This window comes from Acipenser ruthenus, chromosome 6 (genome assembly GCF_902713425.1).
Source record: "Acipenser ruthenus chromosome 6, fAciRut3.2 maternal haplotype, whole genome shotgun sequence".
Taxonomy (NCBI): domain Eukaryota; kingdom Metazoa; phylum Chordata; class Actinopteri; order Acipenseriformes; family Acipenseridae; genus Acipenser; species Acipenser ruthenus.
Genome location: NC_081194.1, coordinates 47,269,670 through 47,341,758, shown reverse-complemented (window position 1 = coordinate 47,341,758; position 72,089 = coordinate 47,269,670).

Below are 72,089 nucleotides of genomic sequence, written 5' to 3'. Positions count from 1 at the left end.
TAATTCAAGGTAAGTACAAGTCTTTATAACCCTTTGCCGACAGGTTGTTTTGGATTTCGGACGGACCACCCGGACCTTGTGTGTGTACAGTAGCCACACAAACAGGTAAGTAAATAATGGATTTCTTTATTACAGGAAATTAGACAGTTCAATACAGACAAGACAATTTGCAAACTCCCCCCTTTCAACCACCTTGCACGTTGTTTCCATATTCACCTGGGCCTCAAAAGGCTTTGAAAACTTTGTAGGTCCTTTGTAAGTTGAAGGTGACCGATCCAAGAACCTCTTAATCCATTGGTTTGTCCCGGTGTAAGGCTTGTATTTAACCTCCTTCAGGCTCAGTCCCCCCCTCAAACAGCACTTGATATCCACACTCCCTCTGTGTCACTGGTCTTTCACCGAATACACACCAATCTCAGCCCTCCCTACTCTAATTTGGTCTTGCGACCCAGCCACTGGTACTTAGCTTAAGCAGAGTAGGACCTCGTGTCTTGGGTGTGTACAGGGAGAACCACAATTAATACTGGTAACCTAAATATTTCTGCCAAGTGTCCTTACTTCCGAATCATTTGTCAAACATCACGCGGCCCTTGGCCCAATAATATTAACAATCTTCTTTTAATCAAAAAACGCTGCTTCAACAGTATAATTCACTGAAAAATACTTCGCTTTGCTATCAGTTTCTGAGTTGTCCTTCCATCAGGCTGCCATGTCTTTCTCTTTCTGTATTACCTTCACAGTTCCAAACAATCCTTGTTGTTTTACCATCCAGGTCTGTCTGTCAAAATGGCCAAATTGCTGTATCCTCCATTCAATCCCCCCTGGAACCACATGCTCCCCTCCTGTACTTTTGGTTCCCTTTTTATAATGGACTGTCAATGCTAGCTAATTGGTGCAAATGGAAAACACCTGGCTGCTTTTAAAATTGGGGAATGGGACTAATTTCTCCCACTAATATCTGTGCTGTAGTATAAATAACACACACTTAACAAATAAATACATAACACAAAAATACAAAATAAGCAAATGTGCGTCCCTTTGCGTTATAAAAAAAAATAAAGTGTGAAACATAACAAGTGCAAATAAAACCAAACCAAAAAAAAACAAATATATATAATAAATACAAAAGCAAAACATAATGTGCACAACCCCAACTACTTAGTCACTCATGACAGCTAGATATATGGCCAGCTTAAAACCCAATAATTGTGTCCTGCCAAAACAGAAAACCAATGCTCACATGACTGTATTGGTGCCTGTTTTGACACTGACGTGAACCATGTGACATTGGCAGCTCATCAACTCCAGGAACCTCATGGATTGTCTCAGCCAATCAGGTTCAGAGTAAAGCGGCCAGTAATGTTTTCTAAAGCTAACCGGACTTTAGAATACTAAAAGTTGCAATAATGAGTGACATCAATTAAAAAAAGTTATCTGGAAAGTATTGATCTTTGTGTCAGACATTAATATTTCATTAAGTATAATGAAATGGGGTGTTTCGATGTACAGCTATGGCCAAATGTTTTGCAAGTCGAGTGAAACCTGCTAAATAATGTTACGTTAACATATTGAATTACATATCGCTTTTCGAATTCTAACATAAAATACTGTCCTACTATTATGGCTTCTGGTGTTTTTTTTTTTTTTTTTTTTGGTATGTCTCAATCCTAAAATTCTAGGTGATGCAAAACTTTTGTCCTTAGCTGTACATTAAACCCTGAAAGTTTTTGGACGCATGCATATCCTTCTGAGCAATGCATCCAGCATATTTATTGACCGAGGTGTGCTCAGGTAAACTGCACCATAAAAAGCAAGTAAACATGGTAAACCACAGAGATGTACACTAAAACGTATGTAAAATTAACCAACAGTCCTGAGTACACTGGCAAAGATGATACTGGACTAACAATATATATATATATATATATATATATATATATATATATATATATATATATATATATATATATATATATATCATGTTAATATCATAGACTATACATTGAGAATTAGTGTAGCTGCACCACTGTAAATTCAGAATTAAAGCTATCTGTATGATGAAAAAGTTGATGGCCATGACATATATTACCTGTACAGAATAATATATGATTCACCAGATGTATGCAAAAATGTAAGAATGACATATACAGACAGAGACACACCTCCATAAGTCCTCAGAATATGATACTCTCAATAATTTAAACTAAATCATGTTAATACCAAGTTTCATGCATTAACAAAATTGGATCCAGGTGTTGCCGATAAATCTGCAGCTATCCATGTGCGACAGGGAGGGTGGGAAAACATTCAGTGGGCTTGTTGAAAATGTCAAACGTGTGAGCAATTTCAATTATTTATCAGCTATCATGTTGTACCATCTGAAGCACAGTTTAATTATTGTAACCCCTGAATTCAGAGCAGCGCAAGCACTGCTGTAGGTGCAAGCATATTTAAATATGTCTATTCTGTTGTGCACCATCAATCAGCACGTTTAGCAGCCCCAGAATGAGAAGAATGATTTCTGGTTTGTGATATGACAGACTGTGATGTTATTTCCTTTCACTGATGGATTGCATCTAAGAAAAAAATGTGTTTACCTAATTGGTTTTAAAGACAAGGCCACAATTCCTGTGGGACCATTTATGGCAGGAGGTCATTAAACACTAACCACACAAAATGAGTGTAAACCTGCTGTGAGTTATTGCTAGTGGGGCTCGGGTGCAGAGTAATTAGATAAAGCTAGGCCACATCAGCCAAAATGGTTTGCTGGTAATAGTAATTTCCTTACTGTGGAAGATTTTATCAGTATTCATGTCCTGTGTCCTTTGCTATTATTTCATCCTTGATATTATAGCTAGCACTCAATAATACGTAGCCCTGCACAGTATTATAATTCATATTGCTGCAAAGGAACATTCTATTAAAAATACATATATACTTTTTTATTTTTTAAAAATAATAAACTGTTTATGTATTTATGTATTTTTGCATGAGACTACGCTCTTATCAGCTTTATATTTAAGTATTAATGTACAACGCAGTGCATCTGCTATAGGATAATGGCCACTCTACTCTGAACCTAATTGACTGAGACGATCTGTAAGGTTTACAGTACTACTGATGGGTTCTAATGGGGACATGACTTATATTTGTGTAAATGGGCTATCCCAGGTCTCAAAAGTGTTGGGCCATTTTCAAGAACACACTCCAGATTTCCTCTGACAGAATTAGATGCAGTCATCTTGGTCATATATTCATCCAGAGCCATTAAATACCTTGCAGACTCGTCATGTTGAATTGGTGCCGTCCTGGCTTGCCAATGGTGGCCCTCTACACTATTGTTGGCTATATCCATTCGGGTATGTGTACTACTGTTGTTAGTCAGTTGTCTAATAATTCAGATGGAGTCAAGGACAGAGACAAAACAAGAAACATTGTGTGGCAGAATTGACCTCCAGTCCATAATCTTTAACAGTTGAATCAATATCAAACTATTAATAAAAATACACTGTTAAAAAAAAAACATTCTTTAAAAACCTCATGCGTTAAAGATTTGTGAATAAGGTCCAAGGTCTTGTTTGTCATCGGGACTATTCTGTAGAGAATACTGTATATTAAAATAATAATACAAAAATCCTAACTTAGATCAGGCACAATGTTTAAATGAATGCACAGCCGCCAGGAGGGTCTAAAAAAAGTCGCTGTTCTTGACAGCTGCCAGAGCAAAAGGATAGAGGAAAAAAAAGACTGAATTTGGCAGTCAAATCTGTGGCATCCTCACAAGTAGACTTCAAAAAGACTGTTATCTAGTATAAAACAAAGGAACAGGAAATCCAGCTTTAACAGCTTCTTGTCTCAAACAAGTCGAGGTCCTTCATATTAATCTTTGTTCATTAAGAGGACAGACAGCCTTGGTTCTTCCTGTGCATGGAGCTACCTGCACCAGCAGACAATAAGGAATCTTTATGTTTCAATGGGCTCCATTCAAAAAATGTTGAACTTGCACTTTATTTACAGTATGGGCTATTTAAGAACATATAGCATTTTTCTATATATTCAATTCATTAAGTACCAATTTGCATGTTCATTTTCACTGTTCTCTGAGATTCTAGATCAGGCACTGAGTGCGTTAAGTAACTGCACTGTAGTGCTCTGAGCTGCTTAGGAGAAGCGGAACTGAGCACTGTGCGGGTTAAGCGGGATCTTTCACTGAGCTGAAGTGTCTAAAGTGATCTGGTTCTTCCACAAGAAAATTATTAAAACAAGCAAAGTAAATCAATGGAACACATTATAGAAATAAATAATACATTGGGATAATGACAACAAATAGACCATGAAACAGAACTTTAAATCAGTGAAGACAATTTTCTTTTCTTTTTCACAAGTTTTAATGGATTACCTAAATTTAGCAAGAAAAATTGACAATTATTCAAAACCACACAATTGCATTCTCTCTGGGTCAATAAACAAAGAAAAACTACAGTGTCAAGTGCTTGTAAAAACAAAACAAAAAAAATGAAAAGAAAACAGAATTCAGGATGTATATGTCAGAAAAACGTTCCAGGCACTTCAAAAAACTGATGGGAATATATCAATCTAAACTCTCCATCATTCTAATAAGGAAAGAACCTACTGTAGCCAAGCACTTCTGTTTTATTTTAAAGACCTAACCCTAACCATAACCTTAATCTATTCATTACCCTGATGTTAATTATAACCACAACCTTAACCTTTTCCACATTCTGGCAGGAAATACTTCTCTGATCACCATATTGGTTTCTTTAAGCACACCCCTACCAGACAATCCCCATTGTAAATGCAGCTGTACTAAAATGGCAATGCAATGGCTCTAAACTAAGGGCTAATGGTAGTTCTAAGGAAGCTACATTCATAAAATGATATCAGATTTGAATAGGTCAATGGAATAAAGGATTATGTGGCATAACATGTCAAGTGGAAGTAGAGCTATGTTTGTCTGTCCTAAATTACAAATACAGTACTTGCTAATTCAAGGTGTAACCAAGTCGGTTAGAATTACAAACATGTTTTATTCCCTATTAACTTTAGGTAATGGTTAGTTTGTTAATGTATTTTCTGGTAAAGAGGAGTAAGAGTCAGCAAGTTTCTTCAGGATAATACACATCTTATAATGTCCCCCAATTGGGCCTTTTCTGTAATGCTAAAGGTACAGATTTACTCAGATGCTCAGTTTAGTAGATATAAATGTAGCACTGGAATTTCTCTTATTCCATGAGAGTATTTACAAAATTAATAATTATAAAGACATCCAAGATACTGGCTGTTTAAATGCAAATCAACTGTTATTTACTAAAAGTTAAACTAAAGTAAAATATAGAAAAAACCAAGAGGAAACGATAACGTATCCACTGCAGTCTACATAAACAATTTGTGCTGTTTTATCCAAGACGAAACAGCTGTTGTTTAAAATAGCATCTCCCTGTTTAGCTTTTTTTTTTTTTTGCCGTCAAAAGGAAACCATCTTATCCTTTATGATTGTTAACAGTAGAGAGGAGTAAACATCCATTTCCTACTTGCATTTTGTATGAAGTCAAAGCTGCGAATCTGAACGACTGACAGTCTCCATAACCTATTTCTCTTGTTTCAGAGGTGACCTAAAGATAAACAGTCAGCATGCCGTCAATCTTTTAGACTTTTATCCAAAGAATAGTGAAAAGGTAACACTGAGCAAATATTTTGCACAGCTCTGCTGTTTTTTTTTGTGAAAGGGAAATACTGTAAAAGTTTCAAAAGCAGTACAATGCAAAGGTTACATGAATGACTCAAAAGTATTGTTTTGTACTACTTTTGTAAGACTAACAGTTTGATTTTCCATTTACAAAGAAAATAGTCTAAAATCTTCATTTAAAGACTATGATAAATCTGTCCAAATATGTCAAATGCACATGCTGAAAATGATACAATATATATTTGATGATATTGTTCTTATAACATGTTTGTAAAATAAAAATAAATACATTTAAAAAAAACATAATAATAAAAGTACAACAAAGATATCATTAAAAAAATGCCTGTTTTGCTTCCTGAGCTAACAGTTTGAAGCTCTACAGCATTCTAATCTACCAATAGTAGCCTTTATTTGAGAGACATGGGGCTAGAATGGCTATCTGGTTCACATAGAAGCCAACAACAGTCGAACAACTTCATGAAAATATTAATTTAACAAGGAACAATTTATTTCACTGGCCATTTCTTTAGTTAATAATGATAATTAGCTTACTAATGTGTTTAGTAAACTTATTGTTTGTTAATGGTTAGTTAATGGATAATTAGTAAAGATATGTTGAAACTTACTCAATAAATTCAAACATTATCAAACAACTTGGGTTAACTGATCCCTTATGAAGTTGTAATTCTTGATTTTTAGAATAGGTGTCCTCTGGGGTTAATTTGTAAACAAAATTATATATTGACATAATCTTCAGGTTTGAACAATACCAGTGGTGGGCCAACAAATCTTATGAACAGGAGTGACAAGCATTGGTTTTTTTGGCCTAATTTTCTTACTCACAGATGCCACATCCTAAAATATAGCATTACAGTACACTTATGAAAAAGGAAGCATTATTGTATTGTACTTTTGTTTTCATCATTGTAAACTGTATAATTGTTGCCAGTCAGACGAAATGATACTGGAATCCAGTGCGATCCGGCACAAATTAACCCCTGGGTGTCCATATTTGAAGCAGGGTGGGAAACAACACCATAGAAAAAAAGAACCAGGATTTGAAGTGCAAAAACTGCATCATATTTCAAAACATGTCTGTGCCAGGGACCTCCCGGTTCTTAAAGTTCAAAGCTCTTATTGGCCTTTAATTGCTGCCACAACATTTGCAGGTCAAACATCTCAAGTCCTGGGGCTTAGCTGCCAAACGAATGTTGTTAAGATACAAAAACCTTACACTAAATGAACTTGTGTACCTTATGTTACTACTCTACATAGTGTAGAAAAAGCAACAACACCACAGTACTTACTCACTACAATGACTGCCTATACTGGAGAGCATGTAGTATGTTTTTAAAATGCAATTAGGCTGAACTCATTTTTTGTCCACACCCTGTGTATCAGATCCTGTCTATACACTAGGTATTATCACTTAGTCAAACATTACACCTTGTTAGCAGATATTAGGATGAACCAACGCATGCCTCGGTGCATTTTCCCAGGCACAGCTACAGCAAATGACATAGGAATGTGATGGTCTATTAAATCTGTTTCTGAGGTGTTGCAAAAATTCAGATCTGGAACAGCGCCTCGGTAGCTGAGCTAATCTTTACTAAAACTAGAACGGATTTTTATAGAAAGACTGTGAGCCAGTCTTACTAAGCATTTGCCGTGGTGCAAAGAAAAGCTGCTGAAGTTACAAAACTAGTGAGGAAAAAAAGTACAATCGGTTTTCATTTTGGGCTGTTTATTCCTAGTTTTAAAACATTCAATAGCTGCAAACTTTGCAGGAGTAAAAAGATTACTTATAACATGGCCATATTTTTATTAAGCTTTCACTGGCCAATGCTTGTTAAAAAATTACTCTATTACCATTTTGAATGTATACATGGCATACGTTTAATTAAAATGTCTTGCAAGTGTGCAGCGTCATTTTAATTAACACAATGCATTTGGTAAACAGATTGGTGAAATGTACTTGATAGAAAAACAGTTATCCATACAGGGTACACTTTGTATTCAGAATTTATAATAGTACATCTTTTACAGATTACTTTTTTATACACTACAATAAAACAGCGAGCATTCTGTCTGCCGAAATTAGTTATTAATACTCAGATTTAACCTAAATATTTTGGACAAAAATGTAGTCTTCACTTAAATGCAATAAAAAAAAAAAATATATATATATATATATATATATATATATATATATATATATATATATATATATACAGTATATTACATAAAAGAAACATGTTAAAGCATGTACTACATAAATTACCAGAAGCAATTTGCAGAAGGGTGTGTTGAACATTTATGCAGGCCCAATGAGTTCTTTTGTAGCTGTCATTTAGATTACTTTAATTTATTAATGCTTTAAAGAATAATTGGCAGCCATATTCAATGTATTTGACCTGCAGGCCCTGATACATCATGACGTTAATTTAATAAGGTAAAGAAATATGCTACTATACAGAGCTCCCATAAACCTTTGGAGGCAACAGTAATATACGATAGGCGTACAGCTAAGTAACTCTTAAAGGGGTAACAGCAATATAAAATAATAAGATGTATATTGAAATAACACAGTGCTGCTATAATTGTGGGTCGGTCCCTTCATTAGTTGTAAATGAGAACAGCACAGATTTTCTTATTTTTATTTAATGCAACATTAATCATAATAATACATCAAAATACAACATGCAAAGGAAACATGTACAATGTGAAAGATGTCGACTACACAAAATGAAAGCAGGTACAAGTTCCTTCCTTATGGAAAATTAGACAGACCATGGTTGTCACACAGACTAGTGTGTTTCCACGCGGAGGTAATATAGCTTACACAGCGCTTCATTGGAAATGTGCCGGTATATCTAACAGTACACGCGGAAGTCAAGTTTTTTGACTCAGAAGAGATGCTCCAGAAGAATGACTTTGGACCTTGGCAGTGCCAAATGTTTGGATGCATACTGATTACACAGTGACCAAATACATTTGGAACAGTAAGGTGGGATAGTTTAAGTTTTATTTTTCATGTAGTGCTGATGTACCTTTTAAAGCTTGGTTAATATGGCCTTGTATTGTCATAATAGGCAACCATATCTTGGCAGGAAAAAAAAGCAAATTCAAGCAAATTTTATTTCGACATATGACTCCTGGCTGTTTACTACTATCTTAAATAGTTACACCCTTCTATATAATTCAGCTGTTTCAGCTGCATTCTAGTAGTTTAACACTAAAACTACCGGATGTACATATCTACCTAGAACTACCGGAGTGGTCTTTTTAACCACTATGTTAAAATGCGTATAAAACTATTGTTGCGTCACACGCTACAAAACTGTTCTGTGTTATTGTTTGTTTTCCTTCAGGATTATGTTTGTGATATGTGCCTGCTTGGTACATGTGAGGGACACCTGTTACAGCATGAGACTTGGGGATGGTGTTAGAAGGGGTTATGATTGGTTGCATTGTTTAAAATGTTCCAAGATTATACAAATGCTTGGCTATAAAATGGGGTGGTTTTAGCAGCTCAGACAACTTTTGGGATGCGTTGGGAGCTTATGACACTGTGGAAAAGTAGAGAATTACAGTGCCCGAGATTTATTTGTTTGACTGTTTTCTGTTTACCCGTCTTATTTTGTGCCTGAGTTCGACTCTGTTGGCTATTCAATGATAATTTCCGTCTCCAATCTTGCAATAGCTGGTTTTCTACACTATTATTCCATAACTTTTATTTTTGTTTTTCAACACAACAGGACTAAATAAAAAAATGGTGGATTGTTCAACTCTTCAAAAGATGGAAACATATAACTGATCAAAATGTGGAAGCTAAAAAAAACCTGGAGTCTAGTTTGTGCAATCAACACAGACATGCCACTTCTATACATGTGCAATGCACGTGCCACGCACTTTCCACAGCTTGTGTTTGGCTCTGTCCCAAAATTTCTGCAACTTCATTATCACTTTCACTATCACTAACCTCATTGTGATTAGAGTAAGTTTGTCTCTCACATTCTCCACCATTCTAACACCCACCCCAAACACACAAACATATAGGTTTACATACACGTGCATTTAACAAATAATTACAAACACTTAAACAATAATTCAATAAACGGCACCAATCACATTCTCACGAGATGTCTGGCAGATACGAGGGGCTACCATTGCATCTGTCAGACCACATCCAAACAATAACAAAGAAAACATTGTATTTTTAAATAACACAACATCCATTCAAATCATACAATAAGAACATAAGAACATAAGAACATAAGAACATAAGAAAGTTTACAAACGAGAGGAGGCCATTCAGCCCATCTTGCTCGTTTGGTTGTTAGTAGCTTATTGATCCCAGAATCTCATCAAGCAGCTTCTTGAAGGATCCCAGGGTGTCAGCTTCAACAACATTACTGGGGAGTTGGTTCCATACCCTCACAATTCTCTGTGTAAAAAAGTGCCTCCTATTTTCTGTTCTGAATGCCCCTTTATCTCCATTTGTCCTTGTTTCTTTTTTCAGGTCAAAAAAGTCCCCTGGGTCGACATTATGCCTTTTAAACCAGGGATAATTCTGCTTACTCTTCTTTGCACTCTTTCTAGAGCAGCAATATCCTTTTTGTAACTCTATACAGCTAAAATTTCCCACAGCCACCAAGGTTTCAATTGTGAAAGTACTATACATAAAAACCACAACACCACAAGCCAATCAATAAAACATGATGTCTAAAACAGTAAGAACAATATAAACTAATAAAAATAATTTATAAAAATAAAGTCTCGATGCCAGGTCCTTACAGTTTTAACCAAAGTCTCGCTCAGTTCCAGTTTTTCCGTGTCCAGTATTGCAATCCTGTTGGTTCAGAAAGTGAACAGAAATCCCACAGAGTGTCTCCCTTGACTCACAGTACCATCTGCGTTGACTCCGCCCTGATTGCTGCGCTGGTGTGCCTCCTGATGCTAATGGGAAAAAGAGAAAGAAAGAAAACACAGCCGCTTAGTCACCAACCAAATGCAAGGCTAGCTCCTTGCTACACCTCCACCTCCCTTCACCCCAACTCTGATAATGCAGTGTAATAAATTGTTAAGCACCACAGCCTCAGCCATATAGTGCTCCCGCACCTAGGCTGGCTGGAATAACGGTACTTAACTCCAGACCAGCCTTGGGGGTAATCGCAGTGGCAGCTCACTTCGGTCTCCTTGGCAACGTGTCCTCTCCCTCATTCTCTCCCAATCCTCTGGACGGGCCTCCGGGGGTACTGCGCTGTTCAAGAGAGTAATATAGGGCAGCAGTATTTCGTAAGTTCCTTGCTTGTCAGTGTATACAGTTAGTGTCCACTAAATCCATTCACCACACTTATAATTCCAAACAAAAGAAACAGTGTACTCCTCTGGTTACTTTCCAGTGTTCTTTGTCTCTTGTTCTGGATACTGGCGCTGGTGCTGCACTCTGTGCAGTGGATTCTCCTGCTCGGTTTACTGCTCACTATGCCCCTTCATGCTCCTCTCTGCATTTTCCATTCTCCTTTCTGCTGTCTCTCTCATCTCTGCCTTCACTCTCCTTTTCCTCTGTTTCTATCCGGTTTATATAAGCAGGTCTAATATTATTTGTTTATTTAGCAGACGCCTTTATCCAAGGCGACTTACAGAGACTAGGGTGTGTGAACTATGCATCAGCTGCAGAGTCACTTACAACTACGTCTCACCCGAAAGACGGAGCACAAGGAGGTTAAGTGACTTGCTCAGGGTCACACAATGAGTCAGTGGCTGAGGTGGGATTTGAACCAGGGACCTCCTGGTTACAAGCCTGTTTCTTTAACCACTGGACCACACAGCCGCCTACTGATCTCCTACAGGTGTGCTGGAATGCTGCAACTGAAGGTGATTGATGGTGGCTGGTTGACTGGAAACCAATCTGTGTTCCAAATATTCCTCATTTAATGATTTTGGACCCTGTATAGAGGCCCCTAGCATTCAGAGTATTCCGATGGGGGAACAGTTACTTCCAGATCAGCAGAGAGATCTGCGTTAGTTAATTGAGGAGTTCAAGGATGTTTTTTCTGACGTGCCCGGCAGAACTAATCTTGCTGAATATGACATTATCACTCCCAGAGAGACACCTTACCGGATCTCGGAAAGTCGACGAAGTGGCGTTAGCAAAGAGGTATGGGCGATGCTCGAACTTGGGGTGATTGAGCCTTCCAGGAGCGAGTGGTGCAGTCCAATTGTGATAGTGGCCAAAAAGGACAGCACCAACCGCTTCTGCATTGATTTCCGCAAGGTAAACGCTATTGCTGCGTTCGATGTCTACCTCGGGTTGCCTCGGGTTGACAAGCTTCTCAATAGATTGGTAATGGCTAGGTTTATCTCCACTCTGGACCTGACGAAGGGATACGGGCAGATCCCCTTAACCTGCAGTTCTACAGAGAAAACCGATATTTTCAACACCAGAAGGGCTGTTTAATTTCACAACCATGCTGTTTGGGCTTCATGGTGCACCCGCTGCCTTTCAGAGACTGATGGACCAGGTTTTACACCCACATCTTGAATATGCGGCAGCGTATATTGACAATTTGTTTATTTACAGCTCAATCTGCCGAGAGCATTTGGCTAGGACCACGGCCGTCCTTCAGTCTCTAAGGGTAGCCTGGCTACAGCTAACTTGAGAAAATGTGCGTTTATCAAAACAGAAACACAATATTTGGGATTTCTGATGGGAAATGGAAGGGTGAAACCCATTGTCACGAAGGTCCAGGCTGTGGTGGACGCGGCAATCCCCAAAACCAAGGCTCAGGTGAGGTCTCTATTGGGGTTAGCTGGTTATTACCGTAGATTTATGTCACAGTGGTCAATCCCTTAGTTGACCTTACCAAAAAGATCGCCCCAAATTCAATTAAGTAGTCAGTAGAATGTCAGGGAGAGTTTGATATTATTAAGCAGGGACTCTGCCAGGCCCCCACTCTCATCACACCAGATTTCACCAAGAGATTAAACCTCCACACCGATGCATTGTATGTTGGTTTGGGTGCACTCTTGTCTCAAAAGGTAGACGGAGTAGAACACCCAATATTGTATCTCAGCAAAAAGATGCTCCATCGGGATCGCAACTACTCCATGGTCGAAAAGGAGTGTTTGCCCATTAAATGGGCTACTCAATCTTTACAATATTACCTGCTGGGACATTCCTTTGATTTTGTCACAGACCACCCCCCACGCAAGTGGTTAATCACAATGAAGGACAGCAATGCCCGGATAACTCAGTGGTATCTGGCATTGCAGCCCTCAATGTATCATATGATCCACCGTGCAGGGAAAGAACACCAAAATGCGGATTATTTTTCCCAGAAGGGGGGAGTAATGGGAAAGGTAGATTCAGCCGAGTGTTCCCTTGGCTCCACTCTGAGCGGTTGGATATGTGACAGAGACAAAGTGATTCATGGTGATACATCTCCCTCCAGACCTGTGAGGGTGCTGTGTAAAGGGAACAGAGTACCCTGGCCTGGATGGCCAGACAATTAATTCCCATGGTAAGGTGGAAGTTGGTCATCTAGAAAGGGGGCGGAGCTCCGGTGCACTAAATCATCAACCCGGAAGAGAAATGATGTGGCAGCCGCAGTGGAGGAGCTGTTGCACTCGTTAACCAAGGGGTCATGATAGATAGTACAAAAGGGGATGGAGCGATGTGATCTGTTTCTTTGTAAATGGTTAAAATCTAACTGAAAGGAGAACTGTGTTGTGACAGTGTTTGTTTGTTTTGTCATTATTAATATACTGTTTGTTGTTATTTAGACAGCTAACACAATCCAGAGCTGTTGCCAAAGGCCAGCACTAAACCCGGACAACATCACTGCACTTTGTATCACTAAAGAAATGTATTTTCACTACGCGCACTAGTGCATGCATTGTAGACTTGTGTTTGTGTCTGTGTTACGTGTTGGTGAAAAAGAACGGGACTATTATTATTTCGGGACCAACCCGTGGATTAAAACAGAGCATTACACGTCGCTGTATTGCCTGTTAACATTGTTATTATTTACTGCTGTTTCACCATCAGGCAATTGGAATATAAAAATAAAACACTGTTGCACCTGGATTACCACACTAGCACATACAAGAGCTTCCTTACCTCCTCTGATGGCTTCTTCCAGTAATTGAGCTTCCTGGCAGACTTAGGTAAAGAACATATTCACATTGCATCTCACTTGCTGCTACAGGTCTCGCCGGACCGCTCCAGGCCATAGGCCAAAGATCAGCTGATCTCATAGCACCCCCTCATGTAGCACTGGTCCTTCTGTGTCTCTCCGCTGCACCCTGGAAAATAATTCTCGAAGACGGAGAGTGAAAGCCCCCATAGTCTGCTCCCCTGTCCGACCACAGCCAAAAAATATTGAACATAATTGTACTAAAGGCGTTCGGTCCCCATATAGCTCTTCTAAAGCATCAAACACTAAAGCACTGGGTGTTCAGTCCGAGGGCGCCAAAATCACCTCTCGCTTAGGATCTGCTTCTAAAGCATATTACTCAACACTTGAAACCTCAGCATCACCAGTATCTGAGCCCGCCAATCTTTAAACTGGAGGTCCCCTGTAGGCCTCTTAAATTTCGGGACCCAAGAGGGTCTGTGACAAAGATGGCTGCAGGGGTGACGTCTGACCAGAAACACAAACCAAAACAAGAAATGGCGGGACAAAACTGAGACGCTACGGCGTCAGTGTGTTTATTAAATAATAGAAAAATAAACAGTTTTACAAAAGAGAACAAACAGATTCACAAAACAAAAGGACGCGTTGGCCAAAACAAACAAACAGACAGAACAAACAAGTACCGTGCTGATGTAGACCCAGCACGTTTTAGCAATTGTTTTCTATTCACTTTACAGTTTTGCTTTATTTCACCACCCGACTCGTTCCGCCTCTCGAACACACTCATCACCGTGCAGCCAAACTGCAGGTCTTTTATAGGCCATAGTCTGCACAGGTTTATTAAGTCTGCGTGACTGTCAGCTAGTTAGATAAATCAGTAGCTGACAGTCACGCATTATCACAAGGAATTTAAAACATATAAAAATAACGAATAAATAAAAATAATAATACAATTAAATAAGTCTTTTTGCTGGTCATATTTACATAAATCATAATACAATAATAATAATAAATAATAACAGCTCCCATATATATACATAGGGGCGGGACACTCCGCCACAGGGTCCCATAAACAAAGGCATAACCAGGGTAGGAGCTGGTACAGGTGCAATTACCGCAGCCGCCTCTGGGGGCAGCTCTAACTCTGGCAGCTCCTGTCCCTCCATGTTTTAACTGGTTCTGGTGGTCACAACTGGCATCCTGCTGACTGTCAGAAAAAGGTCACTTTCAACCTTTGACACTATAATTTATTAACCGTAGTATTTCTTTCTTTTTGTTAATTTTGGATTCCAGGGTAGCCCAAGGACCACACACAAAGGAACAAAGGCAGGAAAATAGGTACAGGAACATATTCTATACAGCTAAAATTTCCCATTGCCACCAAGGTTTCAATTGTAAAAATACTACACATAAAAATCATAACACCACAAATCAATCAATAAAACATGATGTCTAAAACAGTAAGAACAATATAAAGTAATACAAAATATTTATAAAAATAAAATCTCGATGTCCAGGTCCTTATGGCTTTAACCAAAGTCTTGTTCAGTTCCAGTTTGCCCATGTCCAGAATCGCAATCCCATTGGTTCAGAAAGTGAACAGAAATCCCAGAGTCTCCCTTGACTCACAGTACCCTCCGCGCTGGCTCTGCTCTGATTGCCGCATTGACATGCCTCCAGATGTCTAATGGTTATTCACTAACTTCCTGGCAGTTCCTTGCTCGTCAGCATATACTACCGAAGCTACTTCGCTTTAGTGTCCACTAATATCCATTCACTAGAGTTATAATTCTAAACAAAAGAAACAGTGTACTCCCTTGGTTACATTCCAGTGTTCGTCTCTTGTTCTGGATACTGGCGCTGGTTCTGCACTCTCTGTGCAGTGGACTCTCCTGCTCGGTTTACTGCTCACCATGCCCCCGTTCTCCATGATCTGTGCTCTGTGCTCCTCTCTCCATTCTCCATTCTCAGTTCTCCTCTCTGCTGTCTCTGTTCTCTCCACTCTTTTTCCTCTCTCCTCTGCTGTCTCTCTCTCCTCTCTGCTGTCTCTCTCTCTCCTCTCTGCTGTCTCTCTCTCCTCTCTGCTGTATCTTTCTTCTCTCTGCTGTCTCTCTCCTCTCTTTTGACTCTCTCTCCTCTCTGCCTTCGCTCTCCTTTTCCTCTATTTCTATCCGGCTTATATAAGCGGGTCTAATACAATTGATCTCCAATTGGTGTGCTGAACTGCTGCACCTGAAGGTGATTGATGGTGGCTGGTTCCTTGGAAACCAATCTGCGTTCCAAATACAAAAACAACATTTACTATCACAAATAAAATAATCAAAAGAAAATAAATTAATCGTGCACAACAAATCATAATACCAAACAACCAAACAATACATATACCATGAATCAAAATCAATTATTGTGTAAATCTATTAATTAGTGAATTAAATATATTAAATGATTACTTTTCACAAGTTTTTACAAAGGAGGATGTAAAAACATGTTGACCTGTTCCTATCCAGTTTTAAACAACTAGCATAACAGATGCTGTTAAAGGGACTAAGAGCTCTTAAAATAAACAAATCCCCTGGGCCGGATTAGATCCTCTCAATAGTACTCAAAGAAATGAAAGAAGTTATTTACAAACCTCTGCTAACCAAGATCATGCAACAGTCTCTTGACACAGGGGTTGTACCGACAGACTGCAGAATTGCAAACGTAATACCGATCCACAAAAAGAGAGACAGAACTGAACCAGGAAACTACAGACCAATAAGCCTGACCTCTATTATATGTAAACTTATGGAAACTATAGGAAAAATTGGAAATTATCTATATGGTAACAGTCTCCTGGGAAAGAGTCAGCATGATTTTAGGAAAGGAAGATCTTGTCTAACTAAACTGCTTGATTTTTTTGAGGATGCAACATCGACAATGGATAATTGCAAAGCATATGACATGGTTTACTTAGATTTCCAGAAAGCTTTTGACAAAGTCCTGCATAAAAGATTAATTCTCAAACTGAACACAGTAGGGATTCAAGGAAATGCATGCACATGGATTAGGGAGTGGTTAACATGTAGAAAACAGAAAGTACTGATTAGAGGAGAAACCTCAAAATGAAGTGAGGTAACCAGTGGAGTACCACAGGGATCAGTATTAGGCTATCTGCTATTCCTAATCTACATTAATGACTTAGATTCTGGTATAGTAAGCAAACTTGTTAAATTTGCAGATGACACAAAAATAGGAGGAGTGGCAAACACCGTTGCAACAGCAAAGGTCATTCAAAATGATCTAGACAGCATTCAGAACTGGGCAGACACATGGCAAATGACATTTAATATAGAAAAGTGTGAGGTATGCACGCAGGCAATAAAATTGTGCATTATAAATACCATATGAGAGATACTGAAATTGAAAGAATCTATGAAAAAGATTGTGACAGGGTTGACCGATGGTGTGGTGTAAAATGACAGACTCCAGTCCAGTTTTACAATTTAAGCGCTTGGGTTTTTATTTCCCTTTGCCCCAAGCTACCAAAACACGCTCCAAACAAATAATAATAATAAATCAAATAAACAATAGGGAAGCCGGGATACACAACAATGTGTAACCCGACAAAATAACAAGTAACGGGGGTTGCAGTCCCAAAATAAACCAACACCAAAACAATAGTCCGCCTTCTTTGTGCAGTCCAAGCACGGGGAAAACACGGGGTAGTAAAACTCAGCACTTCCGGGTTGTCGCTCCTCTAGCGTAATCCCGGAGCGTCCCGTTAGTGCTCTAAAGAGACAAGGAGTAGATGGGTTAACAGGACAGTCCAATCCACAAAACGTCCCGTCCTTTAATTCCCTTCCTCTGTTACTCTATTAGTTAGTTTTAGTTTCAGTTTCTCTCTGTCTCTCTCTCTCTCTCTCACACACGCACTGTACCTTGTCAGAAGGAACAGAACCCCGGGCCACGCCCCCTTTTGTACGCCCCGTCCCGTCCCCATTGGTCAGCGAGGGCAACCGCCGTCAGCCAATGCGTGATTGCCACTGCGCTTCCCGACCGGGTCTGTGACGTTGCGCACCGCGGCTCTGCCTGCTCCTCCTCCCCAGTGCCCTCACCGGTCGGAAGGGAGATCTAAAACAAGAATTCACTCTCTCTTTGTCACAAAGATCTAGGAGTTTATGTTGAGAAATGTCTTCATCTAGACCAGGGGTCGGCAACTTGTCCATGACAAGAGTTATCAGTGTCCGTGGCTGTGAATACTTCTCTCACACACACACACACGCACGTAATTGTATAGAACTTCTGTTTTGTTTGTCCATAGCCAAGATGTTGTTTTTTTTAAATGTCTGTCACACTCGACATGGTGCCAACCCGTGATCTAGACAATGCGGGAAAATGTCAGGATGTGGAGGGTGATGTGGTGCAGGTGCAGTCCAAACAAAAGTCTCAAATGATGACTTTAACCCACAGGGCCTTTTAATATTTGAGGCAAGTTATTTTACAATGCTATATATATATATAAAGAGTCCATACCAACAGGTACGCAAAACAAATAATACGTGCGGGTCCAGACATGCATGACGAGGTGGTGAGGTAGGGCTGGGTGGCGGCCCTCTTGGTTCCAATTGCAGTGATTGTCTGAGAGTTTCAGCTCCAGCTTCAAGGGCTCCCCCGTCGTCTGTGTACAAGAAATAAACAAAACAGCTTCCAGCTCGTTACATACCAAGCACCAAACAAGGGGAAGTATTCAGCAAACTGTGTTCCCTAAATACTACCAGACTCCTCCCTGTGATAGTAAAGAAATCCGGGTTCTCCACAGATTTGCCCCACAGAAAGATTGATGACTTCCGGTCTAACTTCTGCCCTACGGTGACCTTTGAACCAGTGCATCTCCTGTTGGGGATGCTAGCGCCCTCTCAGGTCAGGAGAGAGATTTATTCTCTCCCTGTCACAGGAAGCTATAAAAAAGGCCAACAAAATGCTCGGAAATACAGTGAAAATGTTGAATTTAAATCAAGGGAAGTAATGTTAAAACTTTACAATGCATTAGTAAGACCTCATCTAGAATATTGTGTTCAGTTCTGGTCACCTTGCTACAAAAAGGATATTGCTGTTCTAGAAAGAGTGCACAGAAGAGCAACCAGAATTATTCCAGGTTTAAAAGGCATGTCATATGCAGACAGGCTAAAAGAATTGAATCTATTCAGTCTTTAACAAAGAAGACTACACGACGATCTGATTCAAGCATTCAAAATTCTAAAAGGTATTGACAATGTCGACCCAAGGGACTTTTTCGACCTGAAAAAAGAAACAAGGACCAGGGGTCACAAATGGAGATTAGATATAGGGGCATTCAGAACAGAAAATAGGAGGTACTTTTTTACACAGAAAATCGTGGTAATCTGGATCTGAAAATCGTGCTTCACCACTGGTGCCCTGGTGTTACGTGCCCTCAGTGCTTCACATTTCAGGCCTCGGTGCACGTGGTTGCCCTCAGTGCTTCTGCGCCCTCTGTACCTCTGTGCCCTAGAGTCAGACGCCCTCGGTGCTTGTCGCCCCTCGGTGCTTCAACACCCACCCTCGGGGCCTCAGAGCCTCAGTGCACAAGGTGCCCTCAGTGCTTCGGCGCCCTCGGTCCTTCGGTACCCCATTATTTATATGCTCCTCTGTGCTTCATCACTTTTCGGAACCTCAGACCCTTACTGCACTCAGTGACCTTGGTGCTCCTGAACCCTCAGCATCCGAGTGCTCCAGTGTTTGGAAGCCCTCGGTGCTTCGCCACCTCGGGACCTCAGAGCCTCACCACCTTGGGACCTCGGAGCCTCGGTGCCTCAACGCCTCAGCGTCAGATGCACCCGGAGGTCGGTGCCTTCGGTGCTTTAGCGCCCTTGGGACCTTAGAGCCTCAGCGCTTCCGTTTCTGGACGACCTCAGTGCTTGGGCAATCAGACATTCTACTCCCCCATGCCTCAGTGCACGTAGTGTGACCATGATGGCGAACTTGCAAAAATTCCATGCCTGCACATCATGCGGCAGGAAGCTTCCTCCAGAGGACAGGCACCCCCTCTGCCTTAGGAGATGCCTCCTTTTGCGAGATCTGTGCAGTGTTCCAGCCTCGGGAGCTACGTAGCAGACTCGCCATGTTTACCTGTGTGGCTTCTCCAGCTAGCTTGACTGAACCGTCCATGGTGCTGGGAGCACCGGTCTCCCCCATCCTTCAATTGTCCCAGAGCCCCTCGCAGAGTATTCCCTGCGCTCAGGCTCCGGCGCCTCAGACTCGCAGCCGTTCTAGATCTCCTGCGAGGAGCACTAAGTGGGTAAGACAGTCAAAACAGGCACGGGACATCTCCATTCTAAAGGACCAGATGGCTCAAGTCCTGGAGTTTTTGGCAGCAGACCCAAACCCCTGCTCCGACCCCGGCTCCACCCCTAACACCTACCCCAGAACTGACCCCGCCTTTACCGGTGTTCACCTCGGATGCTTATGAACCTACCCCAGAACTGACCCCACCTTTGCTGGTGGTCGCCCCGGATGCTTCTGAACCGGACCTGGTTGTGGCTGAGGAAGACCCGGGTGCAATATCAATCGTGGCCTCCTGGGATGGTAGCCCCTTCCCTCAGGATGAGGAGGACGGAGACACCCAAGAACTGACCTTTGAGACGAGTCCCAGCTGTGAGACAACCTCAGACGCTGGGCTCTCCCCTGTTCCAAGCTCGATCCCGGCACTTAAAGAATGAGCCTCCATCTGGCACTTATAGAATGAGCCTCCATCCGGCACTTACAGAATGAGCCTCCTATATTAATAAGTTCTTATATTACCTTGGACGGCAGTGCCCCAAACCGTGCCGGTTGGTCTTCAAGACGCAGGCAGCATTGCCCCGCCTTCAGCCCTTCCTGGTGTTCCCTGACTTTTTGGAAAAGGTGCGGTCCTCTTGGAACCACACGACCTTGGCGCAGTGTAGTGAAACAGGCAGCCCCGCTGGCTTCCTTAGAAGGCGTGGGGGTGCTGGGTTTGGTGGAATTCCCACCAGTGGACTCGACATCACGGCCCTGGTGCGAGCCCCTCCAGTAGGGGGTTTACCTAAAGACCCTGCATGCCCTAACAGCCAATACAGAGTAACGGAGGCCCATTTAAAAAAGGCATATGCGGCGGAAGCGCAAGTCATGCACCTGGCCAACACGGCAAGCCTCCTCATGGCTTACCTAGATGGCAAGTTACAATCGGCGCCCCTCCCTGAACCGGTGGCTTCGCAGCTGCACCTAGTATCAGGCATGCTGCTCCAGTTTTCTGGTTGCCAAGGACAGGCACTGGGCCAGAGCCTGGCAAGGATGGTAGTAGCTCGCAGGCAGCTTTGGCTCTCCCAAGCAAGGATCCCTGACGCGGACAAATCGGCTTTGCTGGACGCGCTGAGATCTCCTGGCCAGCGGTGGAGGAGATAATGCAATGCTCCCACCGAAAAAGCAAGGCATCTCGGAAGCTAGCCTCGATGCTCCCTTCCCACACTTCAGTGCGGGATAGAGTGAGATACTGGCATCCACCCGTGACTCGGACAGTCCTGATCCCCACCGCCCCGCTTGGCCACCTGAGACATCGCCATGAGGCCTCCGCGGCGGCTAGCAGCCAAACCTACCTACAAGGACGGGGGAACACCGGACGTGGGGCCCAAACGCAACAGCGCTCCCACAGGCAGTTCCGTCGCCGCCCCAGACAACCCCCACAGCAGGCTCCACCACAGCCTCAGCAGCCCAAGCAGGGACCCTGCAGACTTGCGGCCTCAGATCCATCCCTTTACACAACACCAGCTGCAATATTGGTGTGACTGCACTCGGACACTTGGGTGCTTGCCACCGTACACACCGGTTATGCACTTTAGTTCCGCGCAGGTCCTCCTCCCTTTTGAGGGATCATGGTTACAGCCAAAAGGAGGGGTTCTACTCAATGTATTTTCTGGTGCCGAAGAAGGATGGCGGCCTTTGCCCCATCCTGGACCTGAGACACCTCAACAGGTTCTTGATGGAGAGGAGGTTCCAAATGGTCACACACCGTCACATTCTGCAGTCTGTCCGGCCAGGCGACTGGTTTACCATGCTTTTTTCCTCCTGGAAGCATCTTCGAGTTTTCCGTGCTGCCATTCGGCCTCTCCTTAGCCCCCCGCATGTTCTCAAAGTGCATGGATGCCATCCCGGCTCCCTTGCAGCTGCAAGGGATCAGGGTGTTGAACTACCTGGACGACTGGTTGATCTGTTCCCAGTCGCAGGAAGGAACGGTGGCCCACACAGTGATTTGACGAAGCATCTGTCGAGGTTGGGCCTCACCCTCAATGATGCCAAGAGCCAATTAGTTCCTGAGCAAAATATGGTTTACTTGGCACTATACAGAACTGTCTATCACTGTTTCAACAAGGATCAACAGTACGTCTGGTGTTGTGCCTAATGTTGCTGGGTCTGATGGCCGCAGCCGCATCAGCCCTCCAGCTGGGATTACTCTATATGCACCTGCTTCAGGCGTGGCTCAATACCTTCCGGCTACACCCCAAGCACTGTTGGCGGACCGTGTCCTGTGCATGTTGGGAAGCCCTACGCTGCTGGAGGCAAACCTCTCACCTGTGCGAAGGTGTAAGGATAGGGGCGATCCACAGCCGTCAGGTAGTGATGACAGACGCGTCCAACTTAAGTTGGGGAGCAGTCTGGGCAGGCAGAGGAGTCCACGGCTCCTGGTCAGGCCGCTGGACATCCATGCATATAAATGGTCTGGAACTGCAAATAGTTCACGTTGCTCTTCAGCATTTTCTCCCAGCACTCCAAGGGAGACATGTCCTGGTCCGGACGGACAACATGTTGGTAGTGGCATATGTCAACCGCCAGGGAGGACTTCGGTCCCTGGGGTTAGATCGCATAGCCTTCCGACTAATGACGTGGGCAAAACAGAACCTGCTATCCCTCCGGGCTGTTCACCTTCCCGGGTTAGTGAATCGGGCAGGGGAATGAGAGAGAGAGAGGGTCCTCACCTGTCAGAATGGCGGCTCCATCCTCAAGTAGTGGAGCACATTTGGGAGCGGTTTGGCAAAGCCCGAGTCAGTCTCTTCGCCACGGTGGAAATGACTCACTGCCCCCTCCACATCTTCGGCGGTCCACTAGGCGTCGACGCCCTAGACCATGAGTGGCCCAGAACTCTCTTGTACATATTCCCGCCAATACCTAGAGAAGGTCCAGAGAGAGAAGGCGACAATTCCCCTGGTGGCCCCCAGATGGCCCAGAAGAATCTGGTTTTCGACTCTCTGCCAGCTACTACAAGGCCAGCCCTGGGAGATTCCGCTACTCATGGATTTCCTCAGTCAGGCAAGAGGCAATCTCTGGCACCCAGAACCGGGCAGACTCCAATTATGGGTCTAGCCCCTGAACGGGACCGTCTGTCTGTTTTAGGGCTTTCAGATACAGTCGTAAGTACACTACAGAACGCTAGGGCCTCCTCCACAAGGTCATTGCACGCCTACAAGTGTAGGTATTTTCAAGACTGACCTGAGGTCATGATCTCTTTCCCTATAGCAATTATCCTCCAATTCCTACAAGAACTGCTGAAAGCAGGAAAATCCCCTTCTACGCTTAAAGTGTACCTGGCAGCCATATCTGCATGCCATATCCCTGTTGACTTGGTGTCCCCAGACGCCCATTTCCTGGTGACCCATTTTTTGAAGGGCGCTCAGCTGTTACGTCCACCTAGAAGGGATGTCTTCTCCGAGTGGAGGCTAGACCATGCATTGGAGGATCTCACTAAGGCCCCATTTGTGGACACAGTTTCGACTGTATATACTAATGCCGGCCTACCCCCACCTGGGTGGGTGGCCGCGCACTCTACCAGAGGGGTGGCTACATCATGGGCCCTCTTCAGAGGAGCCTCACTATCCGACATATGTCGAAAATCTCGGAAATTTTCTTTAAAATTCACGGCAGTGTCACAGGTAATCATATTTCGTTGAATGTGCACGGAAATATTTTATAAATTACGTGTACAGATAATTTTTTTTTTTTAAACAGCAAATATACAGATAAATGTACAGATATCAAAATTAACATCAAAGTTATTCAAGCACTTTACAATAGCTTGTGAAATGGTGTTGTAATTAATAGCCTGTAAGTATATCTGCAAGGACAGCTTTCAGTTCTAGTACATCAGGCGCATGTTCACCATTTAGGTCTTGCAAAACAAATACAATGTGTAACCCATACTGATCTTGTGCATCAGTGGACTCGTCAGTGTGACCACTGTCAAGCAACCAGACTGTTTTACCAATTCCATAATCTCCTGCTTGTGATACTCAGCAACTTTAGTTAAGTATTCACATCTCAACTGGGCTGATGAAGGAATTGCTATACCATTTGCTACACTCCGTCTGAAGAATTTCCGTAACTTTTGGCTATCCAATTTTTCAAAAGGGATATTTGCACAAACAAATGCCTCTATCAGGTCAAAATTTAATAAGTGGACTTTTGGAATATGGAAGTCATCGTTTTTTTGTTTCTTTGCAAGTAAAGCAGTTGCAGTACTGCTCTGGATTTACGCCTTTCTCTTTTGGTGAATATTTGAATCTAAATGCCTGTCAACATTTAGGTCTTGCAAAACAAATAAAATGTGCATGGAAATATGTTAATTTCCGTGATTTTCACAGTTTTGGTAGTGATCTACAGTAACATTGCAGGACGTACAGAAGAGCTTACCTGCAAACACATTTTTAGCCTTTTTAGAGACATCCATTTTATTTTATAGTGTGTAGTGTTTTAATTTCCCGCTTAGATTGCATATAGTGACATGACATAATCACTGCACAGCACTGTGGGCACAGAGAATATTACATGCAGGCACATAGCAGAGCTGTACAGTTTCGTTAATGTGATTTTTTTTTTCTTAAGAATACTGTAAAAATCGCGGTATTGGGCTAATTTCACGATTTCCGCGCAGCCCGTGAAATCGCGATTTTCATAGGGCCTTAGACGTGTATTGCGGCTAGCTGGGCTACCACATATACTTTCACCAGGTTCTACCGACTTAATGTGGTAGATCCCTCTGTGCCTTCATTAGACACAAGGGTCCTTGAGGTTGCACGCTCGCACCACTAACCATGGTTTTGCGGTCTCGAGCAGTCCCTCGTCTACTGTCTCTGCTCACGCTCCCTCGCGACGGCTTTGGTATACTTTTCCCAAAAGTATTGTTGGTGATCATCTTCGGATTGAAGGGGAACGTTAGGTTACGGATGTAACCCTGGTTCCCTGAAAGAGAAGACGACCACCAACCTGTGAGGTTACATCGGTCACCTTCGTGGGGTCCATGCAAAAGAGGAAGTGAGCTCCGTGGACTATTTTTCCCCTCTGAAGGACGTTACTCCCCGGAAGGGCCTATTGGCAGCTCTGATATAAAATGCTCAGTGAATACCTGACCTGTGGAAGGCATATCCCAAAAGTATTGTTGGTGGTTGTCTCTTTCAGGGAACCAGGGTTACATCCATAACTAACGTTATAATTAATCAGGTACTGCTGGTCCTAGGCCTGAAGGCAACAGAGCCCCAATAATTCTGAATGTTTAGGACAAATGTATGTGACCTCCTGCAAAACACAGCAATGTAGTTTTAATTATATCACTTCATATTGTATGTCAAGCAGTACAATACACAGCACAGGTATATAGATTCAAATCTCATTTTAATGTTTTACTGTAAAACAAGTGACTGTTTGGACCTTGCCTTTGCTTCCCCATTCCAGGAAAATCATGTGACATGCTGGGACAGTTTACCTTTGATGACCCCATTTGCTACATTATATGACATAGAATCAGGTGGAGCCAACATAGTTGATTTTCGGAGAAGCAGGAAGCACTTAAGTTGTTATTATATGTAGATTAAACACATATGCAACCGAAGGTAAACTCTGGCTTCTGATAGAACCAGCACATCTAAACAGACAAAAGGCAATCCATATTTTGGATTAACCCTTTATAGGCCAGAAAATATCAACAGCAGCATTTTTTTTTTTTTTATAAAAACCTGTCTGCAAGGTTTGCATGGGGGTGTTTGTGTGTGTATATGAAATTTGCAGTAGATAATGCATGTTCACATTTAAGTACATGGAATCTTGAACATACCTGCCCTTACACAGATGTTGGTTTTGTGTTTGATATTATATTTTCAACTGCTGTTCTTTTGTGTCTGTGTTTCAATAGGTTTTCATGATGTTGTTTTTTGTAAGTGGCATGCATGACACAATTGAAATAACTGTGCAGAATTGTAATACAGTAGTTTCTGTGTATAGGAACACCTCCTAAGAGAACACTTCACCTAAGAGAACACCCTTGTGGTGAAATGGATTTTTCCGATTGTAAATGCTCCGCCTAAAGGAACTTCGCTTAAAAGAACACCTTTTTGGCACCGCTAGCAATTTGTTCTGATACAGTACTGTTTTGTAATCTGGTAACTCATCATCATCAAACTTAAATTCAAATGCTTTATTCAATCTTTTCAAATGTGACTTGCCATCGCAAGAGTGGCTTGAGGCACACTGATTTATTCAATCTTTCCAGAACCGCCATCATATCATTGCCTTGTTTTGTATTCTGATCTCCACGAGTGCATCTCATCGCTACAAAATGGCATGTAAACAAACGGTGAAAAGAGCCGTTGTTTTTCTTGCTACAAAAAGTTGGAAATTATTTGAGCTCCTGAAAATAACCTAAATCAGACACAAGTCGCCGAACAATTTGGTGTTTTCTGTTCTGTTAAATAATGTTGTGCATGTCTTGAATATAGCTCCTGTACAGGTATTCATAATTAATCTAGAGCTGCTGCTGCATTTTTTAAGATGTGTAGGGGTGCTGTGTTAATTTAGTTTGACGTTAGTTTCTCTGTTACTTTATTAGTATAGTTTATTAACATACACTTGCCTATTGCTTTTCTCTTACTTATTCTGTTCATTTTATATGTTGAAGCACGTGTGTCATGACAAGTAATAAATATTTATTTATTGATTGATTCATATTGTGTCTGGTGGTCAACTCCGTCTCAAAGAACACTCCGGCTAAGCGAACACTATGCTTGGTTCCCGAGGAGTGTTCTGTTAGCCGTACACTACTGTACAGTGGTTGAGAAATGGAAACAACTTCCATGAACTTTCTTAATGACTGAATCAAGTTTACCACTGTTAAAAGTGTGTAGTGCCACCAAGGGAATCCATTCAATGTAACAGGGTTTTTAGACAGCTCTGGAGGGACACATAACCAAAATTATTGCCTACTGAGACTGAAACTCAATTGTAAAAGGAGATGCAACTTTAATATATTTGAGGGCTGGTTGAGTGTATGTGGAAATAACCAGTTCCAGAGTGGATTAACATCACTGTAATTATTTAGTATCATCTGCTCTCCTCCTCGATGTAAACAAGCGCCCATCTGTGTAGCATGGCGGTGCGATTGCCTCAAGCTGTGGTGCTGACGCTTCTTGAGCTGCGTGTAGCCTCCCCGGGCAAGCCTTCTAGCCAATTAGGACCTCCTGATCAGCTCAGCACCGGTCGAGCCTACCTGCTCAATTAGTTGCAACACGTCTCTTGTTACGCGTTCCCAGCAACACCCATTCATGCAAGAACCAGGAGCCTGTCACATCCTCCCTCTCCAGCTTCCATTCATATCTAAAGATAATACATTTGACATACAGACATGTTTACCAAATGTGTCTTAATGGTAATGCAGTGGATGCAAGTCTGTTGTAATCAACTGGGTGCTGTGCGGCGATTGGATAAGTGTGGCACCAGTCTGATTGCAGGGAGGAGTTTTGTGTTTCAAGAGGGGGGCAATTATGTTGACATTGACCTTAGGCTGCAGATGAATAGGAACGGGACACTGCCGTACAGTCAGACCCAGCGGCATTAAACCTGGACTGCACCAGCACAGCTGCAATCGCGGCACAAGAGCAGAGCTGCACAGCGCTGCCCAGCAGCAGGATTATTTATTATTGTTATTTTGGGACTGAGCCTTGTTTTGCTGCTGAGTTACCATAGCTGGTAACTGGAAGAGTTTGTTATTAGTTAACTAACTTTTTGTTGCTTTGATTTAAACAAACAACCAGGTTACTTACAGAACCTATTATTGTTTGGACTGCCGTTGGTTATTTTGCACCACAACGCCATCCTTGTCACAGTATTATAGCAGCAAGCTCCACTATTACAAGGAAAACCATCAGTGATTTACATTTAGTTCAGTAAACCTTATTTCAATTTAAATTGTGGGGAAAGTAAGGAAACTGGTCTAGATGTCAGCTCCCTGAAGTACCCAGCTGCTTTGGCACTGTGCCAGTATTAACTTCCATAGCAGAAGCAGGGGGGAGTGCTTACAGTGTGGCAGGGCCAATAGCTCCACTGTTCTTCAGCTACAAATTCATTCACTAGCTGTATTGTGCGTGACAAGCACAATAGTGCTGTTTACTGGGTGTCTGCTATGCATGTAACCTCCTACATAAAAACTTGATTCTTTTGAAAAAAAAAAATTAAATGCATACTTTCGTCTTAATAGCCCTGTGTTATTCCTGATGTTCTGTGGTACACATGTTTTCTTTGTCCTTTTTTACTCTTTTCCTTTTCCGTTATTTTACCAAAAATGTCTAAATAGTTAACACACTGGCCTACATTGGATGAATGAACACACAAAATGACACACACACATTGACTCTCTGTTATGCATTCTATTTTCCTGTTTATGTGAAAGAATGTACACAGAGAGATTGTGAAGTCAGTTGACTGATTTTCAATGCTGCTGGGGAAAAAGAGCAATGAAGCTCGGCAGGTGAAGGCATCAAATGATGGCCATAAATATTCTAGGTCCACCCCAAAGGACCATAAAAGGTCTGTAGCAGACTGTCCCATACTAAAGAAAATATATATTTTAAATATATTTTTGTAAACATATTATTCATATAAAACTCATAGTCTTTGGGAATGATAAAATATATGGAAAAATATATGTATTATGTATGTAACGTTATATAAAATATATTTAACATATTACAAAATTGGCCCGTTTTCATCATATGGAAAATATAGTTACAATGTATTTGCTTAAACATATTTTAAATATATTTAAAATATAATTTCAGGTAACAATATATCAATTATATTGTCCATGTATTTTTTAGAAATGTATTATTCAATATATTTACTAAACGCGTATTATATAATGTATTCACAATATATTACATAATGTAAAGTGCCTGGACACACACCATATTTTGCATGTGTTCCACCAAACAGATATGAAGCAAATAAATAAGAAAGTAATGGAATTCCGCAATTTCACTTAAAAATAACTACTATCTTTAAACATAACGGAATATACCAACATTTTGTAAAAATTCGGTGTATATAAAACACTCAAGTACAAAAATGAAAAGCTTTCAACATATGCTAAAAGGCTGTTTGCATTACAACAGGTGTTTGGGCTGCTTCTCTGTAGACCTGCTAACATTGTTCTTCTGAAACTATGAGACGTTACAAAAAACTGCTGCTTCCAATTAAAAATGCATTAATAGCTATGGAATTGTTGCTGAAAATAGAGCTATGAAAGTAAAAAAAAAAACACTAATAAACTGGAAATACATTTTTACAATTTCATTCTTTTTTCATATTGGTGGGCATACAGTTTAAATATAAGGTGCCTTAAAATATGAACAGCCTATTGTGTCCTTGATTGTTATTGACCTCTCTTTTTTTCTTCTAAATACTAAGCTTAGCCCAGTTATTTTTTATGAGGTATCTGTAACACTTCGGTATCTGCAGAAAGATTGATTAACGACCATATTTGTTCCGTCAAGAATAAACTTATTTACCGAATTAAAATCAGTGTCTGTGTTTTTATCTGCTGTACATGGATAAACTTATGAAGCCTTCTTGTTTTAAATTTAGTGCTGCCTGACCGTCGCAGTCTCCCATTATGTGCAATATATAAATATATTGTTTGAAAACACTGCATACACTTTTAAATATATTAATGTGAATATATTTACAACATATTTTACAATGTATTTTGAATATAATTTAGAAAAATAAAATGTATAAATGTGAATATGCTGATTTACAAAATACATTTATAGTATATTATAAATATATTTAAGCAACATGTCATGTTTAAGAAAATATATTATAAATACATTTCAGGTTTAAAAAATATATAATTCCATATATTAAAAATATATTAATTTTCCGTATGGGGTTGCATTTACTGCTTTAGTACCATTTGTCTCAAAGAAGGGTTCTATTGTTGGGTGGCTGCATTTCCACAGAAAAACACAACTCTTGACAGATGCAATCCTTTAACCCTTTGATTTCCGACATTGCTCCTGAACAATATTTTATTAAAAAAATGAGCAAAGGCATTTTTGTTCAAGATGCAAAACTACCTAAAAACCACTATCACATACTTTCTATCAGCTTTTTATTGTATATGTTTAGATTATTGCAAAACTATATACAAATCACCAAATTTGACTCATTCCTGTAATCGATAGTCCAATTGAGACCAGTAATGCTGTTAATATGATGGTATCCCAATGACACTTCCTGAACTTTCTTAAGGGACGTCAGTTTCACTTATCCCAATGTGGTGTTTTTCTTCAGCTTCCTTAAAACCTTGTCATTTTGCTATCTCCTGGGCACAGTGAGAAATAAACCAGTCCTGTAGTCTTTTAAAACTAGTCCACATTTAATATATACAACCTTGGTTAACTCGACACCCCACAGGGATGCTATTTATACACTGGCACATCCGACCTCTGAGGGCTTGGTACGGTATGGGTATGGATGGTTCTCTACTGGCTATTTGTCGAGCCGAGCGAGAACCAAACCGTGAAACTCTGGCCTCACAAGACATCTGAATCCAGCTGCGAGCCGAGCCAGGGGCGGGGTTAAGGATTTTCGTCATTACGTTGCATCAGTCAGTACACTCCAGAAAGAAAAACAACAAACATGGCGGGCAGCGAGTGTGATGAGAGAAAAGTACAGCCTTGGGACGCTGAGGAAGTGCAGGCTGTAGTTTGTGGACAGATAGAAGTGTTCAGAAAGATCTGGAGTCGTGTGTCAGAAATGAGAAAGTATTTCTGACGTTTTGAAGCAAATTGACATAAACCGTGCGTACAGTACACTTAACTCACACACTCAAAAACACAAAATTCTACCAAATTTCTCATCCTTGACCTTTATTATATTAATATAAAGAAAAAAAACAATTCTAAATTTATTTACAAAAATATAGTCAAACAAAATACTGTACAGCTGTACCATACATACAGCTATGGCTCTCGTTGCGCTCACATAGCTTCTTTTTTTTAAACACCCAAACAAAAAACAACTGGAAAAAACTAAAACTATTCTTAAAACGGAATATCTTTGGCAAATCTTATTTTTAAAACCACCTTTTTTCCCCTTCAACAGTAAGTCGATATCATCAGTAACATTTCTGGATTTTAAAGAAATTTCTAAATATATTTACAAAATATAGCGATATAAGATACAGCTGTACCATTGGTCTATTAATATTTCAACACCATTTGTTTGCACGTCTTTGGTAAACTGAGTTTATCAATAACAATAATTAATAACAACTGTCGGCTCTGCAGTGGAAAAACAACCCAGGCTCCCCTTAACCGCACTGTGAGGGCTCGGTACGGCCCTGGCGCGGCTCGGTTGTACAGTGGAAAAGAGGCATTAGTGTCGACGTATCCAAGGTGTCGAGTTAACCACGGGTGCACATGAGCCATAGCATTAACATGCATATACAGTAACAGAACTCACATGTTTACAGTAGTACAGTATTTACAAGTTTATTTTTTAGTTAAATGTCCTTATGAAAATGGTTGAAAGAACTGCAGTGAATTAATCAATTACAGTATATAGTACTGTGCAAACTTGGTACAACTCGTATAGTTCAATTGAAATAACAATTCATAAAATAATGACAGCGTTATTTTTATGAAAACAATCCAACCACAAACTATTGACTGTACTTTTAGGTATTGGCTTGTACTGTCTAATTTTACGGCTTGAATAGCAAAAGTTAAAAATGTACATTATATAGAATTATATAGAACAAAAACAGTAATAAACAACTTACAGTTTCACACAGAAATCAAGCATTGTCGATTGTTTTGCATGCAAAAACACATGCTTTGAGAGTTCTGCTGTCAAGCTTGTTATCCCGAATAACCTGAGCTTTGAAGCCAGTTGAACAAGAACGAACGCTTCTCACTCATTATGAACTGACACTATAACCAGCTGCACTTGGTAGTTGTGAATGAATGAAGGAATGAACAATCCGTTTCCAGTCAGAGGTCAGTCACGTGAAATGTTTTTTAAATAGTTTTTATCCTTTCATTACCGGTAATAAGTGTTGAGTTACGAGTAAAGCGTGGTGTCGAATTAAACATTTTTAAAAAGGCAGGATGCATATATTTTATATGGAGAAAATCCGGGACCAAGACTGTCTGTCGAATTAAGCAAAGCTGTGGAGTTATCTACCAGTCGCGGTAACCGAGGTTGACTGTATATATAAAATGTACAAAGTAATGAGAAACAGACTCTAGCCTGAAAGTAGTCTACTTCTGTGGAGCAACAATGACAATGTATAAACTGTAAAAACTGTCTGTCTATGTCTGTCTAATATATAATCTTAACTTTGGCTCATCAGACCTGCCTACAATCTGAGTTTGCAGTCCTAATGCAGCTTTTTTGGCCGATGTACACTGCTATTCCTTTTATGGGCTGGGATAAAAGTATGAAGTCATTAGCTCATGAACCAGCCAATAGCCATCTCAGCCTTATACTGTATTAAGAAAAGACCACAGAGAAAATGATTTAAACAAAAAAATAAAATAAAATGAGAACCGTTTTAAAAGACGGGACTATATTTTCACCTGCATGAAAAATGGTATCCAGCTAACCAGTAACTCAAGCATCGCATCCAAGATTTTACAAGACTCCTACTATCAAAGCCACAGGGACATGAATTAAGGCTCCAAGAGAGGTGTGGATCACCCACAAGAGGACTGGACACAATTTTTATTTTTATTGGCAGTCTGCTACCATGACTAACTAGCCAAAGCCATTGGAAAGTCATGATACTAATTTGGCAAAAAATACAGGCCTACTTGATTAAAAACATCTTATGAATTTTAAAACACGAGATGAACTGTAAAGTGACAGTTTGTTTATGGAGAAGGAGCATACAGACCTCATTGAAGAATATGTGGCCTATCATAGTATACTTTATAATTAATATTTCCTGTTGCCGTAAATTATTTTAAAACACACTCCACGATCTTGTTGAAATTACTAACAGCTTGCTGAGAATACTGAAAAAAACACAGGATAAATGGAAGTGTAGCCAGTTTTCTGTCTGCAAAATGAAATGTTAGAGAAACTTTTTCATGAAACGAGTTACAGATATTGTAAGTATGAATACTTTTTAATGTTCCATGTTTAGTTACTTTCTTATTTTTCATTTTTTGCAAAAGACTGTAGTATTTTGTGGAAGGGAGTTCCTGAAGTCTTGACAATAAGCTTTTCTTCTTTGCCAGACAATAAATTGCATCCGTATGTATGCATTCACAAAACTTTTCTTGATTTTTTTTGTTTTTGTATGGTATTGGCTGTAAAATGTGATAGCACCGTATTTGTTGCATATTTTGAATGTGAAACATCTGAAAAGGAAAATCTGAGAATCTAAAAGGGCTTCACAGCAGAAGCTTTCAGTGACAGGCTAATTGATGCATATATCAGCTTTATGGAGAGTAAAAAAGTTCAAAGTTGAAGCGATAAGAGAAGGAGATCTGTTCTTTGTTGAATTTAAAACACCTTAAAAAACTTTGAATGTAACATATTTTTAATGTTACATACTGGTGATAAAGCATATCAAGACACTACATGGCAGGAGTATTGCTTGTTAGCTAATACCAATCAATCTACTGTATTCCAAAACATTTTAACACACCTTGGTCCCCATTATAAATACAATCTGCTATTTTCCTAATTGTCTTTTCATGATATAATGTAATGGGCAGGCACTTAACAGTACGAAACCTAGATACTCACAACTATTTTGGTGGCCTACTTTAGCTGTTAAAAAAGGGGCTTGGCTCTGCTCCTCAATTTCACTGGAAAGCAGCTTGGATTGGGTGTTAGAACAAGAGAGATGGAGCCAGGAGAGCTCGGTATCAAATCCCCTCTCAGTCACTTATTTACTGCATGATCCAGGGCTGGGCAAGAAACTTTATCTACTTGTGCCACAGTCTCATCCAGATATAAAAAAAATAAGGCAATACTCTGCTTATCACCTTTTATAATCCAGGGCTGGCAATGAAACGGGAAACAAGCAATGTGATTGGTCAAGGTTCTAGCTGTCTGTATATTGGATGGATACGGACAGTTGGAGCCTTGTCACATATTCAAAATGTTTACAGTTACAGATGTACAGTAACTATAAAACTGAGTGACCAATTACCAGCAAAAAAATCCCAAAAGTAGTAAGTAGACATTCCGATTTGAGTGAAGAACAATTAAATTAACAGGAAGATAGCAAAACAGAAAAAAATACCACCAAAACAATTGCTGTCTTTATATACTCACTCACCCGACTTTGTCACTTTAAATAATGTATTTTAGTGGTTTGTAAATGATACAGAAAAACACAAAAAAGACACTTCTGCACATTATCCACCCCTTTCCGACACAGACCTTGAAAAATTACTGAAACAACTCACTGAAAAAAAATGAATTCATTGCTGTCTCAACTGCACCTCCTGGTGAATTTTTTTCAGTGGCAATGTGCAATTCAACACAACAAACATAAATATTTACTTTCTTTTGCATGTTTCAATTAAATCAATTTACTCAGCTTAACATAGTGTTTCGTTCAAAGTTATAAATGGGACTACTTTTGTGGTCCCTTTATTGGCGTAAAGATATATATGCTTTTTATTTTTCAAATCTACTGTTTGACCTTGATTATAAATACAATAAGACCCTTCAGGGTGTCCATATACGTCGAATATACAACTTCTCAGGAGTTGGAGGCACTTGATTTAATCTCGTGCTGCACAACCTCCCTGGGGCGTCCGTATATTCGATGTATACGGACACCCTGTCGGGCCTTATTGCATACATATACCACTGCAACTGTTTATTGTTGTATAATATGTTAAAAGCATAGGCAGTCATTATAAAAGCGTGGCAAAAAAGACCATTAAACTTAATTTAGTCATATAATATCACAGTTATTGTAACTTAGCTAATATATTCTTTTTTTTTTTTTTTTTTTTTTTTTAATTTAGTCGTCGCCAATTATTTTTACCCCGGTTTTCACCCCAATTTAGCATGCCCAATTATTATCTGTATCCCCGGCTCACCGCTCGCAACCCCCCCGCCGACTCAGGAAACGGAGGCTGAAACACGCGTCCTCCGAAACGTGCTCCTTCCAAGCCGTCATTTTTCGCACTGCAGATCCACAGCAATGCTACCAGACCTATAGTGCCGGAGGACAACACAGATCTGGCGGCTCCGCTGCAGAGCCACAGGCGCCCTATCGGCCACAGGGGTCGCTGATGCGCGGTGAGCCGTGGATTCCCCTGCCGACCTAAGCCCTCCCTACCCGGGCAGCGCTCAGCCAATTGTGCCGCGCCCCCTAGGAACTCTCGGTCACGGTCAGCTGTGACATAGCCTGGATTCGAACCAGCGATCTCCAGGCTATAGGTCACATCCTGCGAGGAGTGCCTTTACTGGATGGTATTTATTTTCTCTTTTCTCATGCGAAGACTGTACCTCATGATCGGTCAGAGATTTTTATTTTTTTCATACACTGGATGTTATAACTAGGCTTGCTACTTTTTGATTTTAATTGGTAAGCTCATTAAACATAAAATTTCCCAAAAATATGAGTTTGACTGATATAAATTTACATAGGATAAATGTCGGTAAAACCACTTGCTATTTTTTATTTTTTTTACCAAAATTAATAATTTAGAAATCATCTCTAGTTTGTGTAGTTTTTATACTTGCTGTCTGTCCCGTCTCCATGCTGCTTTGAATGGCTAGGGGTCGCTGTCAGTCATCTCAGTGGTGCCTTAGTAGGCTACTGTAGTTTCACTGTCAGTCATTTCATCCTGTTCTGACAGATCTTGTTGACTGAAGCAGCGCTAGAATGCTGGCATTCGTTTAAATGACTGTCAATCATCAAGACCTGCACCGACTGTGCACTTTCATTTGCCAGCTACAGCGCCTGTCGTTCAAAGCGCCTACTTTAAAATTAGCGGGTTAAGGTGTATGTAAGCTTTTGCTATAAGTATACGATGATAGTTAGGCCTACTAGTTTGATTTGAAAATGGGGCGCAAGAGGAAAACATTTAATGAGTATTTTGCACAATACCCTGACCGACATGCTGAAGTCATTAAGTTATTAAGGCAGGACTCCCCTAAACACCATGAGAACGTATTAATTATGCATTACTTCTACACAGATGCTGTCAAATTACTCTTTAGTTATGGTAGAAAATAATGACAGAAATATTATTATTATTTGTTTATTTAGAAGACACCTTTATCCAAGGCGACTTACAGAGACTATGGTGTGTGAACTGTGCATCAGCTGCAGATTCACTTACAAATACATCTCATCCGGAAGACGGAGCACAAGGAGATTAAGTGACTTGCTCAGGGTCACACGATGAGTCAGTGGCTGAGGGGGGATTTGAACCAGGGACCTCCTGGTTATAAGCCCTTTTCTTTACCACACAGCCTCCTATACATATAATGAAGTTTTATTTTTGTGACATTATAGGGTTAAAAAAGTTGAAAAAGCTGGTGGTGGTCATATTTTAACCCACTTCCTTTGGCTTTTGACATTTTCACTCCACTTTTCCACTTGTTGTAGAGTAGACATCAAATTTACTCCGTACTTTTTCCACTACAGCAAGTACAAAAACGTACCTATGGTGAAGCAGAATTTCTTACACATGACTGGTACAGCAAAAATGACATTAGACAATATCTACTTACATACCAAAAACAACCTTTTATTTGTGATTTCCTTGTTCCAGGAACCTGGGAGTGATCTCAGGTCTTGTGTTTGACGATCACATTTGTTCAATCTTCAAGATCTCTTTTTGCCATCTGAGAAATGTGGCAAGGTTGACTCCTATGCTGTCACAAGCTGGCAGCGAAACATTAATTCACAATTTTGCCTCCTTTCAGTCAGGGTTTGTAGACCTCCCAGAATTTCCATTAACCTCATGTACCAAAACTACCCATCACATGTTGCACTGATTCTGCACATTTTCAATGATGCTGTTCTTGGTCTTAGGTCCTGCTTGTCTGGGGATGAGCTGCTTAACCCTTATGTTCCTAGTCACAGTTTACGCTGGCCTGGAATTGGAAGTCTCTAAGATTCGTCATGCTCCATAACTATGTAATTCCCTGCCTGGTGTAATTCAGAGTGCAGCGGTAGACAAGATTTTCAAATCTAGGACAAAGTCTTATGTTTTTGATTAGACTCAATAGCTTATTGTGAAGGAGGAGGTGGCTTACATTGACCGAAAATGAGCGATCAACAGACACAGCACTCAGCAGGGCACAGGCAGAGGCAATGTAAAGTGAAACTGCACTGCTTACCTTTTAATTGTAACATGTATTCCTTGTCTGATGTAAAAAAAATAAATAAATAAAAATAGAATATCCTTTAATGCATATACAATAAAAGTCATGTTGTGCAATGGCATATTTTACTTTTTGTTCTGCTACCTCGAGAAATATTGATTGATGAGACGTAGCCTCAATTCTCCTCCTTGTCGTCATTGCCACCCTGCAGAGCAGGCTCCATGGATCGGGGTGACATTGCTGTGTGAGTACAATCAATATCACACGTCCTGTAAACCAGTCTTTCCTCTGTGTGGGAAATTCCCTGTGAGCTTTAGCAGGGCTTTTTTTGTTGTAAATTCCATTTTATTAAATAGGTTGCAGATAAAGCTGAATGACATAGTTTAAAATAAATAGTTTATACTCTAAAGCAGAGGTATCAAACATACGGCCCGCAGGGCAATTTTTTGGTTGCCCGCCCATTAGTTGCATTGATGTACTGTATCATTTTGGAATTCTTCTATAAAACAACCCGCCTCTTTAATATAACACGCGTATTCAAGATGTGCAGTCTGCATTATATGAGAGATATTCCCATTAAGCCAATCACAGCTCACGAGGTAGTAAAATAGCCAATAAAATAGCCAATGAAATAGCGCACAGGATCTGTTTCCCCACATAATTTTGATTAGGATAGTGAAGCGAAGGCTTGTTTACACTATTTTTTACTTTGTGTAAAATTTTAAATCAGTAGCTAAAAAGTAGATGTCACGGAAGCGAAAGGTGGATGCGGAACACAGAAGATTCCAAAATCGTTAGCCAGATGATTATTTGTTTAATTCATAATTTTTAAGGCAAGGCAATATGTCTGATCTGCAGTGCAACGGTTGCAGTTATGAAAGACTATAACATACAACCTCACTATGACACGATGCACAAAGCAACGTATTTTGAGTTTACTGGAAATGAAAGAAAAAATGAAAGTGCTGTGGATGCCATGAACAACACAACCACAGGAAAGGACTTTTATTTAACTTCAAGAAGCCAAGGAAAGTGCAAAATTACCTTGGAAGAAACTAACTGGGATTACAACTGAGGGTGCACCATATATGACTGGACAAAAGAGTGGACTGGCTAGCAGAGTGCTGGAAAAAAAGAAATGCAGAAGTAATAATGTTCTTACACTGGATTCTGCATCAACAGGCATTATGTGGAAAAGTTGCAGAATTAGAACACGTAATGAGCATTGTTATCAAGTGTGCGAGAAAAGAAGTTAAGTGTCCAGACAGAAGTCATAAAAATGTACATTTCAAAGTGGTACTGTTTACAATGTCACATTTTCACAGTATTATTTATTTATTTATTTATTTATTTATTTTTATGGTGCAGCCCACCAAGTGAACAGTCTTAACTTAAATGGCTCTTGCTGCCAGATTTTTCCATTCAAACAAATTTTCATAACCAGAAAAAGATGTTTAAATAGCGTGCCTATCAGTGGTTAAAGCCTGGTTTCCATGCGCACTAATAAACGATCACTTTAATGCACGCACTAAAATTAACGTCCTTTAGTAGATACCATGTGAATACAGCTCATCTCATTATTGTGAGCTGGATGCTCATTTAAATACATCATCATGCATTACCATAAAAATCACATAAAGTTTAGCGCCCTTTTGTAAATGAGGCCCAAAATGTAATTGGTATGAATAGAATGCTTAAGGGTTAATAACATATATTTTATGTTATCATTCAAATACAGTGGGAAGAAGCTGTTTTTACGGATCTCCGACCATTGATAAATAATATGAGATCTAGTGGTCAACTCACCATGCCCAGAAAGCCCACTAAGTGCTCTCATGTGGGGAGCACAATACAACCAGCATGGAGTTAATGGTAATTTTGCCTTTTCACCACAATTCTTGGTTCTAACCCACTTAAAATGTATCACTTTGCATGGGTTTGCATGGGTTTTCTCCAGGTACTTCGGTTTCTTCCCACAGTCCAAAGACATGCTGTCCAGGTTGATTGGTCACTCTAAATTACCCTGTGTTTGTGGTGCCCTGCAATGGACTGGTGTCCCGTCCAGGGTGTAGTCTCGCCTTGCACCCTGTGTATGCCGGGTTAGGCTCCTGCTCACCGCGACCCTGTAAAGGAGTAAGCGGTTAATGATAATGGATGGATGGTACATTAGCTAAACTGTAGTTACATGACAAACTGAAAAAGTATAATCTTACTGAGGCAGAAGTACCCTTCACCTGTAATCACGCTGCACATCTTGTATTAAGAAATGCTTATCACTCAACTTCATAACAAATAAGAAACTTGGCATAAAAAATTAAAAATAAAAACATTTTCTTCTCCACAGTTGTCAAAGTACATTCTCAGGAATTTCACAACAGACTTTGCTAAATAATTTCAAAACAGATGAATCTGCTTATACTGTACTTTTTGTAATATTAATATGAATTACAAATGTACAGTAATGTAAGGTGGAGCTCATTTATACGTGAATTACTTTCAATTTAGGGGGAATTTTGAAATCCCGGTCTGTCTCAAAGAGTCCAGTTAATCTGGAGCCATATGGTAACCCTACTTTCAAAACTGTACATATGAGATCTAAATAGTGAAGGAATGTGAACGGCAAGGTAAGACTTATGAAATTATTTCATTAGCTACAGTTTAACCTTCTTTTAAGTATCACAAATTTCGATTTTTAACCTGAATTAGTTATGGAATCTCACACAATCTCAGTGACCAATGAGATCAAAACAGGACTTAACCTGACCATAAAACATAGTGCTGTTATGTGCACTTTATTTAAATGCTGGGCAATATACAGTAAAACATCAAGAAAATCTTGTATCATGGGAACTTAAAGTAATCCAAAAATAGCTGAAAATGTAATGTTAAACCAATATTAATGTAAAAGTAAAAATCTATTCAATTTCGCAATCACAAAAACACATTTGGATGGCTCTCTGTCAGGTAAAATGTTTTATAATTTAAACCCATATAAGTAATATACAATCCGTGCTTATCTCTGCACATACTACCAGATTTCTATACAGAAAAGTAGGTGAGGGGCTCCCAAGTGTCGCATCTGGTAAAGGCACTCCGCGTGGAGTGCAGGATGAGCCCTTGGAGGTTGCCAGTTCGAGTCCAGGCTATTCCACTGCCGACCGTGGACGGGAGTTCGCAGGAGGCGGCGCACAATTGTCCAAGCTCCACCCGGGTGGGGAGGGTTTAAGGTCGGACATGGTGTCCTCGGCTCACCACGCACCAGTGACCCCTGTAGACTGGCTGGGTGCCTTCATCTCTCCCGAGTCAGCAAGGGGGTGGCAGCGGTGAGCTGGGTTGAAATAAAAAAAAAGAAAGAATCAGGCTTTCCAAATTGTGGAGAAAACGAGAAAAGATTATTGGCGATTCCAAATTTAGAAAACAAAAAAAGAAAAGTAGGTGAGACTGAGACTTTCCAGTGAAATGCCAGTAAAACCATTGAAGTATTATGTTGCATCCTTCCACACTAAGGGGCCGATGTAAGGACAGGCACAGTGCAAACAACTAGTGGACAGGCAATTAATTTGGACTGCGGCCTATGTAAGCTTAAGAGCAATGCAAATGACTCAACACACACAAATAATGAGCTGCAATGAGCACTGGGATTTTTAGCGGCCCCACTTACAGCCCAGAGGTAAGGTAGGGTGGTCAAACGTATTTTTAGATTTCAACAAACAAACCCCCAAATAGGTTATTATCAATAGTTTTTATTAAACTTAAACACATATCAAATTAAAATAAAAAATAAATCTTTTTTACACACCAAATTTGACTGTTTCCTGCCCGGTGGCCATCTTGGATTTAAGTTTTGCACTCTACTGACTTTGAGAATTAAAAAAAAATTGAAAATATCTTTCAATTGAAAGATATATATATATATATATATTTTTTACATTACAGCCTGCCCCTAAAAACACATCTATCGCTCTGCCAACACTGTCAGGAGGGCATGTCACAGAGACAGCCACTCTGTCAATGCAGCAGCACTTGCTGTTGCCATTGTGTCAGAGAGTAGAGAATGAGTTAAACTTTGACAAACCTGAATGAGCATCACTTAATCCAACCCACATATCTTCTAAACCCTACCTGATAGGATAATAATTCAAAGAGGTATGTCTTCCGGACACATAGCATTAACCAATTATGTAATTTTTGAGAGTTTGGAATTTGGTTTTGTTTTCGAAATATCAGCCCAAAAAATGTAAGCTATTTTTGTTAAAAGTTCCGACTGTCAGAACAACGTGAAAACAGGGATTCAGAAAGATTAAAGGGTATTAGGGTTATTTTATAGCAGTTTGTATGTGTAGTATAAAGACATCAGTGTGTTTTTGTCAAAAATAGGTAAATTGCAACCGAAACTCAGGGTGCCACCGACATGGTCCCACGGCTAAGTCTGGAAATTCAGTGGCCGCTTGTCTTAAAAACAAACTGTTATACAATAAAATCCACTAAGAAAAATATGATTTTTTGTGCCGAATGTAATCTTGGTGAATTGTACAATCCAAAGAATTATATTTTTTGAGATTTATATAATGATGAATTATTATTACGATTAATACAACAGGTTTCATTGTCTTTTGCAATATGTAGTGACTTGAGCTCTATAAACATAAAACTACTCAAACATACTTAAATATTTTTAAGACAGGCATGTAGTGGACAGGGGATAACGTCATCACGCCCTGTTCCGCCCACTCTATGTGAGATGAGTTAGGAGTACAGAGACCAGTAAGCTCTGTATGAGATTTGTGGAGCACGAAAATCAAACCACGAAAATCAAACCAAAAAATGTGTCACGTGAAGGGCAGCAAAGTCCTCTTGGTGCACGGAAAGGAGGAGCTGAGAGTCCTTACAGCTGAGGTCACTAAGCATGAAACTGAGTTATTTGGAAAAGCCTGAGGCAACATGCTACCAAAGAGACAATATGGTCCTCTATAGTGGAGAAAGTCAATGCTGTCAGTGTTACCACATGGACAGTCAACTAGGTGATGAAAAGTTGTCAGGACCTTCGGCGAAGATCAAAAGCGAAACTCGCAATGCAGCACAGGCATGCAGCAGGAACAGGGGGGCTGCCATCTATATCACAGCTGACACCGCTGGAGAGGCAAGCGGAGAGGGCAATATACAGGGTCTTCTCCATCTTGCCCTACTCCAAAGGTTTTCCTGTCTGTCCTCAACAAGAGCCAAGTGTCGCCACATCAGGAAGTGTACCACAGCAGCCATCCTGAGGCCAATGACATGTCTCTGAAGTTGTGTGGTTTAATACAGCTCTTAATTACTTGCTTCTACAATGGTTTGCACCTTGTAAGAGGAGGTGCAAAGTTTTGCAATTGCTCAAGTTCAAGGCAAAATCCTTACATCTCATTATAATGTTTGCGCCGGATTAGTATTCCAGTTTCCCACCCAATATTCCACGCTCTTTTCTTCATTTGAATCCATTTCAATATCATTTGAATGGATTAATGACGGCAAAGCGCGGTGAAAACCATCCTTTACATACGCCGCATTTTTTGTGACTGCTAAAGTCCCACTTTACACCAGCTAAACACGTGTTCTTGGTAACAATAAGGGTGTTTTCCTTACATCGGCCACTAAGAGAGGGTAAGCTAATTCTAGCCAATCTGTTTAAATAAGTTTCAAGCCATGTTTGGACAAGTGTAAATTAGTCTGCTAGAACTGCAAATAAATTGAATAACAATTTAAAAATGAAAGTCATTATGAGGCTAGCCACCTCCTTTTGGTTGATGCAGTCACTGAATATAAATGGGTTATTGCCAAATAAACAAATACATTGCTAGACCTCAGAAGCATATATTTCTTTAGCTATTAATTTCAGGGAGCATAGAACTTCTTTTAACTGAGCCTAGATGATGACTACCCTAACAGTTCCATGTCATTTGGACTTTTGGACAAAAAGTGAAAACTGTTGTAACCACTAAGAAATGTAAAATATCGCAAACTTAAAAAACTGTCAAACAAGAGCATTGCTTCTGTTTTTAAATTAGCCACTCATTTCCATGACTGCCATCTAAAGAGAGACCCTTCTTACCCAAAACAGGACACTGTGTTATTAGCTATCTCATTAAGCATTTTTTTGTTGCTTTCAGCTAGCCAGATGTTCACAACATGATCATTGTTATATTAGGTGTAATCATTTATTCTGTCTTGGGCACTATAATTACTCACAGTTACAGACGATGCTTTACACTATATATTTCTCCAGGGAGAAGTCTGTCAGAAGATTGTTACCAGCTCTGCCAGTCCCCCATGTTATCATTACTAACTAAATATGGAGCTGCACTCTTACAGAGTACATGTAGAACTGCAGCTGCAATTAGATATGTGTTAATTTGTGTGACACTTTACCCACCTTGGACTATCGCTTTTCTTTCTGCAGTAGAACAGGCTGATAGGCAGAGCAAATCATTACACTAATTACATGCTCAGTTAGCATTCCCTCTCCCCAAGTTTAGGATTGCTGAAAAAAAGGCCCAACCATGGGACCCCAGCATTTCTGTATCAATCAGCTGTGACATTCATCTAATCTATTCACACCTCTGCCCCTGGGGGAAGCTCTGCAGCTCTTTAACCAGATAAACAATTCATGGAGATGGTCTTTACAACTACAGATGGGCAGTTTAGATACCAGTATGCAGTATGCATTTCTTATTAATAATAAATACATTTTCTTTTTTACATTTCGCTTGTCTTGAAAACCTGTTAAAATGCATTATTCCTTAAAATGTTATATATATATATATATATATATATATATATATATATATATATATATATATATATATACAGACGTGCTCAAATTTGTTGGTACCCTTACAGCTCATTGAAATAATGCTTCATTCCTCCTGAAAAGTGATGAAATTAAAAGCTATTTTATCATGTATACTTGCATGCCTTTGGTATGTCATAGAATAAAGCAAAGAAGCTGTGAAAAGAGATGAATTATTGCTTATTCTACAAAGATATTCTAAAATGGCCTGGACACATTTGTTGGTACCCCTTAGAAAAGATAATAAATAATTGGATTATAGAGATATTTCAAACTAATTAGTTTCTTTAATTAGTATCACACATGTCTCCAATCTTGTAATCAGTCATTCAGCCTATTTAAATGGAGAAAAGTAGTCACTGTGCTGTTTGGTACCATTGTGTGCACCACACTGAACATGGACCAGAGAAAGCAAAGGAGAGAGTTGTCTGAGGAGATCAGAAAGAAAATAATAGACGAGCATGGTAAAAGTAAAGGCTACAAGACCATCTCCAAGCAGCTTGATGTTCCTGTGACAACAGTTGCAAATATTATTAAGAAGTTTAAGGTCCATGGAACTGTAGCCAACCTCCCTGGGCGCGGCCGCAAGAGGAAAATCGACCCCAAAGTGAACAGAAGGATAGTGCGAATGGTAGAAAAAGAACCAAGGATAACTGCCAAAGAGATACAAGCTGAACTCCAAGGTGAAGGTACGTCAGTTTCTGATCGCACCATCCGTCGCATTTTGAGCGAAAGTGGGCTCCATGGAAGAAGACCCAGGAGGACTCCACTTTTGAAAGAAAAACATAAAAAAGCCAGACTGGAATTTGCTAAAATGCATATTGACAAGCCACAATCCTTCTGGGAGAATGTCCTTTGGACAGATGAGTCAAAACTAGAGCTTTTTGGCAAGTCACATCAGCTCTATGTTCACAGATGAAAAAATGAAGCTTTCAAAGAAAAGAACACCATACCTACAATGAAACATGGAGGAGGCTCGGTTATGTTTTGGGGCTGCTTTGCTGCGCCTGGCACAGAGTGCCTTGAATCTGTGCAGGGCACAATGAAATCTCAAGACTATCAAGGAATTCTGGAGCGAAACGTACTGCCCAGTGTCAGAAAGCTCTGTCTCAGTCGCAGTTCATGGGTCCTCCAACAGGATAATGACCCAAAACACACAGCTAAAAGCACCCAAGAATGGATAAGAACAAAACACTGGACTATTCTGAAGTGGCCTTCTATGAGTCCTGATCTGAATTCTATCGAACATCTATGGAAAGAGCTGAAACTTGCAGTCTGGAGAAGGCACCCATCAAACCTGAGACAGCTGGAGCAGTTTGCTCAGGAAGAGTGGGCCAAACTACCTGTTAACAGGTGCAGAAGTCTCATTGGGAGCTACAGAAAACGTTTGATTGCAGTGATTGCCTCTAAAGGTTGTGCAACAAAATATTAGGTTAGCGGTCCCATCATTTTTGTCCATGCCATTTTCATTTGTTTTCTTATTTACAATATTATGTTGAATAAAAAATCAAAAGCAAAGTCTGATTTCTATTAAATATGGAATAAACAATGGTGGATGCCAATTACTTTTGTCAGTTTCAAGTTATTTCAGAGAAAATTGTGCATTCTTCGTTTTTTGTGGAGGGGTACCAACAAATTTGAGCACGTCTGTATATATTGTATTAGTATTTATTTGCGATTGTGCAATCATTTTAAAACTTTTTTTGAATAATATTTTTACAGGTTTATTCAAATGCATTGATATGATTATTCCTTTTGTGCTGTCTTGTTGTTGTTAATTTGTAAAAGGGTTTTTATCAGTAAAAATATATATATATATATATATATATATATATATATATATATATATATATATATATATTTTTAAGAATTTAATTAAAAAGTCAGACATAAATTACAGTACAATATGCTTTACAGTCCATTTCAAGAGTTTGCATGAGATCACAGCCCTGGAATTCAAAACACTGACCAGCTGTGGGAACCATGGGAACCATGGAGGATGGCTGTCACATTGAACAGCACCCAGATATGCACCTCAAATGTGGCAGGGGAGAGAGTACAGGCATTGGAAAAGCAGAAGGGATAAAAATGTAAATGTTTTGGAGAACGTAACAGTGACAGATTTACCCAGCAAGGAAAGAAAAACAAGGATGTTTTAACACAAATTTGTTATGACTTGAAGTACTTAGGGAAGTCTAGCCTCTTTCGGTTTCGCAGTGCTTTAACAACACTAAATGTTTTGCATAGTCAGATGAAGAAATATAAAGCACTAATTTGATATTTGTATTCATCAGTAATTTATCTGGAAAACTAGTTGTTCAGAATCATAGAATAAACGTACATTTAAAGGGACCACATTATTATTATTTATTTCTTAGCAGACACCCTTATCCAGGGCGACTTACAATTGTTACAAGATATCACATTATTTTTACATACAATTACCCATTTATGCAGTTGTTTTTTTTTTTTACTGGCGCAATCTAGGTAAAGTACCTTGCTCAAGGGTACAGCAGCATCAGTGTCCCCACCTTGGTCAAGAGTCCAGAGCCCTAGCCACTACTCCACACTGCTGCCATAGTAAATGAATATTACCTGTTGTGCACAACCATTTGCTTGGTTGGGCTGACTCATAGCAAACAGACAGAATGGAACATTATTTATCTAAAATGTTGATGCCATCAAATTGTCATCGTACTATACTTTTCTAGATGTTCGGAAATGCACGTTCCAAGCGTGCAACATCTGGAAAGGGTAGGCTAGTGCCAGTTTCGTACGATTAACACCAGTAGGCTCTCTGGTGCTAAACTTTCAAAACAGTTTAGCATCACACTGATTCTTGAGAGTTGGGACAAAACAGGCTTGCCAACTTTAAGTATCAATTTTTCTTACAAGAATAATAAGAAATGACACCAGAAGGTGTACCAATTAAACGCATTAAAATGGTGACACACCAGGGAAGCCTTTCAAAATTTATCAGGGAGTATGAAGAAAAGCTGAAAAACAGCACATGTGTGTTTAGCAAAATCTCAGTGCAAAGAATACAGAAATTTGGTGCAAGACTGCACTGAACATACTGTAATTATACATGCTGACTTTTCAGAATCATGGCAATATAAATGTAAGTCTGAGATTCAGGCTGTTGATTTTGGCCAAAACCTGCCTCAATTAAACTTTCACACTGGGATGTACTATACAAAGAATGAGCAGTCAGGTTTTTGTACAGTTACGGAATCCAAATGTCAGGATGTAGCATCAATCTGGGTGTATATGGAACCCCATATTGAAAAGCATCTGCAGGAAATCCAAATATTGAAACCGTACATTTACGGTTTCAATATACACCGTCTCTAGTCATTTTTTCTCCGGAAAAAGCCGAGAAAACCATTCAATGGCTGAGTGAGACTGATAGGAGCCGAGAGAAACTGAAAAAAAGGGGGCAGATCTGAGCAATACACTAGCCACGGCACCACAGAGATAACACGGCCATAAACAAACAAGATAGCTGGTTCCGCATCCAGCGCTCAAAGAATATCACAGACATTTGCAGAGCTTTTTGAGATGTTATAGTAATAAAATAATGACTTGGATCGCATTATTGAGGAGTTTGGTGATAAAACGAGAGATCAGGAGATGATTTATCAGTATGCACGACTATGAAGAAGTATGTGAAAAATACAGGGGTGGGGCGGGGCTGGAGATGCAGTACTGAGTGTCCTGTTGATATGCAGTGCCTTTTAAACCTGTTTTACTGTGAAAAAAATACTTTTCAACAGCGCGTCTAAAATAAACTGCGCATGTGAAAATAAATTGGACTTGACGCGCCTGACACACACTGAATAAATGGACCGCAAAGGGTTAAAGGAACCATTGGCATGGTTTAGAACCTCACACAGAAAGGAAGCTCCCGATAGAATTAAAGGGGCCATGAGAAGGACAGCTGAAGCCTTGTCCTTAAGAAGAATGATGTGCCAAGTGGTAAAGTCTTCTTTGAAAAGGTCTCAATCAGTCTGCGATCTATCCAACTGTACTATGTTGATGCATTTGATTGGCTTCTTCCTTCAAATCTTAAAACGTTGCCATCAACCAGTAAGTTTTTCATGATGGAAATCTGTTATGCCACAGAATACTGTCATGCCTCTCTGCCATTGTTTCAATCCAGGTGGCAAAAGTTTGTAAGTACACTCAGAGGATGTCAGAATTAACCCAGGTGTAACTAAAGATGTGTCTCTTTGTATAACTGAAAATACAGTACCTGAGGCCAAGACAGCCCTTTCTCTCAGCTGATGGAGGAAGTAGATGAAAACCCTGTGAATAGACCAGATGGAACAACCACAGAAATCACTCTCATCAGCCTGCAATTTGAAGACTGGCTAGCAGTCATTTATGACAATCACTGGTGCTTAGCTAAAGTCATCATGGTAGATGTTGAACATCAAGACCTGAAAGTGGAATTTCTACACCCCCATGGCCACATACTACCATTCAGCACAGGGAAGGTAGATGTGTTTCTGTCCTCTCATAGATGTGCTTGTTAAAGAGTAAGTAACAGGGTTCTAAAAAATATAGCGTTAAGGGCTATTCACACTATAGCGTTTATTTGCTGCGTTTTCTAGGGTAAAAAATCAAACCTATAAAGATCATGTGACCTTACCGCTGGGATGGCTGCTTGCTGATAGAGCTCCTGTCACCACTTCGCTATTTCATTTATACTTGAACAACTTATGCTCTTTATATTATTTTTTGATTATTTTTTATATAAAAATCCATACTGGAGGGAAAGCGTATGAAGAGGTCACTGGGCCCCGAAGATTGGGATGTTCGCTTGGCAGAGGTTGCGCAAACTTTCCATGGATCAGTTTAGGTAGCAATTGATGAGGCTTTGTGGCCTGTGATTCAAAACATAACCGGAAACAGCTACTATCCTCAATGCTCTTAAACAGGAGGTTTTTGATATTGCTTCCTCTATGAAACAACTAACTGCTGGGCAGGACATCACCAGAGCTGATCTTCGACAACAGAAAGACGAAATCAATCAGTGCAACTCTCGTATTGATGCTATGCAGGATACGAGAGTTACGAGGAGGACAGAAATCGTCGCTGTAACGTCAGACTGGTGGGGCTTCCTGAAGGGGCTGAAGGTGATGACCCCATCCATTTTCTTCAGCATTGCTATCCGACCCTGAAGTCCTCTGATGACCACCCTTTTCTGGAATTAAATAGAGCGTATCTCTTATATGCAGGTGGCCCTAGGGACTCCAATAAACCTGCACCATGATATTTCAATGTCTTTGCTATATTGATCGACAATGACTCCTCCAGGTTGCTCGAAAATCTGTTCTGATTATCATGCAGGGACAAAAGCTCTCTTTATGTGGATTACTCTACTGTGAAGAGTAGGACCTTTGGTGAAGTGAGAGTGAAGCTTTGCTCCCAGGGAGTGGACAGTTTCTTGGTGTATCCAGCTGTTTTGAAAATGAATCATGAAGGGGAGCATCTGTTTTTCACTATTCCTGAAGAGGTCGATTTTTTCTTTACTTTATCCTGAACGTTTTCAGGATACAACAGGCACTATTGGTCCCCCTGCGCACAGGGCCCTGCACTTCACATCTCTTAGCCCAGATGGAACATCGGTATTGATGAAATAACTTTGCTCCGGATTACTATTTTTTGTACCTTTGCAGTATGGAAGTGGAAACATTTTGCTCCTTTTACGATTAACAGTGACCTATCAGGTTTACACAATTCCACTTGCTGTTTCTTGACATTTAATTTTGTCATTACATATTTATCAATTTCTGTGATGTTGATGTTATGGTTGGTGACAATCTGTACTCTAATTAGTTACCTAAACATTTAATACATGGGCTACTAGATTACATGCATGCTATGTACGACTGTTCAATTTGCAGTTCATTTTTCCTGTTCTCGAGGTGGTTTGGCTCACAGCAAGTCCCCTCAGGGTAATCTGGTTCACGTTGACAAATTTTGGATTGTTTGGGGGGGGGGTGGACAGGGAGGCTGGGGAGGGAGATTGTGGAGGTGGAAGTAGGGAAGGGGAGGCAGAGTTTGATAGGGAGCGGAACCAGCGAGTGAGAGGGAGTACATATGTTAACTGTGGTCTGAGATTTCTGATATGCAGTGTGCTCCCTCTGGCTTTTTTCGTTATCATTCTAAAATGTTTTAACAATGCTCCCTTCACAGTTTAATTTACTATGTTTTTGACAATTGTTGTATTGGGGGAGAAGGGGGGTGGGAAGGGAGGCTAGGGAGGTGTAAGTAGGGAAGGAGAGGCTGAGATTTTGGGATTGGGGGTAGGTAGGGAGCAGAATTTGCGAGTGGGAGGGAGTACAGATGTTAGTTGTGGCTTGAGCTTTCTGATATGTAGTGTGCTCCATCTGGCTCTCTCTTTCTCACCTTAAATTTTTGTAACCATGTCCCGTCTCTGTTTATTTTACTGCGTTTTTGTCATTACTATGCTGCTGTCCTATACAATATTGCTATATGATGAGTGCAGAGTCAGGAATCTTTCTCCATGTCATATTTTCTTGCTCTCTGAGTGCTACGTCGTTTATTCGTTCATTCTCCCTGATCTTTATCTCTATTTTTGACCATGGGTAGTGTTGTCATTAATTCCTGAAATTTGCGAAGGGCCAATCATCCTGTAAAAAGAGCACAGTGCTTAGATTATCTTTTAAGAAAAAAAGGTTGATATTGCATGTTTGTAGTAAGCTCATTTGGTTTCAAGTGATGTTGCTCGTTTTTCAATTAAACACCACAAGGTAATTGCGTAAGTATCCTGTAATATTTTGCGGTTTGTGAAGTCCACAGAGATCCAAAATATATTAATCTTGGACTACGCCCCTGTGTCATACACTTTCAATTTTTCATTCTTTTGGAAAGATCTACGACTCGGCTACAGTTAGCCACCGCTAATGCGATGGCAGCATGGGATACTGCTGCAGATAAAGAGGCACAGTTTGAGTAAGATCATGTGCATATTATGGCATTTCCCAACTTTCAATCAATTAATTAAGGTATATTCTTTTTTATGTTTTAGTTTTAATAGTTTATTGTATATTCCTCTAATTCCAAAATTTACTCTAATTCCAAAACTAAAGCTTACCTTATTCTAAATATAAAAATATAAAGAAGATTCTGGGCAATTTAAAGTTGTGACCTTGGAAGCAGAAATAACACTAATTTGAATATTTGATTTTCTCTTTTGTTCACCTAATTTTTATAATTACAATAAACAGCAATGTTTGTGGCTTGATCTAAACTTTCTTAATAAACTACTGTTTATACTAATAATAAACTAAGTGTTAATGAGAAAGTCTTCCTCCATCAGACATTGTGTCAAGTACATGTCAACACAGTCATATTGATAAAGCAAATTGTTAGACAAAATAGTTTAACATTTGTTATTAAAATGTTGATAAACTGTTAAAATGGTTCTTATTTTATAAGTTTAAAATATATTTTTATTTTTATGATTTGATTAAAAAGAAAAACTTTCTAAAAGAGTTTTCATTTCCATAAAAATTCAGTACTTGGTGTACATTTTTACAAACAAAATGTATCCCACTTTTTTTTTCCTTGTGTAGCACAAGCTAAAAGCTACCTCTGATTTTAAAAAATAATAAAATGACATGCTTTTATATTGTGTGAAGGAGTTGACAGAATCTCTGTTATCAATTACATTAACTTTTTTATTTAAAAATACCAGGGCCAGTTGGTTTAACTTTATTTTATTTTTTTTATAAATTTAGTCGTTGCCAATTATTTTCTCCCAATTTAGAATGGCCAAGCTCAGCTCACCGCTACCACCCCTGTGCTGACTCGGGAGGGCGAAGACGAACACACGCTGTCCTCCGAAGCGTGTGCCGTCAGCCGACCGCTTTTTTTCACACTGCGGACTCACCATGCAGCCACCCAAGAGCTACAGCATTGGAGGACAACGCAGCTCTCAGGCAACTTACAGGCAAGCCCGCAGGCGCCCGGCCAGACTACAGGGGTCGCTGGTGTGCGGTGAGCCGAGGACACCCTGGCCGACCTAACCCTCCCTCCCCCCGGGCAACGCTTGGCCAATTGTGCACCGCCCCTTGGGAGCTCCCATCCACAATTGGCTATGGAATAGCCTGGACTCGAACTCGCGACGTCCAGACTATAGAGCGCATCCTGCACTCCACGTGGAGCGCCTTTACTGGATGTGCCACTCGGGAGCCCCTAGTTGGTTGAACTTTCACATAAATTATTAAGTCATACTACTTAAAAAGCATTATCAAATCTGATCAATTTAAACTTGGTTTTAAGAAAAAACAAATCCAATTTTGTCCCTACTCTCAAGAATCAGTGACCAATTTTGAAAATGATTTTCACCCCTGACATGTGAAATATTAGCATAGCCCTTCATTGGCACAACATTTGGAAGTTTGTTGTAAACCCATGTAAAAATAAAAAAAGAACTGGATTTATTTCAGAAATAATAGCCCAACTATTTTTGTTGTAATCATAGCCAGTGTTGTCATTATACCATACAAGGTTTTAGAACTCTTAGTTTGCATGCCTTCATCTTGCAGACTTGGAGAGTGAAATTGTCCCCACCCTTATGCCTTCTTTCCTGTCATTAACCAACATGCTGTTTCCCCAAATGACTCACAGGCTTTGCAGCCAATGACATGCTTTGACACAGAAGGTTTAATTAACCCAGTGGGGTTAAATAAAATGAGTATACTGTAAATTAGGTGATAATACTGGCCTTTGCCACAGTTTGACTGCAAAGCAATTTGTTCCCAGGCTTATGTTTAGCAACAGTAATAGGAATGTATACTTGCTGTCAGTCACAGTGTGGGAATAAATGTTTCATGTTATTGTTATTGCTTCAATCAAGCACTGTAAAATGAATCTTTTAAATGAAAAGATGTACTTTATATCTATCTATCTATCTATCTATATATATATATATATATATATATATATATATATATATATATATATATATATATAGCTCAAAAAGCCAGCTGCCCAACATTTCGATATGTTGTACATATCTTTCTCAAGGGAGCCTGTGTTTGAATCAAAACATTGGAGGTATTCATAGGTTTTTGACGACATGACAACTACTTGTTATTGTTTACATTCAAATCCATGATTTATTCTTACATGATGTAATGGTGTTCTATATATTGTGTGTGTATATATATATATATATACAGTGCCTTGCAAAAGTATTCAGACCCCTGACCAATTCTCTCATATTACTGAATTACAAATGGTACATTGAAAGTTCGTTCTGTTTGATATTTTATTTTAAAACATTGAAACTCGAAATCAATTATTGTAAGGTAACATTGGTTTTATGTTGGGAAATATTTTTAAGAAAAATAAAAAACTGAAATATCTTGCTTGCATAAGTATTAAACCCCTGTGCTGTGGAAGCTTCCAGTTTACACCGATGAAAGAAATTGCCCTAACAAGGACACAATTACCTTACCATTGGCCTCCACCTGTGAACCATTAAAGTTGCTGTCACATTTTCTAGATAAAAACCCCACTGTTGAAGGATCATTGGTCAGGCTGTGAATCTGAAGGAAAATGAAGACCAAAGAGCATTCTACAGAAGTTAGAGATAAAGTAATACAAATGCATAGATTAGGGAAAGGGTACAAAATAATATCCAAGTGTTTGGATATCCCAGTGAGCACAGTTGGATCAATAATCAGGAAGTGGAAGCTGCATCACACCACCCAGGCACTGCCAAGAAAAGGCTGTCCCTCAAAACTCAGCGCTCAAACAAGAAAGAGACTTGTGAGAGAAGCTACAGAGAGGCCAACAATCACTTTGAAGGAGCTACAGAGTTCAGTGGCTGGGAGTGGAGTAATGGTGCACCAGTCAACCATATCAGGAGCTCTGCATAACACTGGCCTGTATGGGAGGGTGGCAAGAAAGAAGCCGTTACTCAAAAAGTACCGTCTGAAAGCACATCTGGAGTTTGCCAGAAAGCATGAGAGTGACCCAGCTGTGATGTGGGAAAAGGTTTTGTGGTCAGATGAGACCAAGATAGAGCTTTTTGGCCAAAACTCAAAGCGCTATGTGTGGCGCAAACCTAACACTGCCCATGCCTCAAGACACATCATCCCTACAGTGAAGTATGGTGGTGGCAGCATCATGCTGTGGGGATGCTTCTCATCAGCAGGGCATCTTGTTAAAATTGAAGGAAGAATGGATGGAGCAAAATACAGGGAAATACTGCAAGAGAACCTGCTTCAGTCCGCTAAAAAACTGAAGCTTGGGAGGAAATTCACCTTTCAGCAGGACAATGATCCCCAGCACAAGGCCAAAGCAACATTGGAGTGGCTCAAGAACAAAAAGGTGAATGTCCTACAGTGGCCCAGTCAAAGTCCTGATCTCAATCCCATTGAGAATCTGTGGCACTATTTGAAAATTGCGGTCCACAAGCGTCGTCCAACCAACCTGAACAACCTGGAGCAAATCTGCCAAGAAGAATGGGCCAATATCACTCCGACACTGTGTGCAAAGCTGGTACATACTTACCCCAAAAGACTTAAAGCTGTTATTGCAGCGAAAGGTGGCTCTACCAAATATTAATGTGTGGGGGTTGAATACTTATGCAAGCAAGATATTTCAGTTTTTTATTTTTCTTAAAAATATTTCCCAACATAAAACCAATGTCACCTTACAATAATTGATTTTGAGTTTCAGTATTTTAAAATAAAATATCAAACAGAACGAAATTTCAATGTACCATTTGTAATTCAGTAATATGAGAGAATTGGTCAGGGGTCTGAATACTTTTGCAAGGCACTATATATATTATTATAGGCTGCACTAATGGAATGGTTTGTATTACATTAGGCAGGCAGTATTATGTTTACTCCACCTGCACAGGCTGCCAAAAATAAAGTGACCTTATCACTGAAATTGCTGTAGTTATTTTATAATGTGTAAATTCTCTGAGTGGGAGGTGACACACATTGCTAGCAGAGTATTTTAATTCATTCTCCTTCACCTCATAGCACTGGTATTCCATTCTAGCTCAATATAAAATGAGCTTCAAAGAGGGCAAGGATCTTGCTCCTACACGGTGACCTAATGAGTAATGATTAACACGGAAGACTAGGAAACAGAAGATTATTATTCCAATCCATAATCTCAGACCCTGACACACTGGATAACCTTGAGCAAATCACTCTGTGTTGCAGTTTTACCTGTCCTCAACCAGGGTAGAATCAGATACATAATGGATTTCAGAAGAATGCAATAGAAGTAACAAAAATACCCTAAGAATGTAAGAGATTTGAAGACCATTATTTGACAGTACTACCACATTTATACTGTAATTAAAAATAACAGGGGTTTACATATTTTAAATTAGTTAGATCTACAGTGTGCTACAATTGTGTTCAATTAAACAAAAAGGGGGGCATGCATCAAGATCGACCACCGCAGTGCTAAATTGGCGGAGTGTAAAGTAGAGCTCTGCCACGGCACAAATTTTACACCATCCCAAATGTATTAAATGGCCCAAAATTAATGAGGCACAGCGTAATCTACCATATTTAAATGCGAACATTCCACTGCGCCGGTGTTCTGAAAAGCTTAAAATGGACTACGGTAGCACCGAATAACAGACTAATTTTAAAAATAGCGCCTCCCCTCCAAATGGGCTATCTCAATTAAACAATAGGTAGGTCACTTGGAGAGGCAATGACCCGTGTTGACTAAGTGTCTTGACTTTATATTATATTATTATTATACGACGGATAAAACCAAATATATATAATGAAAAGGATATAATTAACAACGTTTATTATACGACTGTGACAGGATGCCCCGACCCTGTGTGTATTTTGTGTTTTATTTTGTCTGTTATATGTATTATTGAAGTGGTGCACGGTGTGGGTTATGTAGCAGCACAGGTGATGTAAAATGTATATTTGTATTTAGGCTCAGGGAAATGTACAACCGCTTCACGTGCAGATTAAAATGGGTATTTGTCTGGGGGGCACAGGAAGTGCACAATTAGTTCACGTGCTGGGATTCAAGTGAATGATTAATTAGTAATTGAATCCCGGCACAGCTGTATATATAGATGCACAAATCACTCACTTAGGATTGGGTGTTCAAAGGTGAACAAGAGACGTGAGTTGTGAGATAAGAGTCAGTTAGACAAAACAATTGCTACCCGCGCTGGTTTTGCACCAGCACAATACTGGTTTGGTTTCGTTTCATGTCTGTTTTGTTTGTCTATTTGTTTTGGCCACTGCGCCATTTTGTTTGCCATTGATGTTCTGACATCACCCGCCAGCCTGTTCACAACAACCAATACAAACAAGTGTACATAATGAACTAGCTGGTATCAAGCTATAATTTCATCCTCAGAAATCAAAAAGGGTAATGCAGACCCTAAATACCTTACCTTCTTCTCAGTACTCTCCCTCTGTTCCTGGGTTGTTCTTCAGGAAGGTTAGGACTGAGTCTGCACTCTCCCGCATAAGAAATGCCCCTGAAAATTCATGATATCACGAATTTCACAGAAATCATGTATTTGACTGCCTACTGTGAAAAATATGCATTTTATTTTCCTTACAGTATTTTACATTACTGTACTCTTCACCTCACCTGTTGATTTCATGTGGGCAGCATTGTGGAGTAGCGGTTAGGACTCTTGACCGGAGGGTCGTGGGGACACTGCTGCTGTACCCTTGAGCAAGGTACTTTACATAGATTGCTCCAGTAAAAACCCAACTGTATAAATGGGTAATTGTATGTAAAAAATAATGTGATATCTTGTAACAATTATAAGTCGCCCTGGATAAGGGCGTCAGCTAAGACATAAATAATAATAATGGTCCGGCTCAATGTTATGCATTTGGTTACTAAGGCAACACTGTCAAACAAATACCAGCTTCATGATTGGTGAATTCCTCATACTGTACAATGACATTTCTACATACTACTAATGTACAGTGTGTATAAAGAAAAACACAAAAACTTTGGTTTTGTCATTTCAGGTTTGCAGTTAACGTTTCTCTGGTTTTTAATATTTTGGGAATAGAGGCAGCAAAATAGGCTATGGGAATTACACGGTCATTTTAATTGATGTGTCAACATAAGTTTTTAAAAGTTCACAAAACTCAAAAATGTTGCTGAATTTGTCATTCAAGGTTGTTTTTAAAAAAATCTACTTTGTCTGCTTGTTACTTTTTTTTGCAGCCAACACAGACCATTTTAAACAACTTGTTTCCAACAGACGTTTGTTACATTTCTAAAGATTGTTTCAATAGTGAATCGAATTACAATGTACATTTTTCAACAGTTGACTCAGTAGCTAGGCAAAATGTCAGCCTTGGTTTTTTGATTGATGTTCTTGATGAACTATCAGCGATAACACATTTTAGGCAACTATTCGTTGTTTTTTTATGTCATTCATGAATTTCTATGAAACATGCAAAGAATTTTCCGGGCCCCTATATGACTGCTGCCATAATGCTCTTTCCTACCAGCTGCTTTCTGACTTTTTCTTTGCGCCCAAATAAGACCAATTTGAAATCGCTCTTATTTGTGGACCATTTTAGGGCAGGTGTTACAGGCTAATTCTCACCCAACGCTAACTCTCACCCCCATGAGAATTAGCCTAGGCTAAAACTCACCCCAGTGAGTATTAACCTAGGCTAATTCTCACCCTGGGTGAATTCTGTCCTAGGCTAATCCTCACCCTGTCAGGCTAATTCTCACCCCCAGGGCTGTAAAGTTTTTTGGAGATTTTAGCAATCAGAAAGACAAGAGGATATGTGTCCTTAGTGTGATTTAAACTTGTTGTTACATTAATTAAATTAAGATTTATTATTTTAATTTAATTTACTTAGTATCCTTAATTTTAGTCACAGAGTGAGATTCACGTTTGTATGTGTGTGTGTAATTTGTTTTATTCATAGTCATAGTTACGTTTTGTTATATTTTAATAAGTAGGCCTAGTACATTTAATATATATATATATATATATATATATATATATATATATATACACAGACGTGCTCAAATTTGTTGGTACCCCTCCACAAAAAATGAAGAATGCACAATTTTCTCTGAAATAACTTGAAACTGACAAAAGTAATTGGCATCCACCATTGTTTATTCCATATTTAATAGAAATCAGACTTTGCTTTTCATTTTTTATTCAACATAATATTGTAAATAAGAAAACAAATGAAAATGGCATGGACAAAAATGATGGGACCGCTAACCTAATATTTTGTTGCACAACCTTTAGAGGCAATCACTGCAATCCAACGTTTTCTGTAGCTCTCAATGAGACTTCTGCACCTGTTAACAGGTAGTTTGGCCCACTCTTCCTGAGCAAACTGCTCCAGCTGTCTCAGGTTTGATGGGTGCCTTCTCCAGACTGCAAGTTTCAGCTCTTTCCATAGATGTTCGATAGGATTCAGATCAGGACTCATAGAAGGCCACTTCAGAATAGTCCAATGTTTTATTCTTATCCATTCTTGGGTGCTTTTAGCTGTGTGTTTTGGGTCATTATCCTGTTGGAGGACCCATGACCTGCGACTGAGACAGAGCTTTCTGACACTGGGCAGTACGTTTCGCTCCAGAATGCCTTGATAGTCTTGAGATTTCATTGTGCCCTGCACAGATTCAAGGCACCCTGTGCCAGGCGCTGCAAAGCAGCCCCAAAACATAACCGAGCCTCCTCCATGTTTCACTGTAGGTATGGTGTTCTTTTCTTTGAAAGCTTCATTTTTTCGTCTGTGAACATAGAGCTGATTTGACTTGCCAAAAAGCTCCAATTTTGACTCATCTGTCCAAAGGACATTCTCCCAGAAGGATTGTGGCTTGTCAATATGCATTTTAGCAAATTCCAGTCTGGCTTTTTTATGTTTTTCTTTCAAATGTGGAGTCCTCCTGGGTCTTCTTCCATGGAGCCCACTTTCACTCAAAAAGCGACGGATGGTGCGATCAGAAACTGACGTACCTTCCCCTTGGAGTTCAGCTTGTATCTCTTTGGCAGTTATCCTTGGTTCTTTTTCTACCATTCGCACTATCCTTCTGTTCAATCTGGGGTCGATTTTCCTCTTGCGGCCGCGCCCAGGGAGGTTGGCTACAGTTCCATGGACCTTAAACTTCTTAATAATATTTGCAACTGTTGTCACAAGAACATCAAGCTGCTTGGAGATGGTCTTGTAGCCTTTACCTTTACCATGCTTGTCTATTATTTTCTTTCTGATCTCCTCAGACAACTCTCTCCTTTGCTTTCTCTGGTCCATGTTCAGTGTGGTGCACACAATGATACCAAACAGCACAGTGACTGCTTTTCTCCATTTAAATAGGCTGAATGACTGATTACAAGATTGGAGACATGTGTGATACTAATTAAAGAAACTAATTAGTTTGAAATATCACTATAATCCAATTATTTATTATCTTTTCTAAGGGGTACCAACAAATGTGTCCAGGCCATTTTAGAATATCTTTGTAGAATAAGCAATAATTCATCTCTTTCCACAGCTTCTTTGCTTTATTCTATGACATACCAAAGGCATGCAAGTATACATGATAAAATAGCTTTTAATTTCATCACTTTTCAGGAGGAATGAAGCATTATTTCAATGAGCTGTAAGGGTACCAACAAATTTGAGCACGTCTGTATATATATAAAGTGACAAATAAAGAGGTTGGTCTAAACTTGTGCACAGTAAAGCAGTAAAGACACTTACAAATATGTTCAACACAACAAAGTTCAGTGTAAAACAGGGCAGCACCTGGTTTATTATTCCACATTTCCAAAAGCAGGTCAGTAAACAGGCAAGGGTCAGGTACACGTAGCAGGTTATCCACACAAAACAGGGTCAGTCCACAAATCAGGTAATCAGAACAGTCCAGGTCAAAACTCACAGGTATCCGTAACTCTCACACAGGTTTTCCTCTCTCTCTTTCTCGCAGCACAATGCTGTCTCCTACTCCTTCACTATCTGAATGGGGCTGTCCCTTTTTGTAGCATACAAACGCCCAGTCATTGTGACATAATTTCCTTACATGGGGCTGTCTGGGAAATGCAGTCTCCCCGGGTCAGCCATCTTGTTTCGGGTAATGTGAGACCATAGTTTGCCAACAAACTTGCCATCACGTACCTCCCATTAATGACCCTACCCCTTGTTCTGTTACACACCTCCCTCCCTAGCTTGAACCTCTCGGATCGAGCTATAGCTGCACAAAATGAATGAACTCTGGAAAGCCCGTCGGCGTTCCCCATTTCTTTTTTCCGGCCCGATGTTTAATTATGTAATTAAATTGCTGGAACGACAAGAACCATCACATTACCCAGGCGTTTTTATCTTTCATTTGATTCATCCAGGTAAGAGGCGCATAGTCAGTAATCAAAGTAAATTGTCATCCCAATAAATAGTAACGCACGCTTTTGAGAGCCCATTTTATGGCGAGACACTCTTTCTCTATTACTGTATAGTTATGTTCCCGGTCCTCCATCTTTCTACTTAGGAACATAATCAGGTGTTCCACCCCATCCTTTTTCTGGGACAGCACTGCAGCCTAACCTATTTCTGACGCATCAGTCTGGACGATGAACCTTTTGTTAAAATCAGGTACCATTCTTTTAAATTTTCAAAGGCCTGTTCTGCCTCTTCTGTTCATTTGACCATAACGCGCCCTCTACCTCGGGTCATCTCAGTCAATGGGTGTGCAATAGTTGCATAACTGGATACGAACCTTCTATAGTATCCCGCTATGCCCAGAAATGCTCTTATCTGCTTTTTATTAACAGTTTTCGGCCACTTCTTAACAGCGGCTACCTTTGCCTCCTGAGGCTTTATTAATCCCCTACCGACAATATACCCCAGGTATTTAGCCTCCTCCATACCCAGAGTGCACTGAACTCGGTGTAGGTGACTCTCCCAGTTTGGACTCTATGACCACGTCATCAAGATATGCCGCAGCGTACTCTCTGTGAGATTTCAATATCTGGTCCATTAGCCTCTGAAAGGTTGCGGGGGCTCCATGCAGACCGAAAGGCATCACTGTATATTGATACAGGCCATCCGGGGTACTAAAGGCGGTTTTCTCCTTGGCTGCGGGAGACAAAGGTATTTACCAATAACCCTTGGCTAGATCTAGGGTGGTAATGTAACGGGCCTTGCCTAATAATTCGTCTATTCGGGGCATGGGGTAGGCATCAAATTTTGAGACTTCATTCACCTTACGGAAATCGTTACAAAACCTCCAGGTGCCATCGGGTTTCGTTACCATGACTATTGGGCTTGACCATTCGCTCACAGATTCTTCTATTAACATTTTCTGGACCTCATCCTTTATGTCCGTGCGGCGTGCTTCCGGCACCCTATAAGGTCTCATGCACACTTTGGCTCCTGGAGGGGTTATAATGTGGTGTGTGGTGTGTTTTCCATGGTATTCCCGAAAATACCTGGTGATTCCTGTATACAAATCTGCTTCACATTCAACAGGGTACATAAATCTTTAAGAATTCGGGACATGAAGGGGGTACCGTGATCCATTAAGATCTCTTTGGGCAGACCAACCCGACTGAACATCAGCCATAGTTCTTTAGCGATGCCTTTGGTGGCCATGGTTCTAAGGGGTATAGCTTCGGGATACCGGGTCGCGTAGTCCATTACAACTAAAATGTATTGGTGTCCCCTAGCCAACTTTGGTAGGGGACCCAGCAGGTCCATAGCAACTCGCTCAAACGAGGTCTCAATTATTGGGAGGGGTATCAGTGGGCTTCTAAAAGCCGGTTTCGGGGCAGTTAATTGACTCTCCGGGCATTCTCGACAATGCCGGCTTACCGCAGTATGTACACTGGGCCAGTAAAACCGCTGCAGAATCCTATCACAGGTTTTCATTTCCCCTAGGTGTCCCCCTAGTATGTGTCCATGAGCTAAATTTAAAACCGTGGCCCTATACCTATTAGGCACCAATAACTGCTCAACCTCCTCCACCCCGATTTTGTCTATCCTATACAATAGCCCCTCTTTCATTGCAAAGTAAGGGGGAAATATTTCACCCTGAACACCTCCCAGGACCTTCCCAGCCACCTTTATTATATTTGCCCTCGCATTTTGTAATGTGAGGTCCTGGAACTGAGCAGTACTGAAGTTCCCGGGGTTGGGTTCAATGTTCCCCAGTTCCAGGGCCTCTATCTCAATGAGACCTGGGTCATTCTGTACCAACACCCCGCTGGTACTGGCCCGTTCAGGAACTGGTTCACTTTCCCCTACTCCTCGCACTGGCTCAGATCCTGGTTCACTTGTACCAACTGGGGAAACTATTTTCTGTGATGCACCAGCCGTCTCTAGGATGGGGAATGAGGTCATTTCCTGCTTGCCAATCTGTATTTCTGGGGCCGACTCTTTATTTGGTCCTAACTTTGAAAAGTTAGGAAAGTACCTGCCGAGTATTAAATCTTATGGCAGTTCGGGGACCACCCCCACCTCATACTCTAGCTCACCCTCTGGTGTCTGTAGGGTGACCAGAGCTGAGGGGTACGAACGGGTGTCGCCATGAACGCATGTAATATTCAGCTTCTGGTCTTTCTCCAATTTGGGCTTGGGCACTAATTTTGCCGCAACCAATGTAAGCATACTTGATTCAATTTACCATAAGACATAGCAGTAACCACTACGGGACAGGCATAGTATATAGCATCATCACTTTCCGTTTCTCCCATATTACAGTCCATAGCTTCATCCTTTTCCGGACAGTAAGCTGCAATATGCCCCAGTTTGTGACATTTGTAACATGTCACTGGATAGAGGGGTTGGATTCCATCTTCCTCTGTTCTCACCTCCCGACTGCCCCCCAACATCCTCCCTCAGTAGCCATTGGTCCTTTTACCCTCCCCAGATGATTGAACAGGCTTACCGGTTTTATAGGGACGGGTGAGTCGGGAGGTAGGTGGTCCAAAATTGGCGCATCCGGTAAAGGTGCAGGATGGAGTGCAGGATGCTCCCTATAGCCTGGACTTCGCCGGTTCGAGTCCAGGCTATTCCACTGTCAACCGTGGACAGTGGCTCCCAGGGGGTGGCACACAATTGGCCGAGCACCGCCCAGGGGTGGGGGGGCTTAGGTCGGCCAGGGTGTCCTTGCCTCACCGCGCACCAGTGACCCCTGTAGTCTGGCCGGCACCTGCGGGCTTGCCTGTAAGCTCCCCAGAGCTGCGTTGTCTTCCGATGCTGTAGCTCTGGGTGGCTGCATGGCGTGCCTGCTGAGTGAAAAGAAGCGGTCGGCTGACGGCACACGCTTCGGAGGACAGTGTGTGTTCGTCTTTGCCGCTCCAGAGTCAGCGCAGGGGTGGTAGCAGTGGGCTGAGTCTAAAAACACAATTGGTCATTTCAAAATTGGGAGAAAAATAGGATAAAAATTAATTGGTTGCATTTCAGTTGCATATATGCAGTATATTTGCACATGGGTTGAGCATATACATATACTGTAGTTAACATCTGCCACCCTCCCTTTTTTTTAAAAAGAAACAACTTTGGCCTAGTCTTGGGATTGATGGTCCAAAATTGAAATTGAGTTGCCTAGCTACAAAGGCATATTTCATTTGAAATCTGCATAAGGACATAAAAATATACAATACCATTGAAAATGAGCCTCCTGTGTATTCATGGTCATTGGATTTAGTAAATTGGAGAGATTTGAGTAGTAGATTTCAGCTTACAAGCTTTTAGAACCTAGGACTATTCATTTTGAGGCACCCCTAATGAGCCAAAAATACAGTTTCTTCTTAAGTGACCCCTGTCGTTAATGTTTTTTTTGTACTTCTGCCTGGCTTCCTGGCTCACTCCACTGCATTGCACATTGCCTACTCAGCAAGGTTGTGGCTTGTCTGCTCACTTTGACCGCATACATGTTGCTGCTTAATTTCCACTCTTCTGTTTACTGCAATACAAAGATTATATTACTCACCCACTGCCAGAAACAACTATCAACAGTTTAATTAGATGTAGCTTTTTCAAGGCGAAGAAAGAGGGAAAAAAAGGCTTTAAAATATATATATATATATAGATATAGACATATATATATATATATATATATATATATATATATATATATATATATATATATATATATATAACATTCAAGTGCTTTATAAAAATGAGGTTGTGATGTCACCATGCAGAAATAATTATTAAAAAGCATTATCAGTAACAGATTAACCTGTATTGTACTTAAAACGGATGCTCTGATAATGATCATTTGAGGCGCGAGATGCTAACCTTGGAATGTTGGATTTGAATATGGACTCTAACTAGCACATTACTTAGCAGTGAAACAGCAAAGTAGAACGTTGGAATGTTTGTATAATTGGGAAAACCAATCAATAAAATCAAGAGGTCAATCAGGACTGAGTGATTTTACTCATTGACCCCTAAAAGGGAAATGCAGCTGCAAAGGAGTAAGTCCCCACTTTAAGCGATTGGGGTAAGCCGATGTTGACTCCTTTTCTAAACGTTAGAAATAAATAAAGAGACTCTTTTGCGATGTTACAGTAATCTTAGGGCCCAGCTGTGCAATTTAGATCACCATCACAATTTCTGTGTCTGTTTATAGTGTTTCTGTTTAAACTGTGTAAACTGTGATTCCATCACTGTGTTTTTCACATTTTTATGTTTCTTACATCAACTATAGGTATTTTGTGACAGTCAGGGTGTTATATAACTGTAGGTCTCCTAATGTTTGTTGTAGAAAGATGAATATTAATGTCTGTTTAAATGTACTGTTTAAATTACCACCATTGATACCAGTAATGCTCAAAGCTCAGTTTTCTTCAAAATGATGTATTGATTTGATTGGTAAAAGGGTACAGTACTTAACACAAATGTTTAATAATGCATATCTCCATGGAAACTGGAAGACAAAAAATCAGTCAACTTTGACCCGTATACCCCATACTGGCTGCTCTTGTTGATGCAAAATAAAGCCACGTTTGAAACCACTGAAAATACTGACCACTTCACTGACCACCTCACTCACTTACAGGCAATTAGGGTTCATTTATAATGGGAGATATTCAAATTAAATGACGTGATATGACCCAGGGGAGCATTAAAATGGTGCATATGTGTAGGTGTAAGTAGTGTAGAAGTCTCGAAGATCCAACTCCTCATGGGAAATGCAACCTTGTGTTCCCTTAGGACATAGTACTCGATACACAGTACATCATACATATGCAGTACACACACGTAATACTGTACATAATTCAATACATCAGATTTGTATGCTTCCTACTATATATTCCATATAAAATATGATTTGTGGTAGGTGTGGGCACAAACAATAGTTTCCCCTAACTCAAGATAACTCAATACATTTCTAGTGGCGCCATTCTGCTTGGGAAATACTTTCTTTTTTTTTTAGAAATGACATCCAGAGAATGGAATTTTTTTTTTTTTTTTTAATAATAAAAAAAACTTGTAAGCAAACCAACTTAAAGGACAGTAATTATTGTGAACATTTGTAAACAAAAAAAAATGAAGAATTGATCAAAACTGAGAATTAAGTACAGTTGCTGTGGCTGCTTTTGTAGAAATCAATTAGCAGTGATGAGAGCTCGGAAATAGTACAAACGCATTTCTCACTTGCTGGGAACAGTTTGCAGGCGTTGAGAAAGAGGGTTTTTAAACTACATAATGAAAGTAGAAGCCGACAGGAATGTGGATAATAGATGTATCTGTTACCCTTTGGCACACACACACACACAACATATAAAGGCATAAGCAAAAAAACATTTAGCACTTTTTTTTTTCTCATAGAACTTAATAGAATTAAACCTACATAGCTTTGTAACATTAAAATTGTTAAAAAGTGATTATGGGGGAAAACTTTGCACAGTGAATCAAGGTTGCAGAAAATGACTGAAACCGTATCTGTTTTATCAATGAACACATTGTTCTGCTACTCCTTTATAGATACACACACTAATAAAACTAGGTTATAGTACAGAAAGTCATGTGATTACAGCTGTGTGTCTGCTGAACTGAATTGTAGTTCCAAGGAACTTACACTTTGTTTAAGTTCTAAAGAACCATTTTCAAGAGTTCTCGATATGAAGCATCCAAATTGTAACCTGCAATTACAGCTCTATTTTTGTTACAACTGTAAGTCGTCCTGGATAAGGGCATCTGCTAAGAAATAAATAATAATAATAATAATAATAATAATAATAATAATAATAATAATAATAATAATAATATTAAAAAGTCATGTAGAACCCATTATGTAGATCTATGGTTCGTTACAATTCATATATAAAGAGAATATACTAGGAACCACATGGTTCTATATAGAAGTTCTCTTATCTATATGTTAGTGTAAAGTAATGGATCATCACAGAAATAAAACAAACAATCACAGCAGAAAATCTAAGAGGAAACAATACAGAAGCCACAGAAAGGGATAATAACTAGAGAGGAATTGACAGAGAAATAAAATGTAATGTACATAGAACAGGAGATTATAATGATGTACCTTTCCTCTATTTACCACAAGGTATGTCTGTAGTGATCAAACAAGCTTGTAAAGGCAATAGTAGTTTGTAATTAGGAAATATATACCACAGCCCACCCTTTGAAGTGAGGTCTGCATTATGCTCCCAATTGCTTTCTCTAGGGCCATCATACTGAAGCCATAAACTACAGTTGCATACCTTTTAATGGGCTGTTTTAAAATGGTAGTGTCTTAGTGGAAAAAGCAGAGTGGTCTTTATAATAACGCAGTTATTTATTTTTTACCTAAGGCAAAAAGGGGCAGTGTTCCACATGCACACAGATGTGTCTTCCTCTCAGCTAGCTAGCTGGCTGAGGGCAATCATATTCTTCAGATGTCAAGGCAGACAATCACATCTGAATTTCATAAACTCAAATTCCCAAAAGGATTAGTAGGTTTGGAAAGAATTTGTATTTATTTAGAAAACAATGTAATTTGGATTTTGGAACTAAAAAAAGAAACACAAAGAGATGTTTTAGAATTCTCCATGTTTCTTCTGAATCTGCGATGTGACATAGCAGGGGGGATTCCCATGAGCAACACTCCAGTCAAGGGTTGCTATATTTAAAATAATAATGTAAAAATATAGTAATGGAGTACAGATGCAAACTTAAAAAGAAAATGCAATGATCCCAGATGAGTGTTCAGGGATGTTGATTCCTTTAAAAGCTAATACAAACCAACGCATATATTGATTTACCTTTTTAATTCAGTTTTTATAGATATTTATGGGTGGATTTAGCTTTAACTGCAAATACTGTATTATAAGAATATTGAGATGTAAATATTGAGTCAATAGGGAATTGTGAAAGGATCATTAAAAATGTTTGTATTGGTTTTAAGTCATATAATGTATACAGTCTAGATTTATCAAACCCTTTAATTAACATAGAAACAAGTGACGTGCAAACCAGTCTAGCAGTAACAAAAACAAAAACCGTTAATTACATTTGTAGTCATATTTCACAAAATTACTTATACATAAATTAATAGCACCACAAAAAAAAAGTTAAAGGATGCATTTGGAAAATTAGGCATCTTGACTTCCACTGCAATGCAGTGTCCATACTGTATGTGCAGCTCATATATATATATATATATATATATATATTTTTTTTTCTACAAAGTGAAGTAGGGTTTGAGCTTAGCCTGAAACAAATTCAACTGTAGTTCTGACAATCCTGACCAAAGTACACGTCTATCACCCCTCATGAAATGTCAATGAAAGGTCACTGTTCAGGAACACCAGTTTATGCCCTGAAGGAGACAGAAAGGGAACTGACTCCACCAGTTGGTGTGATGTTCAAAATTCACATTTATTTCTGACACAAATTACCAGAGAGTGTTTTGTTGTTGCTTTCAGATGTACTCCTCCAGATACAGGCCTGTTTAAAACTAACGTTCTGCACATTCCTGACTTCACAAAGTAAGGCCATTGATTTTACATGTCTAAAGACTTCCCACAGTTAATATGATATAAACAAAATGTTTCCATAGTTCACAGAGTTCTTCTCTGGAAACAAAATTTAAGAGAATTTTAGAAGGTTTTTCACTTAAGAAATGCAACTGTTATTTTATTATTAAAAATATTACCTTTATGGCTAGTCTTAAGTAGCAGTTTAAATGATTTGATGGAGATAGGGAAAGGTCAAAATTCAAACAACAAATGAATCATGATGTCATTACGCTGTGCTTGTTTTTATTAATATTTACAGCAAAAGTCTACACTGATTCTGTTTTTTCTATTTTATATCCTTTAGTTATACAACCAATCAAGTATTTTGTAACTGTAATAAAATGTTTTAGGGTGTGCTGTGGTGCAGAGATGTCATCACCACACCTATTGGACGCTATTACCAAGTCGGATGACCTCTTTGAAGTTGATGAAGGTCGATCCCTTAGCATTGAGAAAGCTTGTGGGTGGTGAGGTGCCAGCTGTGCTGGAAGTGTTTAATGTGCAAAAACACTGTAGCTGCAAATCTATTGATTTTAGAAAGGGAGTGAATGGAGTTACTTGATTACTGTATTTATTTTGCTTCAATGTTACAAAACCCTCCTTTTTTGACATAATTAAAGAGATGGGGGATTTATGCTAGGTTACAACAAATCATAAAAAGGGGCAATATTATTATGGTCGTTCAGATTCAGATTCGATTCAATGATGTATTTCCAGCAAGGTGGGTGTTATGTAATTGACACTGGATAGCTCTGCCACAACCCCACTCTGTCAGACTTTGTTTCACATTAAGAAACAAAAGGCAGGATTAAAAAAAAAAACATTGTTATTGTATCGAACTTGTGATATAATAACGAGAGCTTTAGTAGCAAGTGATTTTCAAACGAAAAGTGTTTAATTAAATCAATCCGTTAATGCTTTGAAATTGAGTCGATGATGTCGTTAATGAACGCATTTCTTGGTAAAAAGCTTCATTGTCGCAGGTCACGTACATCACTTCCTGTCTCAACGACTAAATAAGGGGAACTCGTTAATTAAAATGCATGTCGGCCTGGTTTTAGGAAAGGGAGATCGTGTTTAACTAACCTGCTTGATTTTTTTGAGGATGCAACATCGACAATGGATAATTGCAAAGCATATGACATGGTTTATTTAGATTTCCAGAAAGCTTTTGACAAAGTCCTGCATAAAAGATTAATTCTCAAATTGAACACAGTAGGGATTCAAGGAAATGCATGCACATGGATTAGGGAGTGGTTAACATGTAGAAAACAGAAAGTACTGATTAGAGGAGAAACCTCAAAATGGAGCGAGGTAACCAGTGGTGTACCACAGGGATCAGTATTAGGTCCTCTGCTATTCCTAATCTACATTAATGATTTAGATTCTGGTATAGTAAGCAAACTTGTTAAATTTGCAGACGACACAAAAATAGGAGGAGTGGCAAACACTGTTGCAGCAGCAGAGGTCATTCAAAATGATCTAGACAGCATTCAGAACTGGGCAGACACATGGCAAATTACATTTAATAGAGAAAAGTGTAAGGTACTGCACGCAGGCAATAAAAATGTACATTATAAATATCATATGGGAGATACTGAAAATGAAGAAGGAATCTATGAAAAAGACCTAGGAGTTTATGTTGACTCAGAAATGTCTTCATCTAGACAATGTGGGGAAGCTATAAAAAAGGCTAACAAGATGCTTGGATATATTGTAAAAAGTGTTGAATTTAAATCAAGGGAAGTAATGTTAAAACTTTACAATGCATTAGTAAAACCTCATCTAGAATATTGTGTTCAGTTCTGGTCACCTCGTTACAAAAAGGATATTGCTGCTCTAGAAAGAGTGCAAAGAAGAGCGACCAGAATTATCCCAGGTTTAAAAGCCATGTTGTATGCAGACAGGCTAAAATAATTTAATCTATTCAGTCTTGAACAAAGAAGACTACCCGTGATCTGATTCAAGCATTCAAAATTCTAAAAGGTATAGACCCAGGGGACTTTTGCGACCTGAAAAAAGCGAGACAGCGCTCTCACCTGCGAGCAGCAGTGAAATGGAAATGAAATACAAATGGGAATATCTATTTTGTAAACTTCATTTAAAATTGTACATTTTGTCATGCAGAATGTACATTTATTTTGATAACTTCACGTATACAATGCTGATTTATGATTATCTGGCGTGTGGGTAAAAATTGGACGGCACAGATTTAAAATATATGTATATATATATAGGCTGGAATTATTTTCTTATGTTGACATCTACTTTTGTATGTATTTTAGTATGTACGATTGTAGGCTATAAATAAATACGTTTGCAGTGTCATTTGTGTTTGTAGTTTGTTATGAACAACCCGATGGCCGGATAGGCACATTGTATGTGTGCATAAAGACACTGAGTACAAACCCATTAGGGGAGATTCCCCTTTAGCGAAACTGTAGCGTCTCTGCCTTTAGTGCCCAGCATCGGCGGCTCAAATGAAAAGCGCTAAAAAGTGATTTGTTTATTATTAATAGCGTTAAATTAAACAACAAAGGGAAAACATGTTATTGCTGACTTGATAAGCATTTGGGTGACACAGTATAGGTTTAAAAAAAACTGATTTGGTATAATTTAGTGATAACGGTATCAATTATAAATGAATCATGATTATAGCATTAAGTATTCTATAAATATTTTGTCTAATAGTTCAAAAGTACAATGTGGGGCTATCAGGTCTTGTTTTAAAAAAATATTGGCACAGACATTATATACAAAACAATGGAATACTGTGTGTGTATGCATGTATGTATGTGTGTATGTGTGTGTGTGTGTGTGTGTGTGTGTTTAATGGAGAGAGAGAAAGAATACATGCATGTCTCCAATCATATGTGGTTTTTACGATCACGTCACCTTAAGTTCTAGCCAAAATTGTAGATCTTTATTACTGCCATAGCCTTATCTTATCACCTATTGATTCACCACATTGCCACACACGTGCAGTGTGTTCCAGGCTTAAGGTTACAAATTGTTAAAACAAGTGAACAAATCTCATTCATAACCACAAGTATATAAAAGTCTAAAATATTTCCATAACTACAAATATTGAATTCCCTTTCAATTCGAAGATGACTACCAACCAATACTTTTGGGATATGCCTGCCTTAGGTAGGTATTTGCTGAGCATTTTGTGTCAGAGCTGCCGATAGGCCCCCTCCGTGGAGTGACGTCCTCGGTCCCGCCTGTCGAGGGAATAAATAGTCGTTCCGCGGAGCCCACTTCCTCTTTTGCCTCTCACCTACGGTAAGGTATGCTTCTGTGTCACTAAACTGAGTGTGTTTTTTGAAAGAGCTCCTCTGAGTCGACTGTAATTCCCTTGCATTCGTGCTGAAAGCCGGCTTGTTGCTTTCGTGGAATCAGCAGCTCAATTTTGAGTCTTTTTTTCCTTCTTCACGGTCTGCTTCACTTGTGTCGCAGACCATTTTTTCTCGGCTGTCCGTCGTATGAGTGTGACTGCCTGTGTAGTATTGGTTTGTGCGTGTGTTGTCTTTCAACCTATGCCTTCAGGGAGAACACCGTTCCTCCACCAGGGCTCGGCTTGCCACCCCGTCGTTGAGTGATTCTGCCGGCTGTCGATCGCACAGCTTAGGCAAAATAAACAACAGTCAGTCAGCCTCGTGTTCCTTCTCCAGGGATGTGCTCTAGCCTGCCCTGCTGTCAAGTGGACCTTGCCGGCTGCCTCGGCCCACCCACCTCGGTGCGTTGGGCCTT